Source organism: Mauremys reevesii, linkage group 1 (assembly GCF_016161935.1).
Source record: "Mauremys reevesii isolate NIE-2019 linkage group 1, ASM1616193v1, whole genome shotgun sequence".
NCBI lineage: Eukaryota > Metazoa > Chordata > Testudines > Geoemydidae > Mauremys > Mauremys reevesii.
Window position 1 is genome coordinate 145,202,690 of NC_052623.1, and position 72,089 is coordinate 145,274,778.

Consider the following 72,089-nt stretch of genomic DNA (forward strand, 5'->3'; position numbering starts at 1 on the left):
GTGAGACTGTCCTGCAAATGGCTTCCTACTGTAACTATTTTTTTTAAAATACTATCTTTAGGTTGTCAGGAAAAAGTTAAATTTTCTACCACATTCTACTTTGGTTAGAATCTTTGTCACAAAATTGAGACAGACAATATATAATGAGAATAAAATGATATCAAGCTTTAGCACTGCAAAAATTGAAAAATCAATAATGATAACATTTCCAATTGAGGCAAACAGAAAATGGCATAAAGAATATCCATTTTCATGACAAAGATTGTAATGCGAAAGGAAAAAGGTGCAAAACTAATCTGCTCTTGAAAACTGCACTCTTTTATTCCAGTTATCTATTCCAATCATGTAGACAAGAATTTCTGACTTTATATAATGAATCCACTCCAATAGCTAAGGCTTGGTCTACACTACAAGTTTATCTTGAATTTAGCAGCATTAAACCAAATAAACCCTGCACCCGTCCACACAATGAAGCCCTTTACTTTGATATAAAGGGCTCTTAATATCAATATCTACTCCTCCCCGACGAGGGGAGTAGCGCTGAAATCGGTATTGCCATTTCGAATTAGGGTTAGTGTGGCCGCAATTCGACGGTATTGGCCTCCAGGCGCTATCCCACAGTGCACCATTGTGACCGCTCTGGACAGCAATCTGAACTTGGATGCACTGGCCAGGTAGACAGTAAAAGCCCCATGAACTTTTGAATTTCATTTCCTGTTTGCCCAGCATGGAGAGCTGTTCAGCACAGGTGACCATGCAGTCCCAGAATCAAAAAGGAGCTCCAGCATGGACCGTACGGGAGATACTGAATCTGATCTCTGTATGGGGAGATGAATCTGTTCTATCAGAACTCCGTTCCAGTAGATGAAACGCCAAAACCTTTGAAAAAATCTCCAATGCTGCGTGAAACTTAAGGAGCTGAGACAATCATTTATTGATTTCTAACTAAATCCAAGAAAAATCACTATGGCTATGGCTACATTAGCGCTTCAAAGCGCTGCCGCGGCAGCGCTCCCGCGGCAGCGCTTTGAAGCGTTAAGTGTAGTCAAAGCGCCAGCGCTGGGAGAAAACTCTCCCAGCGCTGTCCGTACTCCACTTCCCTGTGGGGAATAACGGACAGCGCTGGGAGCGCAGCTCCCAGCGCTGGGGCTTTGACTACACTGGCGCTTTGTAGCGCCGCAATTTGCAGCGCTGCAGAGGGTGTGTTTTCACACCCTGCTGCAGCGCTGCAAATTTGTAAGTGTAGCCAAGTCCTGAGAAATTATGTATTCATGGAGTGTGATTATGTATCATTGATGTTTGATCCCAGCTACTTTACACATAAGAAAATGTATGGTGTAGAGAAAATATAAAATTGTGCATACTGAATGTTTTTTGTATGCAAAAAAGAAAAAAGTGGAACTAACAATACTTGCACCTATCACCATTGTAAGTACTTTATTGTATGTTTTATCCTATGCACTGGTGACGGAGCAAGGGAGGCCAGGGGGGCATGGCCCTCCCACTTTTTAATAAAAGAAACATAAGTGCAGAATTCATGTTCCCTAAGGATGTTTTCCCCCCTGGCAGAATAGAGTCTGCTAGGGAGGTGCTGCACTTACATCCTTCACTCAGCAGGGGCTGCTGTGGCACCAGAAGAGAGGGCAGCAGGCTCACCACTGGAGCAGCCAGTCACAGAGAGGGAGGTGGCACTTTGGCCTTGACCTCTCCACTTCTACAAAGGCTCTAGTGCCCTTGACATGATTCCTACTCCCCTTTCCTTTGTCTTTTAGTGAAAGCTCCTTGGGTAAGGGAGTTTCATCTTCCTATAAGCTTCCTCAGCACAATAGTGCTTTCAACCCTGGTTGAGGCCTCTAGGCATTACTTTAATACCAATTTACAATATATACATGCCATTCATAAATCTAGCCCTTTATTTTGAATTATACAGTCAAAAACCCAACCTGTTTCTGTGAACTCCTTCCCCCACCCTTTCTTTTTTGTTCAGGAGAAAGCCAGTGCTCATAAAAGCAAAGGATAGCAACAGCTAGAGCTCATGCATGTTTAAGAAAGATTGTGGTAGCTCCCCTTTCTAAAGCTTCAAAAGCAGCTCAGTACTGACATGCAATATCAGTTATTCTAGGCTAGGTGCCCTGTGTGGTAGTTCAGCCCTGTAGATAAATTATTGGTGGAGCCTTAACACAACCCATAGATAAGGCAGCCCTATTGTTTCTATTCAGTTGGTTAACAATCACTCAACTCTATGAAGAATGATGTTATTTAAAATGAAAAAGGATTGTGGGAGCAGAGCTGATGCCAAGTTTTTAAAAGGTTCAGGCATCCAAAGCCCTGATCCCCCACAACAGAAATGGGCTATTATTCCACTCAGACAAAGTGGATCTTAACAACTTTGAGAGTATTTTGCATCACCTCTTCTGAGTTGCACACTCCTCCATAATTCTCTGCACAACTCCAGAAGTTTGCAGATAGATCAATGTGCTACACACGGCATACCTGGATTTCACTGTGACTTCCACAGAGGATGTTGAATAGCCAGACATTACCTTGCATAAATTCTAGCATAGAAAACGTGCATTAATCTGTGACTACATTCTTTTGGCAGTAAATTCTGTTCCACAGTGATTCAAGACCAACCAAGGCAGAATTGGGTCATTCACTATTTAAAATCAGTCAATACACAAAAAAGCAGATAAGGCAGACTTACCTGTTGACAAGTGATAGTTGGATGACTTCAGCAAACTTGCACAGTTTCGGGGGGTGGGGAGAGAAAGGCTTGGTGGAGCTATCACTTACCAGTAGTGAACTCAACCATTTTCAAAGTTGAAGCAATCATGTACAAACTGATTCAGACTTGGGTATTTATCATCTCCTTGATTGGAAGCCCAAGGCTGCATAGAAAATGATTAGTGCACTCACTCATTGTAAACTACTGTAATCTGTCTCTCAATTTTTTCTGGAGAATTACACTAGTATTTTTGCAAGAATCCAAAGAATGATACCATAGAATTAGCATAGTTTATCTTCAATCATGCACTGTGATTAGGAAACATAACGGTCTGTTAAGATAGTAAGAAAAACTTGAATGTTTTTCCAAAGCTTTGTTTGTGCTATATTTGCCTTAGAGGCTTATACAACTGTGAGCAATAACATATATTAGTGCTACTATGATACTCTGATAGCAGCACATTAGTTAAGACTGCATTATACATTTTTTACATAGAAAATGATAATTGTATAGTTTCCCCCATCCAGCCCTCTCATGGCAAAAGTTAATGTATATGTTAGAAGTCTATATCTATTATCATATTGATTATAAATGCAATATACACAAAGACTCTGATCCTGCAAATAGTTTTACACTTGCTTAACTTTATACATAAATAATTTCATTGATTTAAGTGGGATTGCGTGCATGCACAGAATTAAGCACAGGAAAGATGCAGATCCTTGGTAGCTGCAGTGCTATTTTATGACCTGTGTCTGTTTCCCAGTTTTGGATAAATTTTTTCAAAAGCCCCTGAGTGATTTAGGAGACTAAGTGTCATTGACTGTTAAGTCTCACTGGAAGACAAAGTCACTCAACTAATGAGGCTTAGGCTCCTAAGTCACTCAGGTTTGTTGGTAAAATTTTACCCAAGTCTTCAATACTAATTTGCAGTAGATTTTAAAAAAAGTAATGATCACATATTAGTGAGAAACAGATTTCAAGTCTAAGTATGGCAACATCAAGTAGATTGGAAGGTATTTTCCAAGAGAAAAATAGACCCTTTTCAGCATACATATATAGTCTGACATATATAGTAGCTCCATTTAGTATTGAAAGGCCAATTGTTAACATGCAAGGCAAATTGATCTTAGACACTTATTTATTGTTATTTTTAACATAAAAAGACAGCTTCTTCGATTGCCTTTGGCATTATTTAAAACAAAAAACTGCATCTAACCCTTAGCTAAACTCCACCCCCAACATAACCAGTAGTAGGACTTCCCCCTTGTTTCACCACAATCAATCACCCCAATCAGAGTCCAAACTCTGAATTCACCGAGGCAAAAAGATGGGCCTTTGCAGCATGCCCTGAAGGTCAGCTATTCCCTGTATCACTCTACATGATTGACAAGGAGAGAGACATAACCCCTGATATACCATCTGTGACCTGCCACTGAAACAAGATTTAAGCTAACAAAAAGCTCAGTTACTAATGGCCAACATCCAAACTTCTGCAGTCACTAGCTGCTGTGTGATCTACAAGATGAAAAGTGTAAAGTGAAAGATCTATGAAGCAGTGTCAAAATGTTCTCTGTTCAAGGCAGTGAATGCTGAATTATTAAACTAAAAGGGAGTCTGTGCTGAATAATCCCAATGAAAGCTTGATTTATTGTGACAGATTAATATAGTTATTCTAACAATGAACCTAAACTATTCTTGCTGGGGTTTTAATTAAGGTTGGCATTAGTGAAATTGGGTCATGTTTAAGAACACTGTTACTTGTAAATAATTATTATCTTCACTTATGACCTATGTGTCTCATGGTTACAGGACAAACTGCATCTTAGACCCCTTTTAGTTCCTTCTGAGTGTCATAATGACTGACTACAGATGACAAAGAATAGTCAGGGAGGTGGAGAAGGTGAGGAGAGAGGGCCAAGATTTGGGCAAATGTTAGCAGAGGAGAGGAAATGGCAGCTGAGGCGTGTGGACGAATCTGGATTTGTGCTGGATGGGAGAATAAGATGGAGAGTGGAAGAGGAGCAAATAGACTTCATGGGAACTGTAGAGTGTGAGAGTAACAACAATGGGGAAATAAAGCCAGCGGGAGGAAGAAGGCAGTGGAGGACAGAAGCTATGATGCAGGGGACAGGTGTGGTGAGTGTTAGAGGGGAGAGTAGCAGATAGACGAGGAAAAAACCACACCATGCACTGGTAATAGAGCCCCATGCAGATCCAGCACCACCGCACACAATGTAAGTGGCACCTAAGAAAAAATCTAGAGATCTGCCTTTATTATTGTGTCTTTTTATTCCTCTTAATCTTGAATCTCCCCATCCACTCACTTCTAAGATTCTCTCTACCAGAAAGCAAAAGGATTCCAAACCTGAAATACTAGTCAGTAGCATTTAGAGTGAGCACATTCACAGCTGAACTTTGCTACCCCAGATTATGATATATTCTAGATATCAATAATTTAAAAGAAATATCAAAGTAATAGAGAAGGAGTGGCCTAATGGAGAGAGTGCTGGCTCTCCTACCAGCCTGGGTAACTTGGTCAAGTTGTTTCTATAGCTCACTGTCTTATTTTCCACGTCTGTAAAATGGAGATACTGATACTGACCTCATCTGTAAAGTGCTTTGAGATGTACAAAGGAAAAGCACTAGATAGGAGTTAAGTATTATTATTACCACAGTCACTAATTTTAGGGAAGGTTGAAGCATCTGGATTTGACTATGTAGAATTTCTTACTGTATTTTACTTTTATTGTCACCATGTCTTAAATGTAACAAATTGAACATTTATCTATAGATGTAACCAAAGTGCAAGTCTCTTTTTGAAAATAATTTGTTTTCTCTTTCCAATGCCTTGTGGATATTTAGGAGAACACAGAGTGGGTTGGTGAAGCTGTGTAATTGTCAACTGAATGTAGATAGGAAGTAAAACACTCCTAAAACTAGACTATTTTGAACATATTCATTTTGTGAGAATGTGTCCTGGATAGGGTGGAATCAAGCTGTGCTGCATCTCAGACTTGATACCAGTCAGCTCTGTGTTCTTGGGGAACCAGGGCGCAGTATCCAGCCTGTCTGACTCATGAAGGACACCTCTGCCCCCTGGTCTCTGCTTGAACCAAAACCAATCAGAAGGAAGACTTACAGAAAGCAATGAAAAAGTGGTGGGAGACACACCTAAACCCCTCCTGACAAGGGTGACAGGATTAAGGTAAACTCCCCTAGCCTCATCTGCATCAAAGATGGGACAGGGCGGCATCTCCATTAGTATACAGAATGGAGAACATTAACACCACCCTATACCGAAAACCTACCGACCGCTATGCCTACCTTCATGCCTCCAGCTTCCATCCCGGGCACACCACAAGATCCATTGTCTACAGCCAAGCACTGAGGTACAACCGCATCTGCTCTAACCCCACAGACAGAGACCAACACCTACAAAATCTCCACCAAGCATTCTCAAAACTACAGTACCCGCACGAGGAAATAAGGAGACAGATCAACAGAGCCAGACGTGTACCCAGAAGCCTCCTACTGCAAGACAAACCCAAGAAAGAAACCAACAGGACTCCACTGGCCATCACATACAGTCCCCAGCTAAAACCCCTCCAGCGCATCATCAGGGATCTACAACCCATCCTGGAGAATGATCCCACACTTTCACAGGCCTTGGGTGGCAGGCCAGTCCTCGCCCACAGACAACCTGCCAACCTGAAGCATATTCTCACCAGTAACTGCACACCGCACCATAGTAACTCTAGCTCAGGAACCAACCCATGCAACAAACCTCGATGCCAACTCTGCCCACATATCTACACCAGTAACACCATCACAGGACCAAACCAGATCAGCCACACCATCACCGGCTCATTCACCTGCACGTCCATCAATGTAATATACGCCATCATATGCCAGCAATGCCCCTCTGCTATGTACATCGGCCAAACTGGACAGTCTCTACAGAAAAGGATAAATGGACATAAATCAGATATTAGGAATGGCAATATACAAAAACCTGAAGGAGAACACTTCAACCTCCCTGGCCACACCATAGCAGATCTTAAGGTGGCCATCCTGCAGCAAAAAAACTTCAGGACCAGACTTCAAAGAGAAACTGCTGAGCTCCAGTTCATCTGCAAATTTGACACCATCAGCTCAGGATTAAACAAAGACTGTGAATGGCTTGCCAATTACAGAACCAGTTTCTCCTCACTTGGTTTTCACACCTCAACTGCTAGAACAGGGCCTCATCCTCCCTGATTGAACTAACCTCGTTATCTCTAGCTTGCTTCTTGCTTGCATATATAAACCTGCCCCTGGAAATTTCCACCACTTGCATCTGAAGAAGTGGGTATTCACCCACGAAAGCTCATGCTGCAGAACGTCTGTTAGTCTATAAGGTGCCACAGGATTCTTTGTTGCTTTTACAGAATGGAGAACAGAGATTCCAAGGTAAGAACCGCCCTGAACTCTGGGACCAGAAAAGCAGGGAAGCACTGCATGATGGGGAATCTCAGCTCCAGATGTTAATGAACCTATGCCTGCACACACCCAGCTCAGCAGTTATCAGACCAATTCTAGTAATGAATCCTTGACTGATATCCAAAATACTGAAGCTGCCTAATTGCATTGTGAGCTCCCTGGAAGGACCACCACCCATAGCCAAGAGTGATCAGCTCCTATTGTCTAGCCTAAAGAAAACCCTTGAGTCATCAGTTTACCCATAAACAAATCTAGTGTTCTCCCTTGAACCATTGTTGTTTCTCTACAAAGACTCCTACCCACACTCAAGTAAGTGTTCTGATGCCTGATCCAAACTCTGCATCAGTTCCACTGGGAATTCATCTTCTCCTGACTGATCATGCTGGGGGCTCTGCCTGTCTCCAGCACTCAGGACCCTGAGCTACCCCCATCACCTGGGAACCCTGATCAGTTCAAGCTTCTTGGAGTGGTGAGACCCCAGCTCTCCCTCTCTCTCTCGGTTTTCTGTTCTACCTCAGATATAACTTTCTAACCCTGACTTGTTTAATCAGGTATAGTTTTCTATATCTGACTTCTGTAATCTTTAATAATGTAACTTATGTTTGTTTAGGCTCTCCTTGTATGGTTATCACTATTATTCAATAAATAACGTTTTTTGGTTATGTTGGTTGCTTCCCTCTCTCTCTCTAAACTTTATTCTTTTGTGGTTTTGGCTTCCCCATTTACTCTGCAGCAGTACTTCTTTTATCTAAGCTAAAGATCCCTGTAGTGCCCCAAAATACTGTGGGGTTTGCTCATCAAGTGGGATACTACCAGAACAACTGTAACATGAAAGTGGGGATAGGGACATGCTGAACCTATGACATACGAGAGTGGCAGTTTGGAAACGCTGCTCAACCCAAACTACTAAATCCAGAGGCATATAAGGGTGGCAGCCTGGACGTGCTATTTGACTCAGCCTGCTCAGGCATACTCAATTCCGGTGTGGTACCTGTGGCATATAAGGACGGCAGCTTGGAAATACTGCTTGACCCAGCCCACTGAGTCCAGGGACATATAAGGAGTCAGCTCGAGAGTGCTGATTGACTCAAACTCAGTCCACTCCGACTTGCTCTGTTAGTGTGTGTGTGTGCTCATCTGATTCTGGCGCTGGAGGAACCCAGCCCTACGGAACCTGGGTCCTACAGGATATCTCCATTAGGAGGGGACTTCTACAAGGGAGGAGTAGAGCTCCATATGAACACACAAGTGACACAAGCAGTACATTGATAGAATTATGAACCCCCCCCACAAAAAGAGTAACCCTAATAAATGAGTGTACCCCAAAGTAATGGGCACATCTGGTAACAGACTCCTTGGGTGAATTAACAGTTTTATAGAGCTAATGTAGAAATCACCAAGGCTTGCTGTCATAGACTCCTTCGGTGTTCATACATAAAATTACTCTTCTGTGTAGGTTCAAGATCTCATGGCCACCAAGACTATCCAAAATGGTTCCCATTTATACACACTAATGGGAAAACTCTGGATCTCATTGTTGGGTGACCATGTAAAGGCTGAGCCTTTGCTACGATCAGATCACCACCTAGCCAGTTTAAAGTCAGGATTTCACTTTACCTGTATATATGTGTGTGTGTGTGTGTACACACACACTATATATATATATGACCTCTAATGGTCTGATCTATGACCTCTAATGGTCATGCAACCGAAAAGGATCATTTAAAAAAAAATCTGAACACAGACTTCAATTTATTGGTCTCAAGGTATACCTATATATATAGGATCCTTTTCGGTTGCATGACCATTAGAGGTCATAGATCAGTACCTCAATAATTTTATTGGCTTCCCATTAATTTCTGGGTGCATTTCCAAGTGCTGTTTTTGATATTTAAAGAATTCTAGTTTAGCTTCTGGTAAACAAGTGATCTCCTTCTGCATCACCATGTCAGGAGAGATCATCTGAGGCACTGTAAGAATTTAACTTGAAAGATTTACCTGTTGTGAGGGGGGGAGGCAGTAGCAGATATTTTATTCTGGAATTTGCACAATGCCTTGAAGGTTAATTCTCTTCATTCAGCTAAGGTAGTTTAATATTGTGGGTGCTTGCTTTTGGTATTGCTCAAGTAATGGGTGAAGGATATTAGCATCTGTCTTAATAGACCAGAGTAGCTGTGAATTCAGGAAGTATTCTTGTTGACACCAATGGCTGTCAACATGATGCAGTTCATTTAAATGTGTAGTAACATAATTATCAGAGCCTGTTGGTGCAATGAGCACTTTGTTATAAAGTAAATTAAAAATTTTAAATGAATAATTTTGTTCATCAAATCTGTTTTAAAAGAAGGGATTTGGGGGTAAGAAATTACTATCTTTAATACAAAATCCATATTACAACTATTCATTGTGACTTCTGTGGCACTGTCCTTACACCATTTTTCCAGACTACTGAACAAATCAGTGTCTGAACTAGTCCCAAAGTCAGTCCCTTCAGTGCCTCATCTATGAGCACTTTCAGAGACACACAATTATGCAATTCCTACCGCATGGGTGATGTCGCCACTATCTAACTTCTTATACTGTGCCTGACATTATATCAAAGCCCCCCACAGCATGACAGGCAGGTAAGAACTCAGCATGCTACAGGTCAATGGTTGAGATGCAAGTCTCTCCAACTCAAGATGTTATCCTCATACTGTTTTTCTTTAGCTTGTTCGAGGCCAAACCAGACATTGTTTTTGTCCCTCCCCTCCACTCTTGAGACATCTTCTAAATGAGTGCAGTGCCACTAGGGGCTGTTAGCATCTAATCCAGGTAATAGAGGCTAGCCCTTTTCCTCCCTTATCCATTTCTGGTCTCAGCAACAAACAACAAAGCCTAACTAATGAAACTATTCCACATCTAGAAATCTGTCACTACGCCAAAGAACACAGGATGTGTGAGGTGAAATAGCTGTAATTAACTTTAGATCTAAGCACCTGCGTTAAAGTTTCTATTGCCTCAATTAAAGGCTAAAAATTCAAAACAGCCAGATCTGAAAATGGAAGCAGAAGTGAAGTCAACCCCCCTCATAAGCCAGAAACAACTGAAATCTTTTTATGATGATCAATTGGGAAGTCTCAAGCAACAGAGTAAGACAAAACAAGACTATCAGCAAAAAGAGAAAAGACAATGTGACATATTGGACTATTCCTCAAGACCTAAAATCCACACAGGACATCTATTGGGAATAAAAGACATTAAGCTAGCTACTAAATTAGCTTTAATGTAATTCCTGGGCACAACAAAATGCTGAATAAAGCTGCATCTAAATTCACAGGCCTGGAAGCCAGAGAGCTTTAGTCTACCAGAACCACCAATGTCCTACAAAATGGTGACATTACTTTTGGGAAAGGCAGGAGACCGTGAGTGGATGCTAGTCTATATATGTGGTCTTTTCTCCCAAACCCATTAAGACTCTCCCTGAAGAGGTCTGAATAGCCTAGTTTCAAGGCCCAATGAGCCTTCTAGTATAAAACAACCACCCTTAATCCACTAAAATGTCTGGAAAAAAAAGAAACAGCTTATGAAGATATCCAGAAAACCATGGTATCCGCCCACCTACAGTAGCTAAGGGGGAGGAAATTCCACTCACAGAATTCAATAGCCAATCTGTAGCCTAATATATCAGTTCACTTTTCCTCCCCCAACCCCATTCATAAATAGATCATGCTGATTGTAGGGAAACCAAACCCCATAGATATCAAGAGAAGGCCCTGACAATCTAGGAGTGAGAAGAATCAGTTGTTTTAAGGAAGCTAGTTTCTTTCAGAAATACGTAGGCCTTAGAAATAATCTCTCAATACCTGCAGTTGAACCATTTTGCTTATGGCTCTTCCTTAAAAGGAAAGTTAACAAGACACTTGCTGAAATCTAAGTACATTTTCTTGGCTGTCCCAGACTGGGATATGTTCTGCCCTTAACAGTTTGCAAGCAATTTTCAAGATAAGCCCCATAAATGTAAAGTCAACATAGGGAGACAGATTTGGAAGCATTGGCCCACAAATGACATATTCCAATCAAGAAAACAAGTAGAATTCTTAACCAGCACCCTGAGTGTTGGCAAGTCTCTTTTTCAGCTAGATGCAATAAATTATACATAGTCTCCCCTTTGTGATGGGACCAATGACCCTTTGGCTTTACCAGGGAAAACAGGCATTTAAAAATTCACCTTTAGTAGGTGTAAGTGGGTGTTCTACTTCAACAGCTATTCTCTTGAGACTTTGATTGTTCTTGAACATAATGCAGATAAGAATTGCCAGGAAGTTTGGTGTATTCATACTGCAGAGGCCTGAAAGCAGCAAGATAACAGCCAGACATTCAAAAGGACTTGCCAACACTCACATGGCTAGCTTCCAGTTAAGGAAGATTACAGCCTACATGCAACCACAAGCACTTTGGAGAGTGATGAAAGGAGATGGGAAAAATCCAAGATTGATTTATTATTTGTATCATAGCACCAATAAGCCCCAGTCATAGCATCAATATTTTGTGCTAGGCACTGTACAAACACAGGGGGAAGTCATTCCCCATTCCAAAAAGCTTATAATGTAAGTAGAAGACAAGAGGAGACAGATGGAGAGACAGAGGATGGAGTAAAGAAAACAGTAAGATAATATTATATTGGTCAGCATAATAGTGGTCTCAGCCTACCATCAGCCTAACAGTGTGAAGGTTTTTTGTAGGTATCGCAGCAGAGGAGAGTTTGAGGGAGGAGAATGTGTTACTTTTATGAGGATTTATGGGGAGCTCCTCCCAAGCATGAGCAGCAGCATGGGAGAAAGCAAGAATGTGCTTGTTTAAAAATTTAACAATTGGGCTATGGATACTGGCATCATGGCCATTCAGAGGTGGGAGTCTATCTTTCAGGACAGAAAGGGAGATGATAGGTAGGCTGGGACTAAGCTATGAGGGGTCTTGAAAGTGAAATAGCTTATATTTAATGTGGGAGAAGAGGGAGTCACTGGAGGAATGCAAAGAGAGGGTGACAAGGTCAAAGCAGTAGGCTAGGAAAATTATCTTTGCAGCAGCATTCAGAATGGCTATTTGCATGCAGCAAGCATTCAGAATGCTATTTTCAGGCAAAATTGAATTTGCCGGGGCCAGAGAGAAGGATGTTGCTGTAATCAAGATGAGAGTCTAGGTGAGTTTTAGCTGTGTGGATGGATAGGAAGGACCATTGTATCTTAGAGATGTTATGCAGAAAGAATCTGCAAGACATAAGCATAGCCTGGATGTGAGAACCTAGAGAAGTCTAAGTTGAAGATGTCATGGGCTGGAGTGACAAGGCAGGATTGTGGTGTTGTCCACTCAATGAAAAAGAACGAAGGTAGTAGGGAGGGCTTGGGGGAAGAAGATTAAGAGCTTGAGCTGATGGCTAGACATCCATGAAACAGGTAGAGATTTTGGTTTATTTTGTTCTATTCCAGCTGTAAATAAAGACGGACCTAAAAAGTCAGTTACTTAAAGTGTTGTTATTCTAAACTCCAGATAGAGTAACAGTGACACAAAAACATTTTCTAAAATGGTGGATCAAAATTCAAATAGATCTCCTGAGTTTACAGGTGTTGGGGATGCCCTCTGAGACTTTTTCCATTCAGCTTATCCTGAACATCGTGTTCAGTTCAGGGACAACACTTCATCCAGTTCTCTGGGATCCAAAAAGCTCAGTTTGCTTTGACTCCAGATTTCATCACTCATGCCTTTATTTGGCTAACAGCAAAACTACATTGAGTTGATCAGACTCAAGCATAACAGATGGGTATAGAGCATACCAGATCTCCAAAGTTACACAGACACCCTCTCCCTTCATATATATTTATATATCTCATTGCATTTACTATACATTACATCACCCATTTTTTGATTGGATTGGTCACTTTGCAGAAACAATCTCTGTGCAGCATGTTCTGTCCATGCTCAAACTCCTCTTTACATTCCTAACTTATCTTGTCCATGAGTTAATGGTTCCTGGAGGTTCTCCCTCTTATCTTAGCTGGCTCAGACATTGTCCTTTTAACCTACTGACCTATTTACTTTAGACTAATGATCAATTTACTTCTCTAACTCTGTCCTCCAAGAAATAAGGCCTCCTTCTATGTGTTAATTACTCATGTCAGGCCAGGTCTTTGCTACATAAGGAGAATGCCCCCAACCCACAGCACTACTCAGCAACCACATCATCTTTTTCTGTAAAATACTGATCAATCTGTCAGATTGGCTGGTTATCTTGTTAAATACGAGAGTACTATCTTCCTGCTTATTAAGGCATACATGTTCTCCCCTTGAATTTGAAATGCTGCAAGACACATTTAGTTTGCCTAGGTGTTTCTGGCATGCCCATCTAAGTCACGGTAATTAACTAAAACGGTCTTACATTATAATCTTGAGAAGACAGGGGTTGGGCCCCATCTCCATTAAGGACCCATGAATTTGAAATGGTCCTCCTGGTTGCACATCAAACTGCCTGTCTGTTATCCTTCAGAGCTAGGCTTGAGAAAGTTTATTTTTTAATGTGGTTGCTTGGAGGTTTAGGTTGCTGGTCACTTGTATGTTATTGCATCAAATGTGGGATTTGAAGTTTTGTTAGCTATACTCATGGATATTTGAACATGCACAAGGCATTATTCAATTATCATTTTGTTTTTAGTCATTTTCATATAAGACATGGGCATTCACAAATTAGAATGGATAGTTACATTTCTTAATGGATATGGGATCAACTATAAGTTCAGATCCAGATTTTAGACACACACACACACCCAACAAGCTCTTTTCTTTTTTATGGGGGGTGGAGTTTCTAGTGGCTCTGCCAGAGCTGAGAGAGAAAAGATGCACTGAGTTCCAAGAGCCTAGGTTTGGGTCATTTTCTATTGCTATTCTTAAACAGAATACTTCACATGAGGATTTAAAAAACCCATCTCCATAAGTACAGAAGAAAGAAATGAAAGCAGATGGCATTAGCATTAGGTTTCATCTCTCCCAGCTATTGGCATCAGACTACTATCTGCCTTTTTTGTAAAAGGCCTCTGTTCCTTTAAGACAAAATTACCACTGCAAATAGAGGTACCTCCCCATTATGGTAAAGATGCCATTGCCATTATGCTTATACTTTTGTCATCACTTCTTGACAAAGAGACAATCCTTTTCCTTTTCCATGGGGAGTGAAATGATAAGGATAATAAATGTCTTGTGAATCTTAGCTCTATCACGAGATGAGGTCATAACTGAGGGGGGTTTATTTGTTATAAAATCTGAGGCTGTTAATAAATATCATACTGTCTGAATATGAAAGTTAGGTAAAGTTTCATCTGTGATCCTGATGGGATCCAGTAAAATAGCTGTATCCTTCAAAGCAAATAAAGGTGATTCTATCAACTTCATGATCATAGTGAAAGATCTGGGAGTTTGAGAGTTGGAAAATATTTTCCTTCTACCCACACATTGTGTCTCCTGTCTGATCCTCAGAACATTCCTGCAAAGCTGACATATTGGGAACCTGAGATAAATATTCCTAAGATCTATATTTAAATAGGAGATGGCCTGTCAAAGATGGTTATTCTTAGGTCCTTTTAACATGTTTATTAATAAGAATTTTGTTTTCAGAAAAGACATTTCAGAGTTTTAACTAATATTCCAGAACTATAACTGCAAAGATCTGAGTGCATTGTCTTTGAAGCAATGAGGCTAAAATGTTCAAAGGTAGTGTCTAATTAGACACTTAAATCCACATTTGGTTATCTAAGACTCAGATGGTGTCTGACACCCATTGATTTTAATAGGGGTTGTGGATATTTATCATCTCTGAAAATCTAGTCCCTTTTTTTTTAGGTCCCTAACTTCAGACACACAGGTTTGACTATTTTGGCCTTAATTGACTCCTAGATTCTCTCAAGCTTGTAACATTTTTAATCCAATTGAAAACTCTAAATCATCTATTTATTTTTAAAGGGGGCATTTACAAGGGCATTTACCTTTACATATAGTCCATTCTTCTGGCACCCTGGTCCCACTGAAATCAAGGGGAATTTTGCCATTGACTTCATGGGGGCCAGGATTTCATGCAGAGTTTAGATTTGGAAGAGGTGGAGCTAACATTCTTCATTCAAATAAGTACAGTGTACCTGAAAGTTGCAAGGAATAACAAAAATTGAGAGATAAGACCTTGTTTGTTCTCTTAGCAAGTATAACACAGGTAGCAGCCATGCAGTCTCTCCCACAACGTACAAGAGCTCTTTTAAAAAAAAAGTGTAATAGTTTTAATACATAAAATGCTATATATTAAGGCTATGTCAAAATACATATACAATGTATTCTATAAGTACAATATATAGAACATTTTCTACATTAGAGATAAGACCTAAAAAACCTTTAACCAATGCAAAGCACTTGATGCTGTGCTAGAAATCAAATCCGCCTGGGACCTTCCGCTTTTCTTCGCCTTCCCCACTTTAAACAAAAAGGGTAAAGAGGGGGAAGTCCTTAGAGACTCATTTCAAAGCAAAGCCCTAATTCATCACACAACAGCAATTTTAGCTCAAACCTTTATATAGGTTCATGACAAAAATAGATTGTAAACAATATTAAGAAAGAATAGGTGCTTTATTCTTACTATTTATTGTGTCTATATCCTATATATTATGGTAGCAAATCACATGGGGAAAATCACTTAGAACTGAAAACCCTGCTCTGCTAGGCATTGAACATACATAGGTAATCTCTGGCCAGGGCCTAAAAAACATAAATAGAAGGGAAGTTAGAGACTTGGCTATAGGATATAAGCAAATAAATATGGTAAAGAATGATCACAACCTTGTTGTGGTTAGGTCATTTGTTTAGTGTTTTTACATTTTAATAGTAAGTTGTCCTCAAATAAGTCATAATAAATATAATGTTCTTACAGGAAGAAGTGCAAACCAATCTACTCCGCTGGGAGCAACACCGATTACCCATTGCCCAATAGGGTGATTCTCATTGCCATTAGTCCAGTTACAGCCAGGTATCTCTATGCAGCCAGATCCCAACATCAGGAGTGTTAGGCTATGTTTACATAGTGCCCTAGTATGGACTATGGGAGTGTGAATTACAGAGTGCCCCAAAGAGTTGTGCTCTAACTGCCCTCTACTGAAACAGTATCTAGTTCACATGAACTTAGTCCTCTTTCAAACAGGACTATGTTAACACGAGCTAGGGGCCTTTTAGTTCATGCCAGTAGTGTGCACACAGGGCAATTACTTGAAACTTCAGAAGGATCCTACTTTGTGTCAATAGACTTTTTTGTTCAATTCCGATTACAAACTTACCGCTTGGAGACAAACTCTGCTTTGCAGAATGATGCACATACTGAGTGAGTTAAAAAAATAAGCTAGATCTTTGACAGATCTATCATCTGATGCAGAAAAGGCTATTGGGTACATGCATGGAGCTTCGTGTTAGAGATTCTAGAAGAGAGAGAATATCTTATTGCCCTTATATAAATCCACGGTACTCCCACATCTTGGATACTGCATACAGATGTGGTCTCCTCATCTCAAAAAAGCTATACTGGCATTAGAAAAGGTTCAGAGAAGGGCAACTAAAATGATTAGCAGTTTGGAATGGGTTCCATACGAGGAGAGATTAAAGAAGCTAGGACTTTTCAGCTTGGATAAGAGGAGACTAAGGGGGCATATGATAGAGGTAGTGGAGAAAGTAAATAAGGAAAAGTTATTTACTTGTTCCCATAATATAAGAATAGGGGCCACCAAATGAAATTAATGAGCAGCAGGTTTAAAACAAATAAAAGGAAGTTCTCCTTCACACAGCGCAGTCAACCTGTGGAACTCCTTGCCTGAGGAGATTGTGAAGGCTAGGACTATAACAGGGTTTAAAAGAGAACTAGATAAATTCATGGCTGTTAAGTCCACTAATGGCTATTAGCCAGGATGGGTAAGGAATGGTGTCCCTAGCCTCTGTTTGTCAGAGGATGGAGATGGATGGCAGGAGAGAGATCACTTGATCACTACCTGTTAGGTTCACTCCCTCTGGGGCACCTGGCATTGGCCACTGTCAGTAGACAGGATACTGGGCCAGATGGACCTTTGGTCTGACCCATTCTTATGTTCTTAAAGCATGGGAGCCACCTATTTTTGTACATTTAATAACTATGCTTTATAGTAGACTGGATGCTGTGGAAGTAATGTTTTATGACGTCATCTCCAGTTAAGTATTATAGGGGAACAAGCCAGGGTTACACACTATTTCAGTGTTTCTCAAACAGGGGTCGCTGCTTGTGTAGGGAAAGCCCCTGGCGGGCCAGGCCGGTTTGTTTACCTGCCCCGTCCGCAGGTCCGGCCGATCGCGGCTCCCACTGGCCGTGGTTCACTGCTCCAGGCCAATGGGAGCTGCTGGAAGCAGCGCGGGCCAAGGGACTTACTGGCCACCGCTCCCAGCAGCCCCCATTGGCCTGCAGCAGAGAACCGCTGCTAGTGGGAGCTGCGATCGGCCGGACCTGCGGACGGGGCAGGTAAACAAACCGGCCCGGCCCACCAGGGGCTTTCCCTACACAAGCAGCGACTGCACTATTTCCTTTGCAATTACAGATTTTTGCACTGGCAGGAAATGCCAAACCAACTACACTTAAACAATCTACACCTTTAGAATGAGGGTTGTGTGTCCTTTACTCTGTACACAAACATAATATGAAGGAATTATATAGACACAGTGGGGTCCAAATAACAGTATCCAAGTTAAGGATCTTTCTTGTTAAGCAACAGGTATATAAATCTGACAGTATCTCTTTCCGTTGTTTCCGGTTTGTTTGTTTTTCTAAAGGAAATCATTTCAGTAGGGGAAGGTCATACTGAAATGTAAGGCCCACCAGTTCAGTATCAGCAAAGTCAGACAGTTTCCTTCACCGCTGATTTCCTCTGGCAATAAATGCCACAGCTGTAGTCCTCCCACCACCTTAGAGTTTTATCTTGGTCACAAGGTCAATGGACCTGTGGAGTGTGAACAATAAGGCACTCCTCACAGCAGAGGTAGGCCCCAAACCATAATGGGCCTCAGAGACTAGAACTAGGACTTTGAACGTGGTTTTTATAAAAACAAAGTTTATTGGACACCACTCCAGATGCACAATTTGGAGTTAAAACAGCGGATACCACTATCAGACAGGCAATTTAGTTCATACTAGAAGAATGCTGTATTATAGAGTGTAATCCATATCTGGGTGGAGACAACCCGCAGTATTAATAGTAACTTGCTTTCCCTTTGATCCCAGCAAGCAGCTCCCTAGAATTTTCTCCATCCTCTTTCCCAGGAACTGCCCTCCCTTCCCTCCTCACCTTTGATAGTTTGGTGACCTCTTGTACATCCTTCCAGCTTGTCGTGTCAGCTCACTGTTCTTCAAAATTTGTCACTGGGGGTAGAGGGTGGCCACTTCTCTCAGCAGGTATTTCCAGATAGCCACCTGTGGTGGCTGCGGGCTCCCTATTCCATAGAAAAGACTCCAAGGAAGGCTGAGTGGCTGTCTAATCATACCCCCATATTTCAGCAATAGAAACAAGAAAGGCTTCTGTGTGCTGCTGTACTGGCAGCCTGGAGTTTAATGATGTTCTATGCTCCTTAGTGACTGTCTGTAGCTAGGGAAACCCCATGGATTCCCTATAATTCTAAGCTTTCAACCTGTTGCTAGGGAAACCCGGGTATTTCCTTAGCTGCAGGCTGCCTCTTTGTAGCCTCCTTTCCATCTCAGGCTGTCTGCGGACTCAATGCAGCAGTATGGCGGGAGACTTTCCTGCAGCTGCAGCATTACTTTACTAGTGACTACAAGGAAGAAAAGCTTTACTGTGGCATCATTTAGTTCCCAGCCCGTGCCTCCCCACCACACCAAAGATCTGGGAGTGGGGCTGAGGCTATGACTAGTTGTTCTCATAAGGATTGCTGCTAGGAAAAGCAACCACCTGGCATGCTCTGGAGAGCCAAGTATGAAGTGCAGAGGAGCTGTTACAGGCCACTCTTTCACACTTTCCCCCAGAAGCTACCACAGGTGAGAGGAAGTCTTGGAGTTTGTGATAGTCCTGGGTAGGGGAGAGAATCCCTTGGAAAGGGGAAGGGGCTTCTGTAAGCAATATAATCATATTATCTGAACATTAGGACGGAGTATGTTGTTTGTCCATTGCTATTCATCACATCACTGCTTTTCTCTATTTTAGGACCTAAACAAGATTAGGTATAAATCAGAGCAGAGTGGTTTTCAGTGAATTGCACTAGGCTGAGGTAATCAGTTATGTCACACACTAACAGATCTTTCAGCAAATCCAGAAGTGCCAGAGAATTTCAAGGGTGAATGAGGAGGAAATAATTTTAAAAACATCAGTTACTTATTTCTGCAGGCACCACTGGAGTGGAGGCTAGTGCATGTTTCTCATCTTAACTCAAGGTTTCATTCTAGTTTTGCAGCTCGTCCTTAAAACTCAAACTTTGCAAATTGGGGAGTGCCAAAGAGCAAAGTAAAAATGTAGTTACCAATTTCAGTGACACTGGGAACTCCGGAAAATCCAGCTTCTTAATTTCAGCCCATTGTTTCTTCCTGACATGACATTTTCCAGTATTTTAGGTATAGTCTAATAGCCCTTGGTCTTATATTACTTGAGTCTGATAAAAATCTGTTTATAATATTTTTATCTTGGAAAATTGATGAGTCTTGTTTCCTATAGAAATGTTCTTTATTTGCTAATAAAGTCTTTCAAACTGAGGAGAGCAGTGACATGATATTGAGTAATTCAGATGCAGTTCTCTTATCTAGAAGATAATAAAACACTGGTGTCCAGGGAAGATGGCACTGTAATCTCTTGCAACTCAAAAATGGCTTTCATTCCAATCAGTAATAAAGCGATTAAAGTTATTAATTCCAAGAAAATAAATTCCAGGAATTTGACAGCAACTTTCTATTAAAGTAAATATGCTTGCAGCAAGTCTTTGAAAGTAAAAAACTGTATTGCAGACAGCTCCTCATCACTCTGGGTGCCCTTTCTCTGATTACAGAGAATTGCCAAGGTTTTTTCCTTCACCCCTAACTCAGAGCCCATTTCCCATGTCGGTCATCAGATTGTTTTTGACCAAATCTCTCTGTACTATAGACTGTATTCAAGAAAAATGAGGATTTCTTAATCTTGACCCTCACTGACTGCTTTAGTTCCAACTTCTTTAATATTTTTGTAGATAGCATTTCAGAAGTGGGACTTTACCACATAAGTAGGTATTTGTTTGAAAACTCAAACGGTGTCCACTGAATTTTCTTACCTTTCTCTGCCGAGAGAGATTTGTGAAGTTTGTTTCTACATTTTTAGTAGAAGAGGTAAAAGAAGGGTCACACTTCAACATAAAGTGCCATTTTAAAATAGTTTCTAAAAAGGGTAAGTAGTTTAGAAATGTTTTAATAAATGGTTAATCCATTTTTAAGGATTTATAGACTAATAGATCAAGGGGCTGCTTACAACAGTAAATGGTGTCAATGATGGTTATAAGCCATTGAAGTGCTTATAATCATCTATAACACACTTATATCAGGGAATAGCTGTTACAAGGCATTTTTTTAAATGAACAAGGCTAGTACAACTCTTATCACAATTGTTGTTGTACAATATTTTAATCTCAAGCTTGTACTTTGATCTTGTGCCCTGCCAGTATTACTGAGGTCTGGCAGTGCCAAAGTGGGATGGACACAAGGAGAACAACCAACCAGAAGCCAGTGCCATCTGTGTTCCAGGGATCTAGGAAGGAATTGTTCCTCCCTAAGCTGCCCCTGGAGCTGTGCAACTCCACACAACAGACTGTACTTAGTACACACACAACCTAGCCCAATATTTTGGATTGACTTAAGGACCAAATTATGGTTTTTAGCTATTTGCCCAGGCAGGAAGATGGTGCACAGCTCCCCCAACCATATGGGAGACAGTTGTGCAACCCCTCCACCTGCAGCTAGTGTGAAAAATGACTGTGCAGACTGCCCCAGTGAATTTGGCCTGCTCTATTAACTAGTGTGGAAGGGGGCAGGCCCATAGTAATACCTCCTCCCCACACCCTCCTGCCACATTTAAGGTGCCAAACACATAATTTCAAGACACCAGGGTGAGTACAAGTTACTGAACAATCTTTATTTCATACCATAGACCCTTTATTATTATTCTACCCCAAGTCCCAGCTATGGCTTGTCTACACAGTGGCTCTTGGCAGCTGACTAGGTAGAACATGCTCCCCTGGGGAAATACTGAGACAGGAGGGCCCATCACATTCTAGCCCAAAATTGGCATTGTGGGATTTTTAAAGCCCTTAACTAAGCACAGTGGCTACAGTCAAGGCTCCCTTTTATCTTACTAAAAGTATCTAACCCATGCTCAAGCAGTATGGCTATCTAGTCCCCTCCAGTGGCTATTCCAAGTTTAGGTGGTTATTAATCAGCATAACCTTTGAGCTACAGAAGGTGGGTTCTTTAGCTCAGGTAATAGAGGCTTGTGCTTTAACCTCCTAAAGTTCTAGGTTCAAGCCCTTCTATCCAGGGATATCCTGTTTAATTAATTATGGAGCTTTTACTGCAATTACGTTGGTTTGGGAAGGAGGGAGGTTACATTATTATTCAATATTCATATTACAGTAGTGCCCGTAGCCCCTGATGAGAATTTGGCCCCTGATGAACCAGATAATAGTTTCTGCCCCAAAGAGTTTACAAGAAATAAGAACAGCAAAGAGTTCTGTGGCACCTTATAGACTAACAGATGTATTAGAGAATGTATTAGACAGACGTAATTAGACAGAGAATGAGCTTTCGTGCGATGCATCCGACGAAGTGGGTATTCACCCACAAAAGCTCATGCTCCAATATGTCTGTTAGTCTATAAGGTGTCACAGGACTCCTTGCTGCTTTTACAGATCCTGACTAACACGGCTACCCGTCTGATACTTCATAAGAAATAAGAAGAGATAGACACTATGTTACTATCCCAATGATATTAATACAGATTTAATGCAAGTTTTCATAGGGTGAGCAAATTCCTGAAAAAAAATTGGGCCTGATTTCTCTTCTAATGCTGAGATAAATGTGGAGTAACTCCTGGAATGAATGGAGTTCCTTAACAGTGTCAGACAGGTGTGAGAGGAGGAGAATCAGATTCTTCAACTTTTCTTGCACGGAAGGGAAGACTGACAATAAGGGCTTGTCTACCCAGTAAGGGCTTGCATTACTCCACACCAGTGAGGTGTAAATTTTAGTCTACACAGTGTTTTGTGCACTATTGGCCTGTGTGGACCTTCGTGGCATGCACTGAAAGTTCCCTGATGTGCATGAACAGCAAACAAGCCCTATGTCTAAATGGTAAGAACATTAGAGGGACAACCTTTCTTCAGACATATCTTCCTGCTCCAATTGCTATCTTTGATATGTACTTCAGTGGCTCTTTTAAGTCACCATTAAGAGGCAATTACGTTGAAACATCAAAGCCTGTATTTTGGTTGGAGAAGTAGGGAACTCTGTGCATATCTCTGGACGCTCCAGGAACTACCTTTCAAAGCGTACCACAGGAAACCGTCTTCAGATGCTGATAGATCTTCAAGGGCTGGACACAGTCACATTCTTGGATGAGCTTCTCTCCCCATATTTTGGCATTGCTTAATGATCACTTGTGTGTGCAAAAGACTCATGCTTTGTGCTTACATGTGTGTGCATGCACACATGTGCTTGAAATATAAAATGTATTGGTAGTTATATTTTAATATTTCAGTGTAATTTGTGCATGCCTATCAGATACAATGTAAAAACTGATTCTACAATTTAATAAGTACCTGCTAGAATGTTAAACATTTCTAACTGAATTTGGGGGAAATTATGACCTGTCATCCTGAACCAATCAAGTTATTGTGCTAATAAGAAGGACAATTTTATAGCTGTGGCAATTTAAACTGCCTCTAAAAAGTTATTGTGAATGTCTGTTTGGCTTTTTTTGTTGGGATTTTGGGCATTTTATTTTTAAATCTCCCAGTCTCAAAGAGACACTGCTTTCATGATCAGCCCTTTTCTGATCCAAACATTGGCGTCTCATTTGTGTAATGTAAACACCTTATAGCTAACTCAATACAGAATCAGTTCCAGTTATCCAACATTCATCTTTTTAACTTTAATTCCTTTTTAGTACATGTAGGTGTTAATTATGGTCACAACTATGTTATTTTAGGTCTGATTGGCAGATAACATCAGTGGCTTTGAGCACTTGAAGGTTACCTTGTACTTATGGAGGTTTAAAATAATTTCATCTCAGCTTTCCTCAGACTGCTCACACATCTTGTGACTTACTTATGACCTTTGTTGCCTCATGTGGTTATAAGAAAGCAAGAGATGTGAGGAATCGATTAGTAGTGGATTTTGTCAATGAGACTGAAAAGATTAATGCACAATGATATGGGCTGGTGGCTGTTCTTGAATGAAATAAATTGACAAAAATCTATCCCCAAGTAATAAACACTATAAATATTTGGCATTTTTTTCCTGCAGGTAATGAACAAATTACACTTTTGCCTGCTTTTCCTGATGTGTGCATTGTTGATGAAATGCCAGAATAATGACAACTCTTTAATAAATTGAGAATTTACAGTACAAAGCCAGGGGGAAAAGAAGAAAGCAGAATTGAAAGCAGATTTTAAGATCTGTTTCTTTACAATATATTGTGTAAAACTAAAAAGGGGGATATTACATTCATTGCTGAGTATGTATAAACCGAGATCCTGACTGTCATTTAAAACATGCAATGTTCAGATTCATTATACATGAACATTGTTACAAATACAGAACCTCTATCATGTTCACTTCTCCTTATTGTTTGGTTACTTTGTGAAGAAGGTGCTTAGATACCATGGTGATGGGTGACCTTATAAAAACCTAAATAGATAAAAACTTCCTTAGCTCCATCAATTTGACATGGGCACAGTAAGAATCATTGAGCCCAGAGTATTTTTTAATCAGCATACCTACAGCACATCCCACTAGCCTCAGACATTTTATCAGTTATCCTTTAAAACTTTCATCTTCCGCCTACAAAAAAGATTCAATTAGAGTTACTGCAAAGTACGATACAGAATTTTGTCAGAACTGCGATATGCAATAATTACATGCTGCTTCCTTTGGAAACCATGGTAACTATCCAATAAGGAACATATGCCACAGCTACTGTAACAAAACCTAGTGGAGTGGGTGCTAGGCAGCAGGGTGTAAGGAAATATTGTACATACTCGCCACAGTCATTCTGTAGATAAACAAGGTAAAGATAAATTTTAAGCTTTTAAATTAAGTTTAAACTGCTCTGTCTGGTACAGCCCCATTCTCCGTAGATTTAGAAAACTATGAAGCACAAGCAAAGAAAGACAGGATACTGGGCTACATGGAGCACTGGTCTGACCCATTCTTATGTTCTTAAAGGAAAAGTAGACACCAGATACAGGCTGACCAGCCTAACCTGGAGGCTTTTTGATAGGAACCTTATAATGTCTGCACCTAGAGCAAAGCAGGGACTGAATTGTTACTTTGAGTCACAAGTTGGTCTTTTATTCCCCCTTGCTCCCTAGAGGCGATAAGCTGCTTCAGCCCATCTCCTGGCACTGCTTACTTGAGCCTCTGCACTGACTCAGATGAGCTGGCATTAGAGGGGGCAGAGCCAAATTTCTACCTACTCCCTGCCTCTGTCCACCCACCTGTGCAGGAGGGGGAGGAGGGGTAGTAGCCCAGTGGCAGGTAGCAAGTGCAAGGATATAAGGAGCACCTTACACACATCTTCTCCCCCCAAGTATGCTCACAGCATAGCTGGTGATCTGGCTCCGAGTCTGTCAAAAACCCTGCACTTGAACTGTAAGTAGCTGAGCAAGCGAAGGAAAAATCACTAAAGCAAACTAAATCACTAAAGTACCAGTCAGGTTGTAGCTTGCAACCCTACGAACCACTCAGATTCTCAACTTTAACTTGCTTACCATAATGGCACATTCCCAGAGAAACAACTCGGATTAATGTCTGCCATAAATTATTGTAAAGAGGCCTCAGCCACTAATCCTTATGCAAATAAAACTCCCTGTGAAATCAGTAAGAGTTACATTATACTTAATGCTTACCTACACAGTTTGGGAAAGCAAGCTGTGAGAGCCAGACTAAAGGAAGGGATCATCCAATCATATAGCAGAGCTATATCATTTGGCCAATCACAGATCAAATACAGAATAGCAAAGTGAACAGCTGGGGAAAAAAAAACAACCCAGACAGAAATCTGTTTGCATGAGCTGTTTGATAAACACATGAATCGCAGTTGATTTGCAGACAGTTAAAAGGGCTAAATCTGCACCACATTTTCTGCCAATGGTCAGGTTTGGCTGAGCTGCACTCCAGGGGGGAAATGGAAGAAAGAGGTCATGCAAAGATGGCTTTACTCTTACTTTTGCAGCCCTGGAGTTCTGGGTTCTGGTCCTAGATGTAAGTTAAAGTAGTACAAAGGCTACTGTAACTGGTGCACCTGTTCCTATGATCCCAAGAGGCTGTTCAGCAGCCAGGAACAGCTGACATGTAAAAACACTCTGGCCATACCCCTTCCTCTCCATCACAATCCCTGTGCCAATATTCTTAAAAGGGGGATAGCAGACAGCCACTGCGCCAGTTCTGCACCATCACTTATGCTGGTGGGAAATCCCCTTGTAACCACTTAAGCCTTCTTTACCACCTCTGTCTGCTATCACAAGCACAAAGAGGCCATAATGGACCTGAGAATTAGGCCCATCATTTGCAAAAAGTTAGGCCAGCTCTAACTTCTGCAAACCCACAAACACCCATGCAGAGTTTCTGAATGTTTTGCCTGGAGTCTTTGCTCTGCAAGAGTCATAGATGTAGCCAAACAATCTGCTCAGCTGGGACTGTTTGGATCTGAATTGCGATCAGACTGTGCATATGCTAAGAGAGAGCTGTATGGAGGCTCCATAGAACACTACCACTTGTAGAATAAGTTGTATTGGTGTATTGAGCTGTATCATTTAACATTGGAAAATGAAGTTTAATGTAAAGTGCTGCCAAATTATTTTCCTAATAATTTAGCAATTTCAGTAATTAATTGATATTTTTAGTGGCTAAGTGACCACACTTCACAAAATTCCTTGTAATCCATGGAGCATTAATTCACATGACATGTTATGCCATTACATGGCATTCGGCTGGTTTTTATATGAGTTAATGTTGTCAAATCCCATGCGATACAAACATGGCATAAAACAGATCTGAAAGAGATTACCACACTGTATGACCACACATGATGCAACTCCCATCACGGCTAAAGCACCAAAAGCTGTTCACCTGCACTACCCCTGCTGGAAACAGTATATAGACCTCCATACTAGCAGCAGCTTAACTTACATTTTTATTTGAATATGTACTTTCCGACAGTAAGTTTTAAAGCTATTTCTTTTTAGGTTCATAAAAATGCTGGTGATGTTCAGAGAGCAGATGACTAGGCTCTCTAAAAATGACAGTGAAGGCAAAGATAGAACTTTCATTTCCATAAAGCATCATACACACTCTCATTTAATTACCCTCACAATCTGCTGCTGGCTCTAAAAACAACTAAGATTTATATTTAGTTATTTATTATGCGTTATCCCCTGATCTTAAGGGGACAGGCTTCTACTCCTTACCTTTCAGGAACGTATTAATCTGCGGTGAATTACTTGAAGAAAATTTTGTGGTGAACCAATGCAATGTAATGTAAATCCAGGGGACAAATATGAGATGGTATAATAGATGGAACCCAGCAGGAGTTCTCAATTCTGGCTTTTAGAAGAAATTAAAACCCACAGACCCAAAATTAGAATTGTAGGTAATATTAAAAGCTATTTTGTCTGAGTGGAGATTTACTCAAGCAAGCAAACAAAGGTTGGGATTAAAAACAATGAAATTCACAATTATAGTTTCTGCTGTCATTCCTGTTGCTCTCAGAAAAGTAGGGATCAGCACAGGAAGTTGCCTGCTTATCGTATACAGTGGACTACAGTTAGAACAGTGTGAAAAGCTTGATGGCGCCTTCAAAACCCATAATTTTAGCATTTGGCAGTTTTTCCTAAGAGATTGCAGGGCGGGTGGAATTAGTCTCTTTGGATCAGTAATGTAATTGTAACTAGGCTTTAGACCAGGGTTTCTCAAACAGAGGTCGCCGCTTGCGTAGGGAAAGCCCCTGGCGGGCTGGGCCGGTGTATTTACCTGCCTTGTCCGCAGGTACAGCCAATCGCGGCTCCCACTGGCCGTGGATCACTGCTCTGGGCCAATGGGAGCTGCTGGAAGCGGCAGCCAGTAAGTCCCTTGGCCCACGCCCTTGGACATTTTTTTAAATATTCCAGCATTTCATCTTTTGGAACAGAATTCGGAGAGCACGGATTCGTCTCCCCATATAGTGATCAGATGCAATGCCTCCCTTTTGGTCCATGCTGGATCTCTTTTGCAATTCTGGGACTCCATAGTCACCTGTGCTGATGAGCTCGCTACACTAGCCAAACAAGAAATGAAATTCAAAAGTTCCCAGGGCTTTTTCTGTCTACCTGGCCAATGCATCTGAGTTGAGAGTGCTGTCCAGAGTGGTCACAATGGAGCACTCTGGGGTAGCTCCTGGAGGCCAATACCATCAAATTGCATCCACACTACCACAAATTTGACCCAGCAGGGTCAATTTCAATGCTAATCCCCTCGTCGGGGAGGAGTACAGAAATTGATTTTAAGAGCCCTTTAAATTGACAAAAATGTCTTTGTGTGGACAGTGCAGGGTTAAATCGATCTAACGCTGCTAAATTCGACCGAAACTCATAATGTAGACCAGGACCTAGAGTGATCAAGTGAAGGACAGAGTGAAAGCCTTAGTTCTGAATTTCTTTCATCAGTCTGACTTTTAGATGATTTTCAACCTAACTAAACTTGGTAGGATTACACATTTTTTTACATGAGAAGTCTCAGGGCTAAATTCTCCTCTTTATTTATATGTTATATGGACATTGATGATCAAATCAGCTAGTATGGGAAATGGACATTTAAGGCATATATATGAACCTTGATAGTTGTAATCTGAGTATTCTCTTAAGGCACTCATGTTTGAAAACTAGTTTCAAAGCTTCATCTCCAGAAAAATAAAGCATTTCTGTGGGATGTGAAAAAGGAATACATTGGCTCCTATTTTTCAAATGGAACAGATCGGTGTCTTCAGAATGGGCTTTTGGGTGCCTTTCTACAAAATATATTTGAGCTTGTCAGATCACTTGTATTTAAACTTTTGAATGGTAGCTTAAAAAGTAAGAAGATCTAAATGAAAAGGAAGTATCCTATAACTCATAAAACAGTGACAATGAGACCACAGTGTCTCAAAGTCTATTAATAATCTACATAATAATGACAAATTCATAAATTGTAATACACTAGAAGAGTTACTACCATTCATCTTATCATTGCTCACCTAGGGATTTTTTAACTTGCAACATGTTGACATTTGCACTCAAGTTTTGTTTTATCTGCAGATTTTGTGTAATGGGCCAAAACCACTGGTGATGTACTGTACTATTTGACATAAGCATCATGCAAGTGGTTTGAAAAGACAGGTGCTAAACAAGAAGGTGGTGCAACTTCACCAGTTTGACAGTCATTGAGTGTGCAAATTTAACTTAATTTACACATTGAGCAGATGGAAAGAGAATGTATCACTACCTTGCCATATACACAACTGTTTAATGCCCAAGAACATATCTCAGCAATTAATACAAGAGCTGAACTAGCATCACAGGAGAGTCGCATTACAGCAGGGACAAAAGTGACCCAATGTGTGTAATTTTCATCTTTATCTATTCCTAGGCAGTACATACTGTATACACACCATACTTATGAAAACTACTTCATGAACATTGATTCTTTTTTGAAATGACAATAAGAAACAAAGCAGTTTTTAAACTATAGAAAAGCAAATGAGGAGCTTAAAACTCTGCTTAAAGGTGATTCCCTCCCCCTGAGTTATGTATGAAGCCCCCCTTAATATAAGGGGGCCTTGTAAATGTAAATGACAAAACCATAGCTAAAGCGTCAGCAGAAAGTGCTTCTGTAGTCAAGATAAATTCATTGAGTGTATCTTCTCACCTCTTAAAATAAAATAAGAACTTTTCCTCTGTTGTAAAGTTACTCTTGGAACTGTGTTTTGTCCCTGCTCCCCTTCTGAATTGTCCCTTTGGATCTCTTTAGATCAGAACCATCGTGGAACAGCATTACTCTGATGAAATAGTGCCTCAATCCCTACTACTGTGTGTCACTAGAGGAAATCATTTTAATGCTCTTATAAACACTGCCACAGAGTCAGAGATTATTTGTGTTTGTTTTATTGTCACACACTAAACTGCCATAGTCCATCTCTGTCCATCAAATTAAGTTTTGGATTGGGTTCAATGTATTAAAAAACCTACCATCTTCAGGCTGGTTTATGTTATTACAGACCCATTTGACCACTTTCTAGTGCAAACACCCCATAAGCATCTCTGCTGTAAACAGTTTTATTAACATAGTGCCAAGAGTACTTTCTTTATCCGGTGAAAAGATTGCAAAAAGTCCATATTGGAGAGTAGAGTTTATGGATTCAAAGACTTGTTGGATACTTTACATTTCAAAGTGCTAGAAGAGTTCCAACAGCTCATTTTCATTGCACAGGAAAACAAATGTTCTACAAATGCTGCATCTCTTCTAGTTAATAGATTCTTCCATTAAAGAGGCTTCCTATTTTTATCTAGAACTACCGAAAACACTTAAACCAAGAATTTTTTCTCCATCATACGTAGTAAATTACTAGATAAGAACTCCTTCCAAAGGCATCCTGGCACTAGGCTGACAATACCAATATCTAAGGACAAATTCAATTTTAGGTTAAGCAGAAGCAATTCTATTGATTTGAGTAGCCTTGCAACCATTTCATACCAGTCTACTTTAAGCCTTAATATTTATTCTGAACTTGTTGTCCTGCTTAAATCCTTTGGCTTCCAAACTCCAAGAGGAGTTGTTTTTTTGTTTCTCTCTTCCACCTCCCATTCATCCTTGGATAAGTTACTTTAGCTGTACAAATTAAGATCCCCAAATAAATTAGAATTGCTGGTGAACACATGCTTAAACTAAATGTTACCCACCTTCACAAAGTTCTGCTTAGCCAATCTCCTGGTAGAGAGCGTTTTTTCCTCCCCATGGGTGAATAAATCATCATCATCAAGACCAACAATGAAAAAAACTAAAGACTGGAAGTAGATTTTGGGCCTGGGCTGGAAAGTTTTCATGGTCATTTTACCAGGCTGATGTACCCCTTTTACTAATTACCTAATTTCCCCTCAAATGTTTGTATCCTATACTAATAACGCAAACTGTTTTTTCTAGGACCCTCTCTGTAACAACAGTAATCAAGTTCTTCTTTGCTAATATCTGTTAGAGAAACTTACTCTGACCACACATCGGCCAGCTTAAGTTTTGCCATTTTGGTAAGTGTTGAAATAAAGGGTTGAGTAAGCTTTGAACAGGTTTTGAGTCCATTGGCAGAAACATATTTTTCTATTTGTTTGGAATATTCTTATGAACTGCTCAAGAGCAGACAGAACTTCTCATGGAAGCCAATGTTGTACTGATCTCCAAGCTCTGGAACTGAGTATCTTATTGTCTCTCTTTTTCTAGCTTACAGGCAGAACCTCATGTTGGAGTATGGTTAACACTAATCCAGAACACCACACTGTTGATTTCTGCATTTATCAACAGAAGGCCTAATACTGAAAAAAAGAACACCAATAGTTTTCTATGATCTTAGAATCTGCGATATTTAATTGGCAGCACTTGCATCACAGACTTTCTGCTCACAGTCAGTGTAAAAGTAAACGAATTAGCGACATGTGAATCTGAAAGAGTTTGGAGGTTTGCTTTGGCAAACATCCCTCCTCTCCTCCCCACTCCCCTAAGCATGTAGGTGCTTTTCCGATCCTTTTCCAAATTACCCAGTAGTTCTGAACACACAACAGAGTTAAAACAGCATCTTATTGCCCTTTGACACTTTTGCTTTCTGTCAGAGCCAGAACTAGAAAGTAACTTGGGCCCAGATTTTTAAAGGTATTTAGATATTGCTGTGCTCAGTGTTGTAATGCCTAACTGATCTAGAAACCTAAATCCCATTGGCAGCAGATGGGATTTAGACTCCTAAGCACCTAAATCCCTTTTGAAATTGAGTTTTTTGGTTCCTAAATCAGTTAGGAGTGGCAATGCTGAGCACAGTATCACCTAAATACCATTAAAAATCTGAGCCTAGATCAATTTAATACCCAAGCAACTAGTAAAAAAGCACATCTTAAAGTTAATACAACTTCCCATTGAGGTATGAAAGTATTATCTTTATTTTATAAATGAGATACGAGGCACAGAAACTAAGGGCAAGATCCACAAAGAGCTAAGGCATTACAACACTGAGCCTGACAGCACTGAACTTACAGTCACCCAGAACATTACAGGAGCAACACTGCAATCCACCAAGCTGAGTTAGGCACCTAGGCTCCTATAGAATGAATGAGGAGAGACAGGCATTTAAGAATGTGATCCACAAAAGCCAGCATGCTAGCCACTGGGAGAGGCAGGGGTGCTAAGCCCCACCCCTCTCTTGGCGATAGGCACCCCCAAGGCCAGGCTACAGGGAGGAGCCCATCTCTGCTTAGCAATCTACAAATGGGAGCCCTCTGAATGGAGCCAGGCAGCTTAGGCCACAAAGCTACTTCTCGAAGGAATGAGTTAGGTGTTTGCTTCTCTCCACACAAAGTAGCCAGAGGAGGAGGTGGTGGGTGCCACCCCCACTGCCTTATAACTCTGATTGCTGAGATGTGGGGAGATGCAGGGGCATTTCCCCCCCTTCTCTTCCAGAAGAGGGTCTCCCACCTCTCAGGACTGTGCTCAAACCACCAAGCTATGGGATATTTTCATGTGGTGCTCCCTCAGTCTCTCTCCTGTTGAAGCTGTTCCCCGGTGGATAAATAACTAAAGAATGATTAGAGCAGGGGGATTGGACTCTGGGTCTTCCACCTCCCAGGTGATTTGTCTAATCTCTGGACTACAGAGTCCCACACACTCTTGCTCCTTCCCTCCCACCAGGCCAATGACTTTTTAAGTATTTATCCCACAGTGGAACAGTCATTGGGGTGAAGACAGAGAGAGACTAAAGCCAGCCTTTCCTGCTGCCAGGTGCCAGTGGTTACCAGCCCAACTTCTCAACTGGCCACTCATTTATTTAGCCCAGGGTAGGATTATTACCTCATGGACAAGAAGGATCCTCAAGATATTTAAAAGTTAACTTTGCAGGTTTGTACTTTATTGTGAACTCAGGCAACTACTCTCATTGGGACCCTAACGATTGTCTTAATTCGCCAATTCAGTGTCCAGATACAGTATCACTGGCTTTCTGAATTACATCATATATTTTCCCGCAGTGTGAACTGGAAATTTGTTTGTATGTCATGTATAAAGGGTTAATAATAATTAGAGCTAAAACTGACTATGAAAACATTTTTGAGCTGCTCCAGATTTATACTGGGGTAACAGAGATCTCACTCTGGACCCCAATGTTCTTTGTTTTACAGTGAAGCATGCTGGAGTGAGATTGTTTGGCTGCGGCTCCCCTCAGACCCCTATGAAAATGAAATGTGTACTTGGGGAAGCTAACATAGGGAGCAAACTATTAAATACAAATGTTTTATGTCCACAGCATGATGCTCTTTGTTGTCTTTCCTAAAATCCATTGCTCTTGACTCTGCCAGGATTTAAATGGCTACCATAGCCTTCAACATTACACTTAATGTGCCACAAATTTAAAAAAAAAAAATTAGTACATTACAATTTTTTTGTAATGATCAAAGGTAGGAGAGGAAGAAGGACATTCATAGCTACTCTGCACTTCTAACTTTCATGGCAGTGTAATTTTCCAGCTGAAATCCCTCCTTTTACAATAGCAGACTGTTATTCAAAAGATCACTGGAGGAAATCTCTTTTATCTTCATAAGCCCTCTAAGATAACTTCTGTACTACTATTAAAACAAACATCAGGAGGCTTTTTGCAGGAAAAGTACTTGTACAGCTAGGGCAGACTACGGCAATTTGGAAGAACCCTTCTTTCACAAGCTCAGTTCGTGCGAGTCAATGCCTGTCTGTACATTCAGAAAGGTGTGGATCAAAAGGCTTTTTTTTTCCTGGCATTTCTTATGTTTCTAGCTGGGAAGGAGAAGTGAAGGGATTTCCCAAAGAGAAAGAAAGAGTGTCCATGAGCTAATAAACCAGCGTGGAGTGCTGCAAAATGTCACTGGTTTCCTCACTTGTAGAAACTGATTATTTTATTTCCAGCCACAGAGCACCTGCTTTCTATTTGCTCTAGAACATGGATTCATAGCTTGTTAGCCAAATCAAGAGAAAAATGAATATCCAGGGTAAACGTGTGCAGCATCTTTGAAAGTCTGAGAGAACTTTAGCTGCAACAAAATGTTGAAATGGCTCATAACATTATTGCCAATGAGTTTCACTTGCACTGATTTGGCATTCAGTGGATGTGAAAAATCAAATGCATTATACTACTTAACCTCTTAAGCCTGATGTGTTATTTAAACCAGTTTGTCACAATTTTCATCCACTGAAGTCTAAACTAGTTGATTTCCATCTTGTGAGCATGCTATTTTCCTTTGAGATTTAAAAACTAGCATTTTCATATTAGTCCAATACATTTGTGTAGCTTCCCACACGCTTGTGCAAATGAATTTCACCTACATGACCTGTTACCCCTTTTCTCAATATTAACTTAATTAATGCTTTTATGGGTCCAAATAATTTGAAGATAAGATCAATGACAAGTTGCCATAATGACTAGCCTAGGGCAGTTTGCTCAACACAGTTTTGGTGTCTCTCTTCTGTCCTGGCCATAATTTCCTGGAAATTTTGAAGAGTTCTTGCCAACCTTAGATTAGTTAGAGTTTTGTCTAGGTTTCCCACACCTGGTCTCTGTACCCTCCAGTTGCTATACTATTATAACCCAAAACAGTACTCTAGAAACAGCAAAATACAAACCCCTTCCCTAGTTCTGTGATGTAGTACAGTACTTTCCTTTTCCCCCCACATCCAGTGATTTATTGACCTACCTGCTTCGTTGTCTGAAAACTGATAACAAAACAGCTTGGTTTCAATACTCTTCTCTTGTGAATCCTTTTATTAAGTGCCAAATGGAGTCTTGCCTGCCATTGTGAACTCCAGCACTAGCCTGTGTACCCTTTTTAGCCCTCTCTGTCTTTGTTTTACCACTAAATTGCAGCAGAGCTAAGAGTGAGAACTACTCTGCATTAATATGCATTTGAGTTATTTTTGGTTAGATCTCATTCATGATGCTTTTCATGTTCACTGTCTGCAAACAGCCAAGTGCTCAAGCTTTACTACCCCAAAATACTTGAAGAGTAACTTTTAAGCTTGACTATCCACTCCAAGCAAGTTTCTAGTTGTATTTTTAACGGTAATATTCATGGATGAGGGCTGTGATGGTTAGTTATATGAACCAACAGAAATACCTACTATGATTTAGCAAACTAGTCTACACACCATGTTCCAAAGTTCTAACAGCAAATATTCACAGTTGGTTGTAACCTACCTCCCTTACCATACTCTGTGAGTAGTTCCATTGAACTCAGTGGGACTATTTGCAAAAGATGCTATAGTGGTGGAGAAATAATGAAAGAGTGATTGGAGCTGGGGGACTAGACCCAGGTCTCCCAAACCTACAAGCGTGTGTCCAAACCACTGCACCACAGAATCATTCTCTCCCCCTCTGCCCCATTCAGGCAGCTGGTTCTCATTCATAAATTACTAGATGAGACAGTCACCCCCCTGCTGCCTAGACTCAGAAACCTATCTCTGAGGGATACACCCCTCTGATTGGCATCTCCTATTGGATAACTTAGGCAGCTCCCTACCTAGTGTGTTGGGTTTTGTAGATCACATTATTAGGCGCCTATCTCTCCCCATTCATTCTATAAAAGTCTAGGCACCTCACTCAGCTTCGTGGACCGCACTGTGATTTTCTAGGTGCCTAAAAGTTACATGCCGTGACTCAGACCTTGTCTACACTAGAATTTACTTCAGTATAAAATGTACATCACTCAGGGTATGAATAATCCACACCCCTGAGCGACATAATTTATACCAACCTAAGCACCAGTGATTTGTAACCCAACACCAGCCAAAATTGATCTCTTTGGCAAAGCAACTGCATCATGCTGCACACCTCTGCAGAGTAGGCATGTCTATGCAAAGAGTCTGGTCCTCAAGTCTTTCTCCAGCCCAACACTAGATGTTAGGGGAGAGCTCATTCAGACCTTGCTTACATTTGTATTAGGATTGACAGTCCAGATGGGAGAAGAAGAGGAAGCAGGGGTAAGTGGGAATTGCATCAGAGCTGGAAAGTGGAAAACAGCTGCAGAGGGCTCTAACCTTATCTCACTCTCCTGGTGCCAAATAAGTGCTCTGCATTTGCAGAGCAAGTTGAAATGGAGGCGAACATTTCACATTAAAGCTTTTGAAATTCAACTTTGGCTATACCTATCCCATTCTTCTTTTATTTCTGTGATCACAAAGAGCTATTACTGCTCCTAAGCCTCAAAATTAGTGGCAATTCACATATATCTGAGTACTGTTGTTAAGGCTTTCACGGTTACCTTCCCAACTCGGACTAGAAATTTCTTTTATTAAAAAAAAAAGAAGTAGAGAATGCAGCAAAATCCATGCAAAAGCTGAAATTCAACCATTATTTCTATGAACACAAAAGATCATTGCACTTTATATTGGGACAACCCAAATGTTCTGGTGTCCAGGGATTAATAGCCTGGAAAGCTATATGCATGTGAAAGAACTGACCTTTTTAAACTGAAACTGCTCTTTGCACAATAGTCTGATATTGGCTTGGAAAGCCAAGACTGCTGTGTCAATGTGAAAGTAAGCTGTGTGCCCACTACAGCCTGAAATAGTAGGCAGTAAGCAAGTGGTTCACTAAAAAATAAAACCATTGTGGGTCTGGCCATACCAAAGCATCATGTTTCAGTTTATCATTATAGTTAGAGCAACTCAGTATAGGGTGGTTTTTAAATCAGGGACAAACTGAATGTTTTCCTTTCGGTCCTTGAGATGGCAAAGAATAAACAGCCAGCATTTAGGATATTGAAGTCAATGGTTCTCTACATGGGTGCAGAGATATGAGCAGCCCAGAGCTAAGTTCTGATTATAAATAAAGGCTATTTTTCATACAATGAATTTTTGAACAAAAATACTCAATCACTTCTACTAATATATAGTACTATAGTACTTATTCCAATGTTCCACAATATGGCAGGTTATCAGTGCTCAACTTAACAACAAACAAGTATAGCATGGCAAATAGGAATAATACACACACCTTGATAGGAGAATAAACTTTTAAAGGAGAGGTCAACAATAGGGTTATTTCTCTAAACAATTTCTAGTTCAGGTTAAGATAGTCTGAGGACTACATTAGTATGAACTGGGAATCTTTTAGTTGGTGCCTGCAACATCCACAGGGGGAAGTTACAGCACATAACTTAGGTGCATACTGCAATTCCTGCCCCCGTAATCCAAACTGCAAGGCAGCACAAACACACCTTACATTCCTCAGTGCTGCTATCAGTAGTTTGGCTTCTCCAGTGAGAACAATGATGTGAACCCTAGTGTGGACAAGACTTTACATGGCTGCCAGTGTTTTAAGTACCATGGTGCCTAACTGCTCAAAGCAGCTCTGTGACTGTGACAGGGTTCACTCACAACTGTGGTGCCTCCTGCTGGCTGTCCTGGGGATTAGCTCTGCTAGCCAGTGTGCCCTCTTCTGGTGGTGTCTCACTGCTGTCACTTCTGCTCCAGGACTCGTGTTACTCCCAGGACTGCACCATCCTTTTCATGACACAGCCCTACAGTTGTGCCATGCTCTGTGTTCCCTGCCTTTCCAGGGGAATGTACTGCAATCCAACTGTCCAGCCACTCCCTCAGTGGCATGTGGGGTTAAGGGGAGGGACCAGGCCCTCCCACTACTCTGGGTCCCAGCCCAGGGATCCTGTAGATGGCAGCCATGCACTGTATCCCCTCCAACCTCTCAGTCTACTTCCCTGGGTCACTTCTCCAAAGTCCCAGCACCTTATCTCAGGACCTCAGCATGCTAGCTGTCAGCCAGAGGCTTGCTTTTACTTCCCTGCTCCTGCTCCTGCTCCTGCTCCTGCTCCTGCTCCACAAGCTAGCTTTCATCCTCCCTCCTCAAGATCCAGGGAGTAACTGAACTTGTGCTGTCCTGCAGCTCTTCTTATATAGGCCTGCCCAGCCCTGATTGGCTGCTTCTTGCAGACCCTTTCTAATTGGCTGTCTCCTCCGCAGCTCCCTAGGGCACTCTCTAATTGGCTGCCTGCTGCGCAGCCTCCCTAAGGTTCTATTAACCCCTTATGGGCCAGTGTGGGGCAGATGCCCCATCACAGTGACACAGTGCTTAAAACTTAGCAGCTGACAGTACCTTGTCTTCACTAGCTCTTCTAGTGTTGATATCACCAGTAGTAATAATAAAAGTGGAAATTTTACAGAAATAAGTGTAATGTAAACAAGGCTTAAGAGACTGCATTACTGAAATAATTCATAAAGGGCAGGCCCACAATTAGATTTCTGGACGCTTTTATTTCCTTCAAATTATATTTTGCTCTAATCTCCATTCCTAACCTTTACATTTATTTCCTCTTCCATTAAGTGAGATATTTATCTCACTCTACTCAATGTTGTTTTAGGCCTCAAAGTACTACATTTTTAAAAAATGGGCAAGAATTCAGAAGAGAGCAACAAAAATGATCCATGTTTGGAATAAGACCTATGGGAAAATGTAAAGAGAACTAGCCATTAAGTTCAGAAAAAATAAGAGAGAGATGATAATTGACTTTATATACCTATAAAGGATATTAGATTGATGACAAGGCCCAGTTATTCTCATTATGAGGGTCATGATAGTTGCTCAGCTCTACCTTATTCTAATTTATTTTCTCAGGATTTTTTTATTTTATTTTATACCATCTAGGAACTCTAGTCATGAACAAAGTCCCCACTGTGAACTGTACAAACATAGAACAAAAAGGTAGTTGCTGCTAGGGTGACCAGATAGCAAGTGTGAAAAATCAGGATGGGGGTGAGGGGTAATAGGGGACTATATAAGATAAAGCCCCGAATATCAGGACTGTGGCTATAAAATCAGGATATCTGGTCATCCTAGTTTCTGCCCCAAGAGCTTACAGTCTAAGTATAACACATGAGACAGCAGGTGGATACAGACAGATTGATTAGCGAGTACAAGGATATGATGAGACAAGAGTGATCAGCATGATAGGCTGTGGCCTCAGCATACCAGTAGCCTAACCATTGTCAATTTTTTGTAGGATTCACGGCAGAGGAAAGTTTTAAGGAGAGATCTGAAGGAGAATAATTAGTTTTGCAGATGTTTACAAAGAGCTTCATGAGGGGCAGTATGGGACAAAGCATGAATGATGTCCTTTGAAAGTAACAAGTGGGTAATGTAGACTGACATCCTGGGCCAGTTGGAAGCAGAAAATGACCTTTCAATACTGAATTAAAGTAGATTGAATGTTAGGAAGAATTTTAAAAGATAGACAAGGAAACAAGCTGAAACGAGGCCTTGTGGAACGGCTACCACCAGAGATATTCAAAGCTGAATTGGTCACTCATCTATATGATATTATTGGAAACAGAGAGGTCAAATTATTATTATAATCAGAAGATTGACTAGACTGACTCAAACTGAAATGCTCCTAGGGCCAAAAAATTACATGAACAATCACTGATTTGGAATATGTGGGTTCCCAACTTGAGACATCTTAAATGAGCTTGATATTCAGAAAGTGCTGCACACTCAGCCTCTAAAAAAATCAGGTCCCTTTAACAGGTCACAAGTTGGGCAACCAAAAATCACTTGTCATTTCTGAAAGTTTGGGTCAACATCTTTGTAAATTTTGTGTGTCTGTAGTCAACTTAGGAGCTGCTAGTACCATGTCTCAGTAAAAAATGAATTAAATATCTTTTCTACTAATTTCTTTGTAATTTCTATTTGAAAGAAATGACAAAGGATGGACTTCCTGAACAAAAATCTCTTCTACCTGCACAACCTACCTATACCTGCCTGTATCTTTGGGACAATGGACTTCTCCAATTAATTTGGCTATGGAAGACTGGCCAGGGAAGAGAGGGAAAGTCATTTTGTGTGTATTTTTAAACTTTGAGACACTTAATACAAATATATATGTCAAAGGATGGTCCAGTGATTAGGCTGCTAGTCAAGAATTTGGAAATGGGAGTTCAACTCAACTCTACCCCAGTCTTCTTGTGATTGGACATTTCATTCAGTCTCTCTCTGGCCCAGATCCTCAAAGGTAATTAGGCACCTAACTTCCATCAATATCATTAGAAGTAAAGAGCCCAACTACCTTTCTAGATCTGGGCCTCTGTGTCTCAAGTCCCCAACTGTAAAACGGTGACAATAATACTTCCCTCTCTCACAGGAGTATTACTAGGAAAAATACATCAAAAGATTGTGAGGTGCTCCAATACTTAAGTATGGCCCCCTGTATCTTAAAAGGAACTATTAGGGTTTCTAAAATAGCATCCAGATTCTCTCAGAAAGAAAGTCAACATCGTAACACTAAGTATATGTGAGTCTTCAAAGAGGTTCCCATGATCTCTCATTCATTCCACTTTCTGGCACAAGCTGCAGGATGCAGCCTGAACCACCCTGTGCAGCAATGGGTAATAAAACACTTGCAAGGAGACAGATATCCCTCACATTTGGAGATAACTGTACTCTTTCCAAGCCAGTTTGAGTTAACTGTGCTTTGAATATTTCATGAAGCTCTTGAAAAGCAGTCCAGCCAATCGACATGTTACTTTTTTAAATAACTTTATTCAAACTAAGAAAAATATGCTGTAGGACAAGAAAAATGTTTAAAGCTGTCTGCTTGATCTGTTTTGGCACCTTTAATAATGCCACCCTATTGGCAGTCATACTGGCCATTATTTCAAAGGGTTTAATGCAATCAATATGACATTCCATTAAAAGCTACAGCTTGTCATCTTAACTTAATAAAAAGGGTGATATTTCAGAAAGAAATACCTTTCTAACCACTGTGCAATGCAAGTCATGAAGCAGCCAATGGATAAACTCATTTTCCATGTTCTGCAGTTTTAAACACAGCAATTAATTACTAATTAGATAATTATTTATTTGCATTGTGGTAGCACCAAGAGGCTCTGATCCTGATAGGAGCTCTTTTCTGCTGGATGCTGTATAAGAAGATCTGGGCTGGGATTCGCCAAGGAGACTTCAGCACCTGCTACTTTATGCACCTAAATCCAGAATTTAGGTGATACTGGCATTCAGAAAACCACCACTCAATCTGCTCCCAAAATCCTTATGCACCTAAATTTCCACCACTGAAGTCTCCAAGACACCTAAATTTCAGCAGCTGGGCATGCACACAGCTACCTCAGTCCTGACTCAGTCCCGCAGCTCAGTGCCTAAGCCCTAGTGGGATTCACAAACTAAGCATTCCACTAGCTATCTTGCCTTTTGGTCCTGCTCTAGTAAACATGATTTGAGCATATCTACACCCAGGCAAAACAACCATAAAAAAAGAAGAGATGATGGTGCCCCCTATAGCTTTAGTCCAGTGGTGAGAGCACTCTCCCAAAAGGGGGAAAATATGGGTTCAGTTGCTCCCTCTGCCTGATGTGGAGAAGGGATGAGAACTTGGGTCTCCCACCACCCACAAGTGTGTTCTTAACCACTGGTTTATGGGATATTCTTGGGTTTGTCTTTTTTAGCCTCTCCAGTTGGAGCAATTTCACTGTGCATACATAATTAAATATTCATTGGGTAAGAGAGAGCAAGAATCACCTATGGCCAGTGGTTAGGGCATTTACATGGAAGAGAGGACACTCAGGTTCCAGTCCCTCTACTCCAATGCTACCCATGGTACCACTGACATTGATGGGAGTTTTATCATTGATTTCACTGGGCTCAATATGTGTCAACACAGGGGGCTTTCTGTTAGTGAGGTAGCTGGGCAGACCATGGAGGAGATGAGAATATCATGGAAAGGAGGGATTAGGCAATATGTGGATATAAGAATACTCTACAGAAAGAGCAAGGAGGGTGAAAGTGGGCACAATAAGGTAGATAGCAGTAAATGTCAACAAGGGAAGGGATAGCTCAGTGGTTTGAGCATTGGCCTACTAACCCCAGGGTTGTGTACTCAATCCTTAAGAGGGCCATTTAGGGATCTGGGGCAAAAATCTGTCCGGGGGTTAGTCCTGCTTTGAGCAGGGGGTTGGACTAGGTGATGTCCTGAGGTCCCTTCCAGCCCTAATAGTCTATGATTCTAAAATGTGTGTATTAATTGAAGCTACAGGAACAGAAAGTATAGATTTGGAGAAAGGGTGCATTTGTATTTTGCTACCCTCTGGTAGTACAGATTCTGGGGTCCATATGCCTACTGCACTTCTTGTGGCTGAGCTCCAAAAAAGGGATGTAGTTTGGAGAAGAGAAAATGAGCATTTACTGCAAAACAGTGAGTCACTCATATTCCCTCTGAGAAAGAGGCAGATCTGGTCAGAAGTCTAGTGAGCAAAAATTTCAGTGGAATTGGATAGAAAGCATAACATGAGTGTGCTTACATCTCTTCAGATGTGTAGGGAGCTTTCTGGCTACCTGAGATATTACATCTCTTAGCTAAATCAAGGATCCAAATAAATTAGCAAATACAGTAAGGAAATAAGCACATATGAGTAAGCAAAAACAAAATCTGCTTTGTTCAGGGGAGTACTTCATGGTATAATAATAATAATATTTTAGAAGAAAAATTATGAAGTCTTAGTAACAAGAGAACTCACTACTCCTCTCTGCTATTAGATCTTTGTTGGGAAGTAGGGAGAGACTACCATTTTTGCATGATTACCAAGGTACAGTTCAGTGAGATGAAAGTATAGTGTATGATATTTGATATTGTTTATCTATTTAGTAGACAGAGAGAACAGCAGTGAGGGAAACAAAGTAATATTTTCTCTAGTATTCAATGCCAAATACAAAATATAGAAAGCATCAGGAAATGAGACAGATGGTTGTGTAGGAGGAGTGTGCTTTGCAAGAGTGGAAGACGTACATATTCTTACAAATGTGGAAAAGGGGACTGAGGTTGCTGTTGTTAATCAACCCTGACCACTGATAAATACAATGAAGCTTTGGTGCTAAAGAAACACTTACAAAACTAACTTTGTGTTCCTTGCGGGACTATAAATGAAGACCCTGGAGACAGCCAATGTAGTATCAAAAACACTGCAGTCGAAAGCCACTACTCTCACAAAAGAATCATTGCTTCTTTGGGATACTAACTGAACTCTAATCAGGTATCAAAGTGAATGTAAAGATGCCAATCAGTGCTGTCTGTCTGGCAGCAACATGAGGCATTGCAGCCAAATTCATGAAAAAAAACCCAATATCAGAAAAACATCACGTTGAGGAACTATGTTTAACTGACTCTAAATGTTTTAAAGTGAATAATTTTCTATGGAAATCTGAGTATCAATAGTTAGCTTTTAAATTGCTAGTGGCTTGAACATGGGTGTTAGAACATTTGGCATTACGCAGCCAAACTTGCTTTCAACTGCAACCAACAATACAAAAACAAAACTATACTACTAAGTGGCAAAGACATTGAAAATAACATTTCTCCTAGACAAATTTTAGCTTTGATTGTCTGAAGGAAGATATCCAAGAAACTCCATGCCAGAGACTCATTTGGCTGTCTTATTGATTATTGAAAACAGTACTTTATTGCCAAGTATCCCAGGAGTCTGCACATCATGTTTTATTTTAACTGCCCCAGTGATATTTGTAAGCATAAACATTCATTCTCAAAATTTAAGCTTATTAAGAATTATGAAAGGATAATGGATCAAACAAGTCTGAAGTAATTGGGGATTTTGTCAGCTGAGATCTAGCAAAAAATGAATATAAAATAATTTATTGATGTTTCCATCTGCCATCCTGAAGGCATGCAAAATGAGTTTGAAATAGCTACATAATTTATACTATGATCATTTACTTACAGCCTCCTCTAAAAGAGGCCCCACACTCAGGTCTCACTTCTGCAAAAACACACACACAAATCCCATTGAATTCAACAATTTCACTCGCACTTGCAAGTATTTGCAAGGGTCGGGTCTTAAATTTGAGAGCTTCAATTTTCTTGTCAGCAGCATTGACTTCCCATGATTCACTTCCATAAATTACTATAGAAAAACATTATTTTTTCACCAGTTGCACCGTCATACATTTCAAGATGCCCTATTTTTCCCATACTTTAAGTGAGGCTATAGCTGAGCATTCAATCCCTAGTCTTCTTCTGATTTCCTGGCCAAATAGTAGTTAACATTTTTGTCATGAGCAATGGTATAAAATGTATCTTAACATTCTATTATAAAACTATCAAGAAAGACTATTCATTCATAATATCTTATATCTAGGTAGGAAATCAGAGCATATACAAAAATAAAAGCTGTTGACATTTGCTCCAATATAAAAATGTACATACAATAATTAGCGATTGTGAGCAATACATTTTTCTGGCACATTTTTTTTTTAAATTAGTGCACGGTTTGGTGGGGGGGGGTTGCATGTTTGTTTTATAAAGGAAGGTTGTGTCTTCCATTTTTTGTGTGTAGTTGTTGTTTCAACTCTGAATAGTGAACCCTATTGAATTGTTGCCATAGAGATCAGGTTGCCTAAAGAGATGGACATGATTACAATATTAACATTCAATTTAGCAACGAATATCTAAATTGCTCAGGGGATAAGTGCAGTCCAAAGATAAAGGCACACATCTGGGGTCCAGATTCTATTCCTGCTTCTGCCAATGACCCAAAATGAGGCCCGCAACAAATCACTTAAGGGTGGGATTTTCAGAAATTGTGTAAGTGACTTAAGAGCACAAATTCTATTTGCAATTAACTAGGACTTGTGCTTTTAAAGTCTTTTAGGTGCACTGGAAATTCCCATTCGCAACCTCTCAATGTCTCAATCTGACAATATGTAAAATAGGCATAATTATTATTTTCTAATATACTGGGAGGCAGAGGTTTAATTAAGGTCTGTATAGCACATGGAGACCCTAGGAGGATATGCACTCTGTTTTCTAAATACAGGAACCAGGGCAATATCTCCTCCTGTGAAATTATCTGAAACAAGAACAAAAAAAAAGCCCTGTAAACTTTAGCTGGTTCTATGTAAACTGGTTGTCCCTTTACCTTTGTCTCTTTGCCACTTCCACACACACACACACACACACACACACACACACACTCCACTGTTATGACTTTTTTTAACCTGGGATGGGATTCACAAGGGGGGATTGAGGTGCCTAAAGAAGCAGTTAGATGCCTAAGTCTAACATTTAGGTGCCATTGTCCTTCACAACACCCCTGCTCAGCTGTCATCTAACCCGTAGGCATCTACATTCCCTGGACACCTAAGTCCCCAAAGCACCTATATTTTTGTTAGGCCTGGGCACACTCATCTAATTCCTGACACCACATTAATGAGGGCATCATAAATACTTACCAGTCAGACACATTTGATAGAATGGAATTGCCATCTCAGCAATAACTAGTATTGCTACTATGATGCTGTCGTTATATTTACCTCTTTTAATAACTGGTCACACCCAGTCACTGTGTAAGTAGCTAAATAACATCTACATAAGAGCTTTAACTTCTAAAATAATGTTACTGAGAAAAATACTTGGATCTTTTCATGAGAAGAGGGCAAGAAAGCATAGCTGGCACTTAACAATATTCATATATTGTACATATATTCAAAATTCAAATATGTTTTCTAATTTTGGGTGCCTCTATTTTTGGATTCCGTAGCCAAGACCCCAGGAATTGATTTTTCACAGATGTTCTTCATTCAAAAGTCGATTTGAAGTCAATAGGGGCTGCAGATGCTCAGCCCATCAGAAAAGCAGGCCACAGATGTCTCAGATTGAGCACCCAAAATTAAGTCACCTCCAAAAACTTAAACTCAAAAGTTCAAGCTGTCAATGTGTGTTGTCAGTAGGTTTACAGCAGAGGGGTAAGATAAGCAGAACATTTCCATTCATGTTGTAGGATGTCATTTTTGAATGTAGATGCTCAGACATAGGCATATGAGCTGTTCTTGCCCCATGAGAGAGGAGATAGAACAGAAAGTTACAATCAATGATTTTCTTATTTGTGCTATAAGGACCAACAGAATCTCCATCACTTGTGCATTTAAGCCCCGATTCAGCAGTGCACTTAAGCATGTGCTTAATTTTAACTGTAATTAAGTGCTTGGCTGAATCAGGGCCTTAGTCATGCCATTGTGTGATAAGAATGAGCATCTGGATTCTTGCCTCCTTCAGTACTGTAGGTTAGCTTCAGAAACTGCTAGTACTTTATGCTGTTGCCTAGCTAACCTCGTTTCAGCCTTCCCGTGGATTCATAGACTCAAAGATCAAAAGGGACCATTGTGATAATCTAGTCTGATCCCATATAACACAGACCATAGAACTTCCCCAAAATAATTCCTAGAGTATATTTTAGAAAAAACATCCAATCTTGATTAAAAAATTGGCAATGATGGAGATTCTACCATGAGCCTTAGCCCTGGTCTACACTACAAGTTTAGGTCGAATTTAGCAGCGTTAGGTCGAATTAACATGCCCAAACCCATTTTGTCGACTTAAAGGGCTCTTAAAATCGATTTCTGTACTCCTCCCTGGCGAGGGGTTTAGCGTTAAAATCGACCCTGCTGGGTCGAATTTGGGGTAGTGTGGATGCAATTCGATGGTATTGGCCTCTGGGAGCTATCCCAGAGTGGTCCATTGTGACCGCTCTGGACAGCACTCTCAACTCAGATGCACTGGCCAGGTAGACAGGAAAAGTCCTGCGAACTTTTGAATTTCATTTCCTGTTTGGCCAGCGTACCAAGCTCATCAGCACAGGTGACCATGCAGAGCTCATCAGCACAGGTGACCATGGAATCCTAGAATCACAAAAGAGCTCCAGCATGGATCGAATGAGAGGTACTGGATCTGATCGTTGTATGGGGAGAACTCTGTTCCAAAAGACGAAATGCCAATATATTTGCCAAAATCTCCAAGGGCATGATGGACAGAGGCTACAATAGGGACACACAGCAGTGCCATGTGAAAGTTAAGGAGATGAGGCAAGCCTACCAAAAAACAAAGGATGCAAATGGCCGCTCCTATGTTGAGCTGCATGCAATTCAAGGGGGGGACCTACCACTACCCCACCACTGTCCGTGGATACCTGCAAGCGGGGAGTCTCACGCAACAGAGATGATAATTTTGTGGATGAGGAGGAGGAGGTTGAAGATAGCGCACAGCAGGCAAGCGGAGAATCCCTTCTCCCCAGCAGCCAGGAACTGTTCATTAGCCTGGAGCCAATACCCTTCCAACCCTCCCAAGGTGGGCTCCCGGACCATGAAGCCGTAGACGGCACCTCTGGTGAGTGTACCTTTGTAAATATAATACAGGGTTTAAAAGCAAGCGTGTTTAATGATTAATTTGCCCTGAAGACTTGGGATGCATTCGCGGCCAGTACAGCTACTGGAAAAATCTGTTAATGTGTTTGGGGATGGAGCAGAAATCCTCCAGGGATATCTCCATGAAGCTCTCCTGGAGGTACTCTAAAAGCCTTTGCAGAAGATTTCTGGGGAGGGCAGCCTTATTCCATCTGCCATGGTAGGATACTTTACCACGCCAAGCCAGTAGCAAATAGTCTGGAATCATTGCTGAACAAAACATTTCAGCAAATGGGCCCGGGCTTTGGTGGCATTCAAGCAACATCCATTCTTTATCTCTCTGTGTTAGCCTCAGGAGAGTGATATCATTCATAGTCACCTGGTTGAAATACAGGAAATTTGTTTAAGGGGCCATTCAGAGGTGCCGGTTCCTGCTGGGCTGTTTGCCTTTGACTGAAAATAAATCATCCCCGCTGTTAGCCACACGGTGAGGGGAGGCCCATTCATGCTGAGCTGTTCGAGTTTGGCTGACAGGGATCTTCCCTGATACAAGCCGCGTGTGTGTGTGTGTGTGTGTGTGTGTGTGTGTGTGTGTGTGTGTGTGTGTGTGTGTGTGTGTGTGTGTGTGTGTGTGTGTGTGTGTGTGTGTGGCTATCATCCCAGAGAATTGGGGGGGGGGTGGATTGTGCTGCACATTCACCCTAAAACTGCAGCCCCTCCTTTTAAATGGCCAACCCAACAGGCTTTGCTTGGTGTGGGAAAGGAGGGCACTGCTGTTTGAAACCATTCCCACATGTTATGAAAGTTGAAGAAGCCGAAACCCTTTGCCTTATCATGGCTGTCTGCAAGCTGAATTCTGTTGCCCAGCCGAGCATGTGTGATGTCTCACACCAAATCGGCAGGCACTCAAAATAAGAGGCAAAATGCGACCTTGTACCAAAAGCACGTGTGCTATGTAATGTGAATCGCTTGATTCAGTGTGAAATAGTCTTCTCTTTGTTCTCTAAAATGTATCTTCTAAAATACTACTCTCCCTTTTTTTCCTCCCACTGCTGCAAATGTTTCTACACTCCCCCTATCATCTCCATCCCAGAGGCTAGCGCAGATTAGAAGGTGAAAAAAATGCACTCATGATGACTCATGCAGTCCTCCCACACTGAAAGAGCTCAGCAGAATGCATGGAGGCAAACAATGGCAGAGTCCAGGAAAGTGTTAAATGAACACGATGAGAGGAGGGAGGAGCACGCTGAGACGAGGCAGGATGCAATGCTGAGGCTAATGGGGGAGCAAACTGACATGCTCAGGCATCTGGTGGAGCTGCAGGAAAGGCAGCAGCAGCACAGACTGCCACTGCAGCCCCAAGTATAACTGCCTGCCCCCCTCCCCAAGTTCCATATCCTCATCACCCAGACACCCAAGAACTTGTGGGGGGGAGGATGCGGGCACCCAGCCACTCCTTCCCAGAGGATTGCCCAAGCAACAGAAGGCTGGCATTCAATACGTTTTGAATTGTAGTGCAGCCTTGTCCTTCCCTCCTCCGCTCCTCAACCAACCCCATCCGTTGCTTCCCTCCTCATCCACCCCTCCCGGGCTACCTTGTGAGTTTTCCCCCTATTTGTGTGATGAATTAATAAAGAACACGTGATTTTGAAACAATAATGACTTTATTGCCTCTGAAAGCAGTGATTGAAGTGGGGAGTATCAGAGAGGTAGCCGTGTTAGTCTGGATCTGTAAAAGCAGCAAAGAATCCTGTGGCACCTTATAGACTAACAGACGTTTTGCAGCATGAGCTTTCGTGGGTGAATACCCACTTCTTCGGATGCATGTAGTGGAAATTTCCAGGGGCAGGTTTATATATGCAAGCAAGAAGCAAGCTAGAGATAACAAGGTTAGTTCAATCAGGGAGGATGAGGCCCTGTTCTAGCAGTTGAGTGAAAACCAAGGGAGGAGAAACTGGTTCTGTAGTTGGCAAGCCATTCACAGTCTTTGTTTAATCCTGAGATGATGGTGTCAAATTTGCAGATGAACTGGAGCTCAGCAGTTTCTCTTTGAAGTCTGGTCCTGAAGTTTTTTTGCTGCAGGATGGCCACCTTAAGATCTGCTATTGTGTGGCCAGGGAGGTTGAAGTGTTCTCCTACAGGTTTTTGTATATTGAAGTGGGGAGGTCGGTTGGCTTACAGGGAAGTAGAGTCAACCAAGTGGTGGGGGGTCATCAAGGAGAAACAAAGAACTCTCACACCATACCCTAGCCAGTCATGAAACTGGTTTTCAAAGCTTCTCTGATGCGCAGGGCACCCAGCTGTGCTCCTCTAATTGCCCTGGTGTCTGGCTGTGCGTAACTGGCCACCGGATGATTTGCCTCAACCTCCCACCCCATCATAAATGTCTCCCCCTTACTCTCACAGATATTGTGGAGCACACAACAAGCAGCAATAACAATGGGAATATTGGTTTAGCTGAGGTCTAACCTAGTCATTAAACTGTGCCAACAAGCTTTTAAATGTCCAAATGCACATTCTACCACTATTCTGCACTTGCTCACCCTATATGGAGGGAAGAGATAGCTCAGTGGTTTGAGCACTGGCCTACTAAACCCAGGGTTGTGAGTTCAGTCCTTGAGGGGGCCCTTTAGGGATCTGGGGCAAAAATCTGTCTGGAGATTGGTCCTGCTTTGAGCAGGGGGTTGGACTAGATGATCTCCTGAGGTCCCTGACATTCTATGATTCTATAGCTGAACTGTTCCTTACTACTGTCCAGGGTGCCTGTGTATGGCTCCATGGCATTAAGGGGTAGACTGGGTCCCTGAGGATAACTACAGGCATTTCAACATCCCCATGGTAATTTTCTGGTCTGGGAAGTAAGTTCCTTCCTGCAGCTGTTCAAACAGACCAGAGTTCCTGAAGATGCGAGCGTCATGTACCTTTCCTGGCCATCCCATGTTGATGTCAGTGAAACATCCCTTGTGATCCACTAGTGCTTGCAGCACCATTGAAAAGTACCCCTTGCAGTTTATGTACTGGCTTCCCTGGTGGTCCAGTGCCAACATAGGGATATGCGTTCCATCTATTGTCCCACCACAGTTAGGGAACCCGATTGTAGCAAAGCCATCCACTATGACCTGCACATTTCCCAGAGTCACTACCCTTGATAGCAACAGCTCAGTGATTGTGTTGGCTACTTGGATCACAGCCAGGGGCGGCTCTAGCAATTGCGCTGCCCCAAGCAGGGCGGCACGCCACGGGAGGCGCTCTGGCGGTCGCTAGTCCCACGGCTCCGGTGGACCTCCTGCAGACATGCCTGCGGAGGGTCCGCTGGTCCCGTGGCTCCGGTGGAGCATCCGCAGGCACGCCTGCGGCAGGTCCACCAGAACCGCCGGACGACCGGACCCTCCGCAGGCACGCCTGCGGGAGGTCCACTGGAGCCGCCTGCTGCCCTCCCAGCGACATGCCGCCCTAAGCGTGCGCTTGGCGCGCTGGGGTCTAGAGCCGGCCCTGATCACAGCAGCCCCCACAGCAGATTTGCCCACTCCAAACTGATTCCTGACTGATCAGTAGCTGTCTGGCATTACAAGCTTCCAGAGGGCTATAGCCACTCGCTTCTCAACTGGGAGGCTGCTCTCATCTTGGTATTCTTGTGATTCAGGGCAGGGGAAAGCAAGTCACAAAGTTCCATGAAAGTGCCCTTACCCATGCGAAAGTTTCACAGCCACTGGGAATTATCCCAGACCTGCAACACTATGCAGTTCCACCAGTCTGTGCTTGTTTCCCGGGCCCAGAATCGGCATTCCATGGCAGGAACCTGCCCCATTACCCCAATGATGTCCAAATTGTCAGTGCCCTTGCTTTGAGAGAAGTCTATGTCCATGTCCTCATCACTATCGTGATCACGCTGCCGTTGCCTCCTCGCCTGCTTTTGCAGGTTCTGCACATACTGCAGGATAATGCACGAGGTGTGGTGAACGGGCTACATGCTTGCTGTGGTATGATGTCTGCAGGAGAGCAGGAGTTGCAGCAGAAGCGATGGATGACGGATGCCACGAGAATAGATATTTATACAGAACAACGAGAAGACCTGCGAGGTGGATTCATGGCACGAGGAGAGCAGAGTTGCAGCGGAAGCGGTGGAGGACGACGGTTAGCACTGTGCACATTTCCTGAGGAAGAACACACGTACCCGGGAGCACATGACAGACAACATAGAGAAATTTGCTATTGAGACACGAGCAGCAGAGCAGAGTTGCAGCAGAAGTGGTGTATGATGGTTAGCAGTCCTACTGCACTGTCTGCTGACAGCTGCACCCAGGACACAACAGCTGCGATGTCAGTGAGCTGAGCTGAGTGGGCTGCACGCTTGCCGTGCTATGGCATCTGCACAGAAAACAAATGCGAAATGATTGTCTGCCGTTGCTTTCACAGAGGGAGGGGCGACTGACAACATGTACCCAAAACCACCCGCGACAATATTTTTGCCCCCATCAGGCATTGGGAGCTCAACCCAGAATTCCAATGGGCAGCGGAGACTGCGGGAACTGTGGCCTAGCTACCCACAGTGCAACGCTCCGGAAGTCAACGCTAGCCTCAGTACTGTGGATGCACTCCGCCAACTTAATGCACTTAGTGGGGACAATCAACTGTATAAAATAGCTTCCTAAAAATCTGCTTCTATAAATTTGACCCAATTTCGTACTGTAGACATACCCTAAGTAAGTCATTTCAATGGTTAATTAACATCACTGTTAAAAATTTACACCTTATTTCCAGTCCGTTTATCTAGCTTCAACTTCCAGCCATTGGATCAGGTTCTATCTTGAGCCCATTGTAAAATAATTTGTTCCTCTTGTAGGTGGCATCTCTGTGGTCAGTCAGGGAGCAAAAAAGCCTCTCTCAAGTGCCTACATTCCTCAATCCACTGAGATTTTTTCACCACAAAATCCAGTATGATTACTTAAAAAAAAAAATCACAAGTTTGTTTGCAAGTTGGCTCTGCCAATCTGGTCTTCAAATTAGGAATATGTGAACACCGTAAGCTTTGGTTTGCAAAGGGTCTTGCACACTGACATCTGCTAGGTCTATTTGCAGAGATTTATTCAGTGTGCCACTTGGGCCTGGTCTACACTACGCATTTAAACCGGTTTTAGGAGCATTAAACCAATTTAATGCCACACCCGTCCACACTAAGAGGCCTTTTATATCGATATAAAGGGCTCTTTAAATCGATTTTGGTACTCCTCCCTAACGAGAGGAGTAGCGCTAATATCGGAATTGCCATATCGGATTAGGGTTAGTGTGGCCGCAAATCGATGGTATTGGCCTCCGGGTGGTATCCCACAGTGCACCACTGACCGCTCTGGACAGCAATCTGAACTCGGATGCAGTGGCCAGGTAGACAGGAAAAGCCCCACGAACTTTTGAATATTTCTTGTTTGCCCAGCGTGGAGCTCCGATCAGCATGGGTGGCGATGCAGTCCGAAATCAAAATCCAAAAAGAACTCCAGCATGGACCGTACGGATGTGATCGCTGTAAGGGCAGGCAAATCTGTTCTATCCGAGCTCCGATACAGAAGACGAAATGCCAAAGCATTTTTAAAAAATCTCCAGACAGACGCCATAGCAGGGACTCAGCGCACTGCTGCGTGATAAGCATAACGGAAAGCCAAAGAATCAAATGGACGCTCATGGAGGGAGGGAGCGGGGACGGACTCAAGCTATCCCACAGTTCCTGCAGTCCCCGAAAAGCATTTGCATTCTTGGCTGAGCTCCAAATGCCTGTAGTGTCAAACACATTGTCCACGGTGGTTCAGGGCATAGCTCATCAATTTACCCCACCTCCAGAAGTAAAAGGGAAAAAAGGCCTCTCTTGACTCTTTTAAATGTCACCCTATGTCTACTGAATGCTGCTGATAGATGCAATTCTGCAGTAGCGAGCTGCTGTATCCTCTCCCCCTGTCCTTGGTGGCTGATGGTGCAATATGGCTGATATCCATTGTCATCATCAGCCTTGTGGCAGAGGGTGCAGTGCAGTAGGACTGCGCTCCCATCCTCATCATCAGCCTTGTGGCAGATTGTATAGTACAGAAGGACTGGTATCTGTCCTCATCATCAGCCCATAAGTAGACGGTCTGGTAACCGTCTTCATCATAGCAACAGGGGCCTGAGCTCCATCAGCCCCCGCCCTTCATGTGTAAAGAAAAGATTCTGTACTGCCTGGACTATCATAGCAGGATGCTGGGCTCCTCTCCCCCACACTGCTTAATGTCCTGTCTGGACTATCATAGCAGCTGGAGGCTGCCTTCTTCCCCTTATTTTATCTCACTAACAAGTCACTGTTTCTTATTCCTGCATTCTTTATTACTTCATCACACAAGTGGGGGGACACTGCAACGGTAGCCCAGGAAGGCTGGGGGAGGAGGGAATCAACAGGTGGAGTTGTTGCAGGGGCACCCCCTGTGAATGGCATGCAGCTCATCATTCCTGCAGGATCTGACACAGAGCGGCTGTGCTCTCTGGTTCTCTGATACACTGGATATCTAGTACACTTGCCCCATATTCTAGGCAGGACTGATTCTATTTTTTGATACCATAAAGGAGGGATTGACTCAGGGAGTCATTCCCAATTTTGGCTTTTGCGCCCCCAGCCGATCTCAGCCAGGGGCACCTATGACAGCAGCAGAGGGTACAGCACAGAAGGACTGGTAACTGTCATCATTGCCAGTTTACAATGGCAAGGTAGACAGTACAGAATGGCTGGTAACCATCTCTGCTGTCATGCAAAAGCAAGTGAATGTTGCTGTGTAGCGCTGCTGAATCGCCTCTGTCAGCAGCATCTAGTACACATACGGTGACAGTGACAAACGGCAAAACAGGCTGCACGGTTGCCATGCTATGACGTCTGCCAGGGAAATCCAGGAAAAAAGGGCGCGAAATGATTGTCTGCCGTTGCTTTCCTGGAGGAAGGAGTGACTGACGACATTTACCCAGAACCACCCGTGGCAATGTTTTTTGCCCCATCAGGCACTGGGATCTCAACCCAGAATTCCAAGGGGCGGGGGAGACTCCGGGAACTATGGGATAGCTGTGGAATAGCTACTCACAGTGCAACGCTCCAGAAATCAATGCTAGCCTCGGACCGCGGACGCACACCACCGAATTAATGTGCTTAGTTGGCCGCGCGCACTCGATTTTATACAATCTGTTTTACAAAACCGGTTTATGTAAATTCGGAATAGTCCCGTAGTGTAGACGTACCCCGGAGTTGCAGTTCCTATTGAACAAATGCTCTAAGGCAATGCCCCACACAAAGTCACTTCTCTACCAATCTCCTTTACTCAGGCTCTGGGACCCGCCTCTTACATTTTATATTTGTTATCTCCTCAGGAACAGGACAGTGGCCTGTTCTCCATACCTCCGACACCAGTTAACCCCTTCTCCTGCCTTTCAGGGACTGACAGATGGGTATTTGACCCATTTTATTACATCAAGAGAACCACAAGCTGAGCAACTGCACCCCATTAATCTACTACCCTTCAGGTTGTGTGTACAATGTAAGATTTCTCAGAAATACTCCAAACAAGTCTTTGGTTCTGCATCACTTTTAGTTTGTACTTTATGCCAAGGAGACCACATTGTAAATGGACTCTTGGCTTATATCCTCTTCTCTGCAAAGAATTTTAACCAGGGCTAATCTAACCTGTATCTATTACAACACTATGTTCACCTGTGGCTGTCAGGTTGCAATGCTGATCTAAATTTAACTTAAGAGGTTTTTTTGGTTTGTTTTATCAACTTTATCAATATAAAACTTGAAGAACAGAAGTCTGCACTTTTAAAGATGTGGACTAGGGATGCTAACTGGTGTCCAGACATTGAAGCAGAATTAACCAGTTAGTGGAGACCCCCATCTGAAGGCAATGGCTTGAAAAGGGGGTAAAAAATAAACTAGGCCCCAGCTAGTGATGAACAGTCACAAGCAAAATAATCTCTTCTAAATATAAGTCATGAAGGTGAGATGGTCAGGGACACAACCCCATGTTCCAGGTGTGCCTAAACCTCTCACTCCCCGAAGCTGGGAATCCACAACAGTGGATGGATCACCTGAAAATGCCCTGTTCTGTTCATTCCCCCTGCAGCATCTGGCACTGGCCACTGTCGAAAGACAGGATACTGGGTTAGAGTGACCACTGGTTTGACCCAGTATGGCCACTCTTGTCAATAGTACATTTATCATTCCAGGATCTTATGCTATGCCCATCACTGCAGAATCTGAGCACCCTGAAACAGGGAAGTTCTTGATCCTTCCTCTCAGGTCCCTCAGACCTCACTTCTCTCACTGAATGCTAAGCTTCTTATGCTAAAACGTGATCATAGTATCTACAAACTGTCCAACGTTTATCATAGGATCTTCAGAGGATAATGAGCATGATATAAGATTATCTATGAGTCAAAGGCCTCTGTGCAGTAAGCACTCTGTGGGTTAAATTTTGTAGTAAAGGATCAGCTTGTCCTAGAGCAAACACAGTAGAAAGCATTTTCTGAGCAAGCCATTATAAATTACAAAGAGAAAAAACAACAACAAATATTCTATAAAACAATGGGCTAAATTTCTCCCTGTGTAACTCCACTGAAGTCAACTGAATTGCAAGAGGAATAAATCTAGCCCCTGGTTGTTAAATACTATGGGCCTGTTTCTCCCCAGCCTTGGCCATTGTGTAGTCATTTACAGTCTTGCTAAGTAGGTGTGAAATACTAGTGTCAGATGTAAATAACAAGGCAGAGAAGAATCAGGCCTTTTAACTGTATAACCAAATGCAGCCACAGAAAAAAATCACAGCAAAATACACTAAACCCAAACCACACCCACAGAACACCAGCAGGATAGGTCATATATGGTAGCAGCTGTTATGTAATTGTAGATTACCTGCAGTACCAATGAATGATGCCAAGCTGCACATTAACTGCAAGAGGCCTAGAGATGACTATTAAATGCCAGTTATTGTAAAGGATAACACTTTGCTGCTGTCCCTGTGAGAGATAAAAGGAGAGCTGCAAGTGCAAATGGCTTTCTCCTAGTAACCTGCAAAGTGAACATTTCCACTCCGAAGAAGGTTTTAATGGGAGGAAGGCGAGTTGTACAAATCTATATCCTCCATAATCACTTCATTTCAAATACTGCAATCTTTCTTTTCAAATTCCCTCTACCAGAGCAGCAATAGTCCATTTAAAATAGCCAATAACTGGGCCAAGGTTTAGATCCTACTGCTCTTGAGATCCATTACCAAGCATTTACATTTAACCAGGAAATGCAGTTTCAATTTCAAAGGACCATCAAGGGAACATCGTATCATAAATTTAACTCTTAACATTGAAATGCCAGTTTCATTCCCCATGCTCCACTTACGTCTTATGACATATTCATTTTAGACTCAAATTTACCACATCTCACACTAATGCCAGTTTTATCCCACTCTAATACTGTAAGTTACAATTAGAGATTTTGTGCTCAGTTCTCCTCTCTCTTATACTAGTTTTACGTATGTAAGTCCATTGACTTATTCCTGATTTGCCATGGTGTAAGTAAAAATGTGTATCAGACCCCCAAACTCAGTCACTTAGTAGTGCCTGGACTGGAGTCCATATGAAAATGCCTTACCAACTAGAAGGCTAAAAAATTAATAATTGTTGTCCCAATATACTGGCTGAACTTCCCATTTGATTCATCGTCTGTCCTTTTCCCTGGTACAACCAGCAAATAGCAAAAGAGACAATCTGTCTTTGGGGAAAACAAGTATTGTGTTCACAGAACACATCAGATTCAATAAGAGGCTTCAAAGGAAATTTAGCTCCTTTCAGTAATCAAGAGGATGTCTTCACCAGTTTGGCGTGAACTGCTTGCAAAACAGATGGAATAAATCTATTCGTGTGATATATCCAGCCGTCATTTAAAGTATCTGTGACATATGGTCCTTTAGACATGGAGATAATCACAGGGGAAATTCTTGAGAATCTATTAGCTTCTAAAGTAGCTGTCTCTGCCAAGGAGTACTTGATGATGTCTAAATATGATAAATTTTGTCACTTGCTTTATTTTCATAAATGCAGCTAAGAGGGTTTTTTTAAAAGGCTCTTTAGTGCTACAAATATGAAGAAGAAAAAAAGTATCCATCCTAGCTAGCTACATAATAAGCAAGAAATGTATTTCTGACTCCATCTGACTCCACGGCAAGTTAATATACAAAATCTAAATCTGCTGCTGAAGTTCAGTGATGTGAAAATAACAAGCCTTTCTTTAGTTAATGTAATTAGGGATTCAAAGAATCTTAAACCTGTGTTTAGTATTAGACCTGAACAGAGCTGCATAATGTCTGTTTAAAAAAAAATAGACAGTAATAATACTGGTTTCAGAGTAGCAACCGTGTTAGTCTGTATCTGCAAAAAGAACAGGAGTACTTGTGGCACATTAGAGACTAACAAATTTATTTCAGCATAAGCTTTCGTGGGCTACAGCCCACTTCTTCGGATGCATAGAATGGAACATACAGTAAGGAGATATATATACATACAGAACATGAAAAGGTGGAAGTGGCCATATCAATTCTAAGAGGCTAATTAATTAAGGTGAGCAATTGTCAGCAGGAGAAAAAAAACGTTTGTTGTGATAATCAAGATGGCCCATTTCAGACAGTTGACAAGAAGGTGTGAGGATACTTAACATGGGGAAATAGATTCAATCTGTATATTGACAGACCTAAAATTTAATCTATATATTTCCCCCCCAAAAAAGGTGGTTTTTTTTTTTAAAAAATCCTAACATGGAAAGAAATTAATCTGTGCCCCAAAATTATCGAACTTCATACAGGGAATGTTCCTGGGGTTAGGGGTTGATATTTGTAGATGTGCGCATTCACGTGCCTTTACTGCTCTTCTGATTTTGTAACTGAAAAAAATGCTTTAAAAAAAAAAGAAACTGGTGAAAATTTGGAAAATGTAAAATTGAGGTATTACAAAACCAGACTGAAAAAATGTTGTCAGATTTGCCAAAATGTCTTCAAAGTGTTCTATTGTTCTAAAAGATCTATTGGCACTTCCTGTATTCATGTCAAGGAATCTGGTATAGCCAAAGCAAGAATAGTTAACAAAGAATCTCAAAGAACATTATAGACAATAAGGATGCTGTTGAGTCTGAACTTTTTATGAGTTTAAACTTAATCCAGACTTGATGTCTCTATTTGAAACTTTTAATCAAAGCTCTGACCTGCGAACTACTCATGACACCTTCCCCTCCCAATAAGTAGCCATCTCCTCCTTTGTCTTTTCTAATTTACATTTTAACCTGTTTTATCCTGTAGAATCTTGATTGATTATGCATGACCATTATGATCTGTTAATCACTTTGTTTACTTCTGTGTATAAACATTGATGCTCACCCCTAATAAACTTGCCACACTTACTCCAAAGCTTTTTTGTAAGCTAAGGATGGTGTGAGCCCGTTGATCAACGAATTGTTGTCTGGTCTCTGACAGATTTCTGAGCCCCATACCAACTCCGCACAAACTCGGGTGCTGGAGAGGTAAGTAAGGACTTGCTTTTTACCTAACAATTTGGGGGCTCGTCCGGGATTTCCTTCTGGTGCGGTGCCTCTGTCCAGTGGCCAGACCACTCACATACGAATTGGCAGGCGCCACGGGAGATTTCTCTCAGCCAATTCAATATTGAGGGGTCGTGTACTGGACAGCAGGATAAACGCCAGTTGGAGGGCTCCTGTCAGACACCATGGGTCAAGGGACTAGCGTGCCTCTTGAGAGTCCGCTGGGGATTGTAAATAAGTTATGGAATGAAGGGAAACTCCCAGTACAGACAGGAATGTCTAGGAGGAAGTTGTACACACTGTGTGTAAGGAATTGGACTGGGTATACCGCGGTATTGGCCGACCCGGAGATGAGGTGGCCTTCGTATGGCTCTTTCGAACAGGCTACCTTAAGAGGAGTAAGGAGCCAGATCGAAAAAGACCATCCGGGACAGTTATGTTACTGGTTTTGTTGGGACACAGCAGCAGAGCTGTGGAAATCTTTAAAAATTATGGCAGTCAGGTATTCTCCCGAGAGTGAACCACCTCCATGTTATTTCGATGAAGGGTGTAAACCATGGCGTGTTTTAACTCGTCAGTTGGTCCCCACTGCACCTGCCCCTATTCCTCCGCAAGGGGACTCTCTCCAGAGCACAGAGGGGAATCTGCAGGACTCCAAATTGGAATCTCTGCAGAGGGATAAGGAGGAATTGGAGGGGCACACCTCGGAAGGAGTTTTGCATGGGAGAAAGAAAGGGAAAGTAGTAAAAAGAAAGAGAAAAAGGAAGAATATAAGTTGATGGCTTTAGCTTTTCGTGGTGGTATTCGAGGCAGAAGCCGTGGCCGTGGCAGGGAATTTCAGGGTGCTCGGGGAAGAGGGTCCTGGCAACCCCAGCCACCAGGAAATTGTTTTCAGTACGGACAGCCCGGTCACTTTAAACGTGAATGCCCCTGGGGACGCCCAGAGGGTCCGGTCGCATCCGCAGATACTTACACCAGGGACAAATACACCCCTGCACCACCAGCCCAGCCCGTTCCTCAGGCCTGGATCAAATACAGGCAACAGCAGCAGCTGCAGCAAACTCAGCCTTCTCAATGACGGTACCCCGGGGGCGAAGGCAAACAATGTGATGGTCTTATTTCCTTAATGTCTTTAGCCGGCTCCTTCCTCACTTTCTCCCCTCCCAGCAAAGAGCCTCGTCTAACCCTTTCAGTCCAAGGACTGCCTGTCTCTTTCCTCATTGATACTGGAGCTACTTTCTCTCTTTTAAATCATGCCCCCTCTCCCTGGCTATCCTCTGAGGTTAAAACTGCAACTGGGGTGGAAGGCAACCCACAGTCTCTGGGACTCACTTTGCCTCTAAATGTTATTTATGCTGATAAATGTTTTTTCTCACCGTTTTCTTTTTTCCCCAGCTTGTCCGATCCCTTTGATGGGCCGGGATTTACTCTGTAAGCTTGAGGCTACTTTAACCTGCACTCCTGAAGGGGTAGGATTATTGATGACAGTGTTAGGAGATTCGGCCCTAACTCAGGGTAATTGGGAAACCCCCCCCTCTCTCCCCCCTGACCTCACTGACTTGCCTTTAACCCTCTGGGGAATTTCTGACACTGATGTTGGCCTGCTCCTTTCGGCAGAGCCAGTAAGGATTCAAGTGAAGCCCTCCTTAGCCCCCCCGTCAGTCCCCCAATACCCCCTGTCGCTGGAAGCCCGGGAGGGCATCCGCCCCATTGTCGAGGGATTCATTGCACAAAAGCTAGTCCGCCTCAGCGCACTCCCTGTAATACCCTATACTGCCTGTCAAAAGCCTCCTAAAAGGACGGAGACCCTATTCGTTGGCGCTTTGTACAGGATCTACGGGTTATTAATCAGTATGTGGTCCCTCTTCATGCAGTAGTTCCTGATCCAGCTACTATCATCAGCCAAATCCCCTGGGATGCTGAGTGGTTCACTGTTATTGACTTAAAATCAGCCTTTTTCAGCATTCCTGTGCACCCAGACTCTCAATATCTCTTTGGTTTCACCTGGGAGGGACAAAGTTATGTCTGGCAACGACTTCCTCAAGGCTACAGAGACAGCCCCACGATTTTCAGCCAATGCCTCCGCCACGACTTGGAAGGCTTCACCAGTCCGCAGGGATCCACGTTAGTCCTATACGTAGATGACATCCTACTAGGTAACCGCAAAGAAGCCGCCCTCCGCATCGATGGTAAGGCACTTTTATTATACCTACACACCAGAGGCCACAAGGTAGACCCTAACAAGATTCAGTGGGTCTCACAGAAGGTCCGATATCTGGGCTTCCTGTTAACCCCAGAGGGGAGACAAATGGACCCAGTCCGCATAAAGACTATCCAAAACTGCCCTCTGCCAAACACCAAGAAACAACTTCGAGGTTTCTTAGGATTAATTGGCTTCTGTCGCCCTTGGTTGCCGTCCTGCGGGGAGTTGAGCAAACCGCTCCACCGACTCACTGCTAATCTTGCTCCTGACCCTTTGCAGTGGTCCCCAGACACGATTCAAGCCTTTCAGTTACTCAAGGACAGTGTGGCCTCCTCCATGTCTCTCCGCCCCCCCAATTACAGCAAACCCTTTCACCTTTTTGTCCACGAGAGGGGCGGACTTGCTAGTGGCGTCCTTACCCAGCTGAGCGGGCCCCACCATTTCCCGCTTGCTTTTTACTCCCAGCAGATCGACCCTGTCGCTCAGGGAACCCCATCCTGCACCCGGACTCTGGCAGCAGCTGCCCTGCTGATCACAAAGGCAAAGAGCCTGACCCTGGGTCATTTTACCACGGTCTGGACCTCTCATGCCTTGTCAGCCCTTCTGCGTAGGGGCACGACCCAAGTCTTTTCGGCCCATTGTCAGCAGCAGCTAGAGGCCGAACTCCTAGAAGACACTAACCTAATTTTTGAAAGGTGTGGGCCCCTTAATCCAGCTACCTTGCTTCCTGACCTGCCAGTCCTCCAGGATCAGCACAACTGTGTGAAAGTAGTTCATAGCATCTTACAGATAAAGAACAACCTGTTTGACGTGCCACTGGACAACCCTGATTGCATCCTCTTCTCGGACGGAAGCTCCTTCTATGTTAATGGCAAGCGTTTCACCGGTTATGCAGTCACCTCTGAATGGGACATTCAAGAGGCCGCCTCACTGCCAGGCAACTGGGGAGCTCAAGCCGCCGAACTCTATGCCCTGGCCCGAGCTTGCCAGTTGGCCGCTGGTAAGACCGTTACCATTTTTACTGATAGCAAGTATGCTTTTACCCTGTACTGGTACCCGCTGCTGAACTACAGTCGTGGGAAAGCCTCGGAGCCACTCTGGTCAAAGGGACCTGGCTTATGCCGGATGGCCGAGCCTGCCTCCCTCGCTCCACATACCCCGTGGCAGTTCGCTGGCACCATGATAAGGGAGGTCACTACGGCACGCACACCCTTGTGGACACCATCGCTCGCTTTTGGTATGCTCCAGGCATTCAACCCTACTACCTGTCAATAGTGAAAGCATGCAGCACATGTCAGCGTAATGGACCTGCTCCGCCTCTTAACAAAATTAAGGGTGAAAAACCTCCGCCTGCTGCTCCATTTCAACATCTTCAAATTGACTTTGCAGATATAGAAAACATAAACTCTTGTTTATAGAGTTTAGAAAAACTCATAGAAAAACATAAACTCTTGAGCAATAGTCAACATGGTTTCTGTAAAGGGAAATCGTGTCTTACTAATCTATTAGAGTTCTTTGAAGGGGTCAAAAAACATGTGGACAAGGGGGATCCGGTGGACATAGTGTACTTAGATTTCCAGAAAGCCTTTGACAAGGTCCCTCACCAAAGGCTCTTACGTAAATTAAGCTGTCATGGGATAAAAGGAAAGGTCCTTTCATGGATTGAGAACTGGTTAAAGGACAGGGAACAAAGGGTAGGAATTAATGGTAAATTCTCAGAATGGAGAGGGGTAACTAGTGGTGTTCCCCAAGGGTCAGTCCTAGGACCAATCCTATTCAATTTATTCATAAATGATCTGGAGAAAGGGGTAAACAGTGAGGTGGCAAAGTTTGCAGATGATACTAAACTACTCAAGATAGTTAAGACCAAAGCAGATTGTGAAGAACTTCAAAAAGATCTCACAAAACTAAGTGATTGGGCAACAAAATGGCAAATGAAATTTAATGTGGATAAATGTAAAGTAATGCACATTGGAAAAAATAACCCCAACTATACATACAACATGATGGGGGCTAATTTAGCTACAACGAGTCAGGAAAAAGATCTTGGAGTTATCGTGGATAGTTCTCTGAAGATGTCCACGCAGTGTGCAGAGGCGGTCAAAAAAGCAAACAGGATGTTAGGAATCATTAAAAAGGGGATAAAGAAGAAGACTGAGAATATATTATTGCCCTTATATAAATCCATGGTACGCCCGCATCTCGAATACTGTGTACAGATGTGGTCTCCTCACCTCAAAAAAGATATTCTAACACTAGAAAAGGTTCAGAAAAGAGCAACTAAAATGATTAGGGGTTTAGAGAAGGTCCCATATGAGGAAAGATTAAAGAGGCTAGGACTCTTCAGTTTGGAAAAGAGAAGACTAAGGGGGGACATGATAGAGGTATATAAAATCATGAGTGATGTTGAGAAAGTGGATAAGGAAAAGTTATTTACTTATTCACATAATACAAGAACTAGGGGTCACCAAATGAAATTAATAGGCAGCAGGTTTAAAACAAATAAAAGGAAGTTCTTCTTCACGCAGCGCACAGTCAACTTGTGGAACTCCTTACCTGAGGAGGTTGTGAAGGCTAGGACTATAACAATGTTTAAAAGGGGACTGGATAAATTCATGGTGGCTAAGTCCATAAATGGCTATTAGCCAGGATGGGTAAGAATGGTGTCCCTAGCCTCTGTTCGTCAGAGGATGGAGATGGATGGCAGGAGAGAGATCATTTGATCATTGCCTGTTAGGTTCACTCCCTCAGGGGCACCTGGCATTGGCCACTGTCGGTAGACAGATACTGGGCTAGATGGACCTTTGGTCTGACCCGGTACGGCCTTTCGTATGTTCTTATGTTCTTATATGCCAAAGGCTTTTGGGAAAAAGCACCTCCTTGTTTTGGTTTGCCCTCTGACTTCATGGGTCGAAGCTTTTCCTACTGCTAATTGTACTGCTGCCACAGTGGCAAAGATCCTCCTTAAAGACATTGTACCCCGTTTTCGCGTCCCTCTCATACTTGATTCAGATCGCGGACCCCACTTTACTGGTAATGTCCTTGGCCATTTAAAACAAGGACTGGGCATTTCACACTCCTTTCATACACCCTACCACCCCCAGTCTAGCGGAAAAGTTGAACATATAAATAGGGAACTTAAGCTTACATTGGCTAAATACTGTCAGGAAACAGGGTTAAACTGGCCTCAGGTACTTCCCTTGGTCCTGTTTCACCTTCGTACTCGCCCAACCCGTGTATTGGGATTATCCGCCTTTGAACTGCTCTATGGACACCCCCCTTTCAAAGGCGGGGCGCTACCACGTGCTGATGTTTCACTATTGGGAGGGGATCATATGACCGCGTGCCAGTTTCTCTCCCTACAGGCTCGCCTCCGTACCCTTTGGAAAGTGATCCACCCGTTCCAACCAGGGGACTTCGTCTGGGCCAAAAAGTTCATTCGTGGCGACGCCCTCCAGCCGAGGTTTACTGGACCCCACCAGGTTCTTTTAACAACCCAGACTGCAGTGTTCCTGGAAGGACGCAAATCCTGGATCCACCACTCCCACGTCAAGCCAGCCGTAGTGGACCACAGTGACGGACCAGCAGCTCTTGCCACCACTGAGGATACTGCCTCTGACCAGTGGACCAGCTTACCTCTTTCAGACATCAGACTTAAATTGACTCGAAAAAATGAGAGGACCTTTTATTCTGACAACTGTATGTTTTTATTATGCCTTTTTAGTTTATTTTCTGCTTATGAAGATAATGCTTTTATTAGATATTCCCACGAGGTTAAAACTCGTATTTTAGGAAATAGAAGTAATTGCTGGGTATGTACTCAATTTCCAGTAAATGCAGAACAGGGACTCCCCTTCACACCCATTCCCCTGACTACTGCTAATATGACTTGGATGCCACCGGCTAAAGTAAAAGATCCAGTCCAACACAATCTTACATGGGACAAAACAGGAGTGCCAATTAACAGATATCTCAGGGTAACCAATCAGACAGGATCACTGTGTTTTGTTAAAGAAAAGGGGTCAACTTTTGTGGGAACCAGTAAATGCAACATGTATTTTAATGGCACCGCCTTTAGTAAAAATCTTGGCTTCAAGCCTTGCGCATCCCACTTATCCCATATGTGGATCCCTCACACCGATACAACTTTTTCATGGGTGGGCAAGCCTTCAGAGTCAGCTTTTAAGAAGCCCTGCTCAGATCACGAGGGTGTCCAACTAATTGTTAAGGGATATACGATTGCCTTTTACAACTGCTCAAGCAGTACTACACTGCACTTTGAAAACACCACTACCAAATTGTGCCTCTGCGGTTCGCACAACGACCCCTCTGCGTTACCAGGGGAACAGTGGTCCAACGGGTGGTGGGTTACCTCCTACTTTGAGAAATGGAATACCCGAAACGCAATGTATGGAACATACTGGGTGTGCGGGCCCAAAGCTTATTACTTTCTCTCCCCTGATTGGGCAGGGTCATGTGATTTAACGTGGCTCACACCGCCTTCTCGCATCTCCCTCACCCCCCCCCCCATTTTCCCCACGTTCGTAACATCCGTGAAACCTTCAGAGATATTAATATCCGTGATGGTTTGTTGTGGCAGCGGTGGGCTGGTCTTATTAGCTTGAGGGGTGGTGCCATCCGTCTACAGGGACTACTAGAATCTTTAACCAATGAAACTGCGACCCTATTTGAGAATCAGGCCGGGGAAATGTCCCAGCTGCGCCAGTTAGCTTTGCAAAACCGAATGGCTTTAGACATAATGTTAGCAGCCCAAGGAGGAACTTGCGCCCTCATAAATGAAGAATGCTGTGTTTTTGTAAACGACACCTACCCTGACACTTTTCAACGTACCAAACATCTAAGGGAAATGGCTAAGAACTACTCCTCTGGCCAGCCACCTTATGATTGGTGGGGAGCCTTATGGAATTGGCTGCCTGGATTTGGGTGGGTTAAAAAACTCTTGGTGGGTATTGTTGGGGCCATAGTAATCCTTATAATACTGTGTTGCTGTATTCAGTGTGTCCCCTCCCTCATAAACTCATGTGGGTCAGTTTATTCTTTTCCTACTTCAGCCAAAGGCCTTACTCTCTTCGAGTTGGCCCAGGCTGAAATTGCCAAGCGGCCCTTGGCTCCTTAAAATGGGGTGTAGCTTTTGGTAAATAGTTATCCCAAAGCTACAAATGGAGGAATGTTGAGTCTGAACTTTTTATGAGTTTAAACTTAATCCAGACTTGATGTCTCTATTTGAAACTTTTAATCAAAGCTCTGACCTGCGAACTACTCATGACACCTTCCCCTCCCAATAAGTAGCCATCTCCTCCTTTGTCTTTTCTAATTTACATTTTAACCTGTTTTATCCTGTAGAATCTTGATTGATTATGCATGACCATTATGATCTGTTAATCACTTTGTTTACTTCTGTGTATAAACATTGATGCTCACCCCTAATAAACTTGCCACACTTACTCCAAAGCTTTTTTGTAAGCTAAGGATGGTGTGAGCCCGTTGATCAACGAATTGTTGTCTGGTCTCTGACAGATTTCTGAGCCCCATACCAACTCCGCACAAACTCGGGTGCTGGAGAGGTAAGTAAGGACTTGCTTTTTACCTAACAATGCATATGGGAAGAAGATATCTGATGGGAGAAGGCTTCTTAATGACAGTATCCAATATTTGTAAGATGAAGCTAATTGAATTGATCAATTGCAGAATTGGTCTGAAATCAACAAGATGAAATTAAATAAATACAAGTGCAGAGTACTACACTTAGGAAGGAAAAGTCAAATGCACAAATAAAAACTAGGGAATAACTGGCTAGGCAGTAGTACTGCTAAGAAGGTTATATTGGGTTATTATTGAGGGTTATAGTGGATCACAAATTGAATGAGTAAATAATATGATGAAGTTGCCAAAAAAAAAGACGGCTACTATCATTTTCAGGTATATTTACAGGAATGTCATATGCAAGTCATGGGAGGTAATTGTTTCACTCTACTTTGCACTGCTGAGGCCTCAGCTGTATTACTGTGCCCAATTCCAGGCACCACAATTTAGGAAGGGTGTGGACAAATTGGAGACAGTCCAGAGAAGAGTAACAAAAAATGTTGTTTTTGGAACATCTGATCTATAAGAAAAGATTTTTTAAAATTGCCATGGTTAGTCTTGAGAAAAGAAGACTGATGCGGGGGTGGGGGCGGGGACATTATAACAATTTTAAAATATGTGAAGGGCTGTTATAAAGAGGATGGTGATCAACTACTTCTTGTCTTACCTTCAATAGACACTGAAGACAATCAGCTTAATGTAAAGCAAGGGAGATTTAGGTTAGCTAGTAGAAAAACTTTCTAATAAGGATAGTTAGTGCTTTATTTCGATTCATCCACCTGAAATTAAATGTTTTGTTTAAGGTAATAATAGGAGATATACCAATCTCCTAGAACTGGAAGAAACCTTGAAAGGTCATTGAGTCCAGCCCCCTCCCTTCACTAGCAGAACCAATTTTTTTTTTTTTTTTTGCCTCAGATCCCTAAGTGGCCTCCTCAAGGATTGAACTCACAACCCTGGGTTTAGCAGGCCAATGCTCAAACCACTGAGCTTCAGGTCAATATTAATCTCTGCCTCTACCTGAACTGCCACACTGCCTCATAGGAGTTGTAGTGTTGGGTCCTTCATCCTCTCATTTTCCCCAGTGCCCACTCCCTGGATGCATCACAATCTCTCCCTCTGAAGGAGCCCCAGGATATACCACATTGGCTCAGCCACAGGGAGAGCCACAGTGTTTTATTTCCCCTCCAGTGTAAAATGCCACCCACATTTCATTTTTCCCATTGAAAATTTCTATTTTGAGAAAACATTTTCTGATAGAAAAATGTTCCATTCAAATGTTTTCACCTGGCTTTGGAGGGAACCGTTTCTCGGAAAGCACACGCCTGAGAGAATAAAACAGAAAATCTGTTCCACTATATGTGCACTTTTCACATCAGTGTTATTTATTGAGGAAAATGGGGACTCCCCTCCTATGACAAAAGCAAAAAACAAGTCTGAACTAATTTAGAGACCATATGGCAGCTGAATTCTGCTTCTGAAATTGTGCATTTATTTGCATACTTGTATCTCTTGGGATATTAAAATTGGCTGAGTAAAATAAAACAATGTATTCATATAAAAATGACAGATTCTTAGACTTTTTATGATAGCTTTTCAAATTGGTATGTTTTTATTACATTTTAAGGATGCTATTTGGTAAGTTAGAATGAACAATATAAATGTCATACTATGCCATATGTTATGTCATTTGATGGTGAAAGTCAGATTCAATAAACTACAGTATTACTACTTCCACTTCAGAAGTGAAAGCAAAAACTTTTTTACTACATATGGCAAAACAAATCATTTTAAAAAAATCATATTTGTCACAAACTTAACACCATTTTTGGCTAGTAATCAATTACAAATCAAACCTGATTATCAGTAAATATGTATTGTTTATAAGTATTTGCTGAATATTTTGGACAATGTATTCACTTAACATATTTGCTCATCATTGTTAGAGGTGCATAGCTGGTTATCTACATCACACAGTATTGATTTTTCTTTCTGACTGGATTATAAACTTTTAAAACAAGAGAGTCAAAAATAACAATGAATGTCATGATACATATTTCAGTGTTAAAAGTTTTGAGATTCATGATTATTTTCAAAGAACACGTGAACACAACTAATCATGTGAGCTTGTGAATCACAATGCTAAGTTCAGTTCACATTTATACACAAAATATATTCAGATGGCAATTTTTCCTCTATTCCATTAGCTTTTGTGTTCAGCTGCTATGCTTGAGCTTGGGACTTGGAACCTGATGAAAGTCATGTGGCTTCCCTAGACGGAAGTTTATACTGTAGGAAATGACTTGGAGATTTTTTATTTCATTACAGAAAAACACAAGTGTAATTTTAAAAACAAGATCTTTCTTGTTACTGTCCCAATGCTGTCTGATAAACAGTGAAACAAAGAAGATAAAGGTTGCTCTTTTCAATTCACAACAGGTCTCCAGTAGTCTGATGTAACTGTGTTGCACTGTCAAAAAGGAGACAGGTTGAACATCTGATCCTAAAGCCCAGAGATTAAAAATAAATAGAAACAAGAGAAGAAATAGGCTAAGATAGTGCTTCAGGCGTCCTCTCAGGTTAGATGACTAGCAAATCTGATCACAAGACCATAAGGGACCGAATTGATCAAAGGAGTGGAAAACATATCTTCCCAGTGAGCGTGAAACACACTGAGCTCTCAGGCTGCTGTGTTGGAATCCTGCCAAGGCTGAGCCCCAGTCCTGTGCATGATGGGAAGACAGGTGAAGCAAAGGTGACCTCTTCCCCCTACCTTTGGCAGCTGAATTCCCACACTGCCACACTGGGAATTGTCAAGAAGAATAGTCTGTGCAAGGGTTGTTGTGATTGCTGTAAATTAAACAGCACTGCAGCATGACCTGTTGCTGTTTTCCCAGAACAGACAGCTATTCCAGAAAACACGCGCTTACCTAGGGCTCAGTTTGTTCACTGAAGAAAAAAAAAAAGGAACAACCACAGAGACTTCATTTATAGTTGTAACCGACAGGTGTTCAGTGCTTCATGTCTGCCCAGGAGAGGGTGGAATTGTCCCTTTCCTCAACGACCGAGTTCTTGATCGCTTTCTGTGAATGCAATACATTATATATATTGTATGTCCTCCCCTCTCCCTCCTCTTCTGTATTCAGTTCATGATCTCAGTATAGCAGGGTTGCCCTCTGCTGCATAGCTATGTGTTTAATGGCATGAGTAGAAGCTGAAAGAAAAACTACTGCAGAGCCAGGAATGCCGTGCCCAAAAATAAGCACTAATGAAAGCAATCAGGTTGCAAGTTGCTTTTTGTACTTTTGAACTCGTATTTTAACTATCTAATAAACAGATTTCACTTATTGCAGGTTACATATTTCATCAAGGATCTGAAAGCTCTGTATGAAATATTAATTATCGGTAAGGCTCACTGCACTAGTGTGAGATTGGTACGTAGAGAGCTAGGGGGCCCGATCCTACATTCTTTGTACACTGTATCTTCCCTTGACTTCTTGGGGGCTCATGAAATGTAGGATCAGGCCTTCATGGCCTGATTTGCAGGTGGGCTAAGTGCTCATATAGCTTCTACTGGAGTCAAAATCAGACCTCAGTGTGAACTGTCCAAGGTTGCATAGCAAGTCGGTGAAGATACTTTGGAAGGACCCCTGGAATCCTTATTCTGTCCCCCTGCTCTAGATGTCACTGACTTGCTACTCCAAGTGCAAGATTGGTTTTTATTTCAGGTTTTATTGGTTCCCTTATTTCAACTTTTCAACAGAACATTCTGATTTTGTGAAATAGACATTTTCCTTTAGAAAAATCATTCTGATGAAAAATTTCTGACCAGCTCTACTTAGAAAATAAAGCCCCAAATAAGACAACACGAGAAGAGAAAGCACTCCTGAGTGTACATTTGCACTCACATAACTAAGCATACATGTGTACATACACTCATCTGTAGTTTGATACAAGAAATAGGGCCCCAATTCAGAAAAGTTCTTAAACACATGCTTGACTTTAAGCCCGTGCTCAGCTTCCATAGCGCAGGTAAGTGCTTGGCTGAATAGGGATAGATTAAAACACACACTTAAATGTTTTGCTGAATTCACAGGTGCTGGAACTAAGGGTGCGGGAGATGCTGCCACGCCCGCTGACTTGAAGTGCTGTCCATTATATACAGGGTTTACAGTTGGGTTCAATGGCTCTCAGCACCCCCACTATACAATGTGTTCCAGCACCCCTGGCTGAATTGGACCTTAAAAGGCAAGACATTTTGTGCAGCTTGTTTTCAGATCTGTTGCTTCATATTTCAGTTACATGATCATAGCTCTTTGCATAATTTATACACAAGAAAAGTCTTGTTTTAGGGTACACTGGTAGAAAAATTCATAAGTATCCTCTAAACTGGAATCTTGCAGGGATTAACAAGGATTTATTTAGGTTGGGTGAATAGCACACAAGGCAAGTGGTTCTGCTGTGCTTGTGCTGTCCATGATTTTGGCTGTGGAAGTTTTGCTACAATGAGTTGTGGCAAAGCAGGAAAAGGGCAAGACTAAGCTCTTAACCTTGTCATTAATGCAAGCAGTCAGCCATCCCATTGCATGCATATTTTTGCAAGAATATACAAGTGAAGATTAAAAATGGGATTCATCTGAACTCACAAAGAAGGAAGCTTCATTCTGAAAATAAAATATTGTAAATCACTCACTCACAATATCAGATGCAGAGGCCCAGACAATTCCATTATGAACTGCTGCTGACAAATCTGGGAAAGATGTTTTCAGGTTTCTTGTTCACAGTAAATACTTCAGCTTGCAACTTTTACATTAGTAAATCATATCAGCTGAGCAGGTATATTTTTAAAGCATTTTTTTCTCTTTGGAAACTTCTTTCTTGTGCAGAAAAATACCATTGAAATATAGAGGAACAGTCTTAAAGAGGAGCGCCACTCCCAAAAAGGGAAGTAGCAAGAAAGAAGGAGAGAGAGAGAGAGAGAGAGAGAGAGAGAGAGGGGAACAGATCTTAGAGGCCATCAAGGACCTGCTCCAAAGCCCATGAAAGTCAATGAGATCCTTTCCACTGATTTCAATGGGCCTAAGGGTACGTCCATACTACCCGCCCGGATCGATGGGTAGCGATTGACTTCTCGGAGTTCGATATATCGCGTCTCATCTAGACACTCCCCCCCCCCCGCCCCCCAGTGTAGACCAGGCCTAAGAAAAGGCCTCAATTGAGCTAGATTAGTAAATCTAATCTGATTGCATACATGGGTAAACCAGACACAGAACTGCAAGTGTTACTCAAGGCCACACAGTGAGTGAGTGACATGGAAGGTCAGGAATTCAACACCTGATTTCTTGACTTCCAGCTCCACAATTAGGCAGCAAGCCCAAGCTGATAAGAAATTTCTGAATCTTGTCACAATATCCATACTAGAAAAACATTTTTCAACTCTGACCGATATTAGCAACAGGATAAGGAGGTACAAAAAGAACACAGGCAAGCACTAAGGCTGAAAATCATACCGTTGTTTATAGCACACATTAAGGATATCTCTCTGTGACATTAGGATTTCTAGGACTATTAAGCAATCGGATCACTTTCTGTAGACTCTATTTTTCATCGTCTGGTAAGAAAAGCACAACTAATATCCAGGCAAACAATTTTGGCTCATGTATTGATCTCCAATCCCCAAAGCTGGTCAGCATTCACAGGCTCGTTGGAAAGCTGGTGAGCATTGCTCTACATCACCTAAGC

The 72,089-nt window shown here is 42.1% G+C and overlaps 1 long non-coding RNA gene across 1 annotated transcript; it reads left to right on the forward strand.

Moving 5' to 3' along the window:
* Nucleotides 1-18,938: 18,938 nt before the first annotated feature.
* On the forward strand, nt 18,939-24,078 carry LOC120369490. The gene is made up of 2 exons (XR_005583189.1): nt 18,939-19,274; nt 23,772-24,078. It is a non-coding gene; the product is annotated as an uncharacterized LOC120369490 (long non-coding RNA).
* Nucleotides 24,079-72,089: the final 48,011 nt, after the last annotated feature.